The 72089-nt window shown below is 48.1% G+C and overlaps 1 protein-coding gene across 2 annotated transcripts; it reads left to right on the top strand.

Annotated features, from left to right (window-relative positions):
* The first annotated feature begins 16816 nt into the window (after positions 1-16816).
* Positions 16817-46071, top strand: LOC144767555 (ferritin heavy chain B-like). Of its 2 annotated transcripts, none has more exons than XM_078650981.1 (4): positions 16817-17033; positions 40288-40434; positions 42673-42798; positions 45773-46071. In XM_078650981.1, exons 1-4 carry the CDS (start codon positions 16980-16982, stop codon positions 45923-45925), a joined length of 480 nt encoding a protein of 159 aa, XP_078507107.1. In that variant the 5' UTR covers positions 16817-16979; the 3' UTR covers positions 45926-46071. The 2 variants fall into 2 exon arrangements, with proteins under 2 accessions (XP_078507107.1, XP_078507106.1); XM_078650980.1 differs by lacking the exon at positions 16817-17033 and adding an exon at positions 34906-35299.
* The last annotated feature ends 26018 nt before the right edge of the window (positions 46072-72089 follow it).

Here is a 72089-nt window from a genome sequence, read left to right on the forward strand (position 1 = left end):
TACAAATCGGAGTCCTAGGATCGAGTTTCAGGGACATTATGTAATTTGAGCAAATCACTTAAACTTCCCATGCCTTTAAAAAAAAGAATATGACCTTGAATAATGTAACTGGTGCTCATGTAAAGCTCTCCTATACCTTCAAGTTGAGTAAAGGGAGTAGTCAGAAAAATGCAACACCCTCCACTTTGAACCATGTCCTGAATGGCCATAAGGGAACAAACTATGTGATCACCCTAAGGAAGCTTTAAAAGAAAGGTCACATGATGTCTTATATTTGAAAGCCTTTTATATGATTCTCGTCCCTGTATCTTTCCTTCAATCGTCCATTGATCTATCCTTCCATTCTGCCACCTTTCCCTACATACTTCTCACTTGCCTCCCATCCTTCTATCTTCTCTTATACCATTCAATCCTTCTGTTCTTGAATACATCCTTCTGTTTTTCTTCTTCTTTCTATGAATCCTTTCTTCCATAGTGGCATCTTATCTGTCATTCTTCCATTGCTTCATCCTTCCTTCCAACTTTTCTTTTATGCTATATTTACTATTATTGTTGTATTTTTATTTTCATTCCCTTCTCTCTCACTTTACTTTCATTGCTTATTCCATCCTTCCATCTGTACTTCCATCTCCTTCTTTCCTTATATCTTTCTTGACACCCTTCCTTGCTTTCAACACTGTCTTTCCTTCCATAACCCTTTTGTGCATTCAGTCCATTTGCCTCACACTTTATTCTTTGTCAGTTTTATAATTTCTCATTGCTTCTTCACTGTGCTCAACTTCTCTAGCAACTATCAGTCCACACCCACAGCTCTGTGGATGCCATTTTCTATTTATAAACACCTCAGAGAGATTTGGAAGTCAAAGATCAAAGTCAGAAGCATCCATAAATAATATTTTAGTGGTCTCATAGTCAACCCTCTGCTGGAGCTGGGTGTCGGGTGGTTTACAACGCCCTTTATATACATTTTTTACACATGTCAAGAGGCAACAGATCGGGTGTCTAAACAGAGAGTTACAATATAAGCCTAATAGAAACTAAACAAATCAATCCTCTGCTTGTATGTATATTCTTTTATTAGTCCTATTTTATAAATAAGTAGAAAGGCACAGCTAACACATTTCACCTACAGTAGACTTCTTCAGGGCACCATAGAGTATTTGGGTGGGAACCATCAATCCGAATCCACAATACCACAAAGAACAGTCAACTTGTCCACAGACATCTGTTGGTAGAGCTGTGTAGTTCGCAAGGTCAATTCTAGCCGTTGAGTCAGAGAATAAGCAAGTACATGTCCAAGCCATATTCAGTAAATACGGCTATGTAGTTCATGTGGTCATTTCTATGTAGCGAGTGCTCTTGGAAGCTAGGGGGTGGCCAAGCAAGATGGCGGTGTAGACGTGCTCCTGCCAGTGCATCATACAAAATCATCCTGAAGTGTACAGAACGGCGATATATGACACAACAGGGCTCTGAGAGTCCCTTATCCCCCCATGCGATATCCGGTGCCCCCCCGCCGCCGCCTTGATAACCGTTGAAGTGGAGAGAAAGGGATCAGCTGACCTGGACGGGCGGCCATTTTTACCGACAGAGGGAGGTCTGCTAGGTATGGGGCGGCCTACTGTCGTGGCACCGGGACTTGTGAAAGGAGGCGGACCAGCGAGGTGGATCTGCCTGCACCTGGGGCATGATATTGGCCACCTGCAGAGCTGCGACTTGATGCAGCAGGAATGTGGCCACTAAAGTGGATATCAATTGGACGCCTTCATCGCTGATTTGGAGAGAGACCCGCGGGGCAACTGGCGGCTGACACCGATGAACGGCAATGCAGATGAAGGGAGACTGATCGCCTGCGAGAGAAGTGCATTATCCCGGCTCACTGTGATGGCTACTACACGAGATTGTGGAAACGCAGCCGACTCGGCCGGAATATCTTCCCACAACGGCGAGGTGAGGCCCGCAGTTTGCAAGAAGGGGGAGCGGTGGGGAGTGCGATCACACCAGCGCAGAGAGACGGACTGGTGGACGAGAGGGCCCAGCCACACACAAGAGAGGTCACTTCCCGGCTGATGGGATGACTGGGGTGCCTTGGCACCCGTGATACATAGATGAAGGGACCAGAAAGCGACAGAGCGGCGCACCGGGGCCAGGCACAATCCCCACAATATACTGCACGCAATCATACAAACGGGGGAGACCGGTATAATCCTATAGAGACCAGCCGTGGGTGACCCCGCTTGAGGAGAACCCGCTCCACATGCTTAGTCTCAAGGTAGGCGGAGCGCCATTAAGGAGATTGAGGTGGCCGGCGTTTTGCACCTGTATTGGGAGCGCCAGGGTGGATCGTGGCCCCCGCAGATGACCGTCAGCAGCAGACCCTGCGGTGTGGAGAGATTCGCCGCAGCTGGAGGGCTCCTGTAGAAGGACGACCACAAAAAGTAGGACTGCATGCTCTAGGCCCGGCTGCGAGTGCGTCTGCCTGGGTGAGGGGGACACTGCGAGTAGTGTTTGGAGCTCCCAGTGGGGGACTGCATGGTGGTGCAAGCACTATCGAGGTGACATAAGCATCTTGGACCAAACTATAGACCTAACCCCGCCTTGGCAGGACAGACTTCACATGGGAAAACAGAGAGCACTGAAGGAATAAACTAAACCGTTGGCTACCCTCGCGAACTTTAAGCCTGGTGGGGTGGTCCAAGTAAGACCGGGAGGGGTCAGAAAAGTGGTTGCACATCGGCGACACGACGGAAGTAATAGATCAAGAACAAGGGGGCCACGGTATAAAAATGGTGAAAAGCAGCAAGGCAGCGCCTGGCAAATAAAATCTCCAATTATGTGCTCCTGCTGGACCAGGGGGCGCAGACGGCGACCATGGCCGCGCGCGAAGATGGGATGCTGCAAACTGATGATCAAGCCCCTTCCATAGCGGATGTGCTGAATGTTATTCATGCCATGAGGGACGACATGATCCACAAAATGGATGTACGTCGTTACAACGCATGCTTTTACAACGCATGCCTTTACGACGCAAGTTTTACAACGCAAGTCGTTACAACGACTTGCGTTGGGGGGCGCTGGATAGTGAATAGTTTAATTTACTATTCCAACTCCAGTCCCCGTGGATAGTAGGGAAGGTGTTGGATAGTAAATAAAAACTATTCCCTATCCTAGAGCACCCCCAGCGCAAGTCGTTGTAAAAGTTGTGTTGTAATGGTTGCGTCGTAAAGGTACTTCGTTGTAAAAGTTGCCGTCAACACTGATGTCAACTTCCTTCAATGTGACCTAAGGAAGGTTTCTGATATGGTGACTACAACAGAACAAACAGTGGATTCTTTGCAAACGGAGCTGCACACCCTACGAGAGACAATTATTGACCTCCAAAAACGAGTAGTGTGCCTTGATGACTGTGCAGAAGATGCGGGGGGAAGATCACGTAGGAATAACCTTCGCTTTGTTGGCTTCCCTGAAAAAGCAGAAGGGCCGGCTGCGGACCTTTACTTGGAGGACTGGCTAGTCGCTGTGTCGGCCCCCAAGAAGCTCTCCAAGTTTTTTACAGTGGAACGGACGCATTGAGCACTGGTCCCGCCTCCAAAGCCGGGGGCGCCGCACAGGCGACTCATAGCACTCTTTCTCAATTTCCGCGGCCATGACTCCATCCTGCAGCTCACCCGCAACCGAGGCCCACTGACATATGAGGGGTACAGATATCCATTTACCCGGATTACACACAGCGAGTGCAGGAGCAACGCCAATCCTTTCTGGCAGTAAAACAGCAGCTGCAGAATCTAAACCTCAAGTACAGTATCCTTTTCTCTGCAAATTTTTGGGGTCGAGAGCAGGGCTCGAGTTGGGGGTACACGCAGGTACAAGGCGTCCCCCCACTCTTTTTGTAGGGTGGACGCCATCCCCCTTGCCAAGAAGTTGAACCCCACAGAAAAATGCTGAACTTGTCCCAGAGTAATTTTCAGACACCGGGACACGTTCAGCAGCACCTGCACGTTGTCTGCTTTCCATTCCCAGCAGCAACGTGCAGGCAGCGAAGGAGCCTTTTTTCACCTCCGGCTGGGCTGAAGGTAAGGGGCCATCCGGCCTCCTTTTGTTTGTATATTCTGACTGGGGGCCGCCTGGAACCTTACATTTAAATGTAAATACCATAGAGGGAAACAAAGGCACACAGCTTTCCTTCTCTTTGCAGGTACTTGAGAGGGGCATGCTTTTGCCTTTGCTCTGTCCCTGTATATAAATGCAGACACTGCAAGACTGTCAGATGGGTTAGTCTGTCCCAGTATTTACACAAATAATTTAAAAAGCACTATTTTATTTCTTTTATAGCGCTACGTCGTGACTTCATGAGGTCATTTGCATATTGTCTTACTTGGTCAGTCCCCCACTGCGTCGTTTTTCTTCTTGGCGGCAGAGGCGAGTGACTGGCTGGATGCTAGGGTTTCCCTGGATGATTGCTTGGTGCCCTCCACAGTGACACCCCGAGACGCGGGATCAGGCGGGCAACCCAGAGCCCGATGCCAGCGAACTCCCTCGCGTGACAGCAACAGAAACTGGAGCCCTGAACGCATCAGGGTCTGCCCAGACAGATTACTACAGGCTTCGGATATTGTGCCTGACTCAGGGGTTCATCACTGGACTGTCCTCCGAATAGTAATCCTAATGAGGATACGGACAGCTAGCTGTGACATGGGGCGGAGAACCGACAGACACTTTGCCTGAAGCAGTGGTGACTGCGAATATGAGACACTTGGTAAGACTGAACCAACTGGGTGGTGGCGGAGGAACATAGCAGACACATATCCAAGGTAGTTTCTTACACTAACTAAACAATGCTGATAGGGCTTGCCCTCCAGAAGCGGGTACCTGGTTGGGGAGCTGGATGGCAGCCCTCGCACCTCACCAGCTAGCCAGCCACTATTGTGGGGAAGGGTGGGTGGGAGCTGCTACTTCTGGTAGTGTGCCTTCACCTTGTTATGTTGTTGTGGGGGAGAATGTGATATTGCCCAAGGGGTGGGGGGAGTTGGTAATGTTCAGGGATGTTCTAAGGAGCCCTTCCTTCATAAGTGTCAGTTGACAGAATTTGCAACACTGAGCACATGGCCGAGAGAAATATACACCTTATGGCGACCTCCATGAGTAAGTTGATAATGTGGCGCGTTCGTGGCATTGCAACCTTTAAAAAAATGTAGGCGTATATTGGCATATTTGAAGTGGTATAAAGTAACTATAGCCTGCCTTCAGGAAACCCATATTTGGGGTGAAACTATAGCATGTCTACAGAAATGATGGAGATGACAAATGTATACCACCTCATATTCTGGTTTTGCAAGGGAGGCTCTGATATAGGTGGCACCAGGGGTACCCTTTCAACATGTGCACCATGTGGTTGACACGGAGGGGAAATATGTGATCCTACATGGGAGACTAGATGGCACTGAAATGTGCATTATCAATGTACACACCCCTAATGATGAGAGTGCCTCCCTTTTCCCCGATCTCCTAGAGGTGGCTACACCATACCAGGGGGCACCATTGTTGCTGGCAGGGGATATAAATTGTGTAATTGATGGTACTCTGGACCGCGAACCTCTGAGAGCACACACTAAGTCTAAAATGACCAGTGCACTAAAAGATTTGCTAGAAGGACTGCTCCTTTGAGGTGTATGACGAGAGCATCATCCCACTCTGTAGCGTGGGGTTAAGGATAGGCTGGAGGCTCTTTCTAGTTAAAGAAGGTTTTATTCTCAGTAGAGCTTTTCTGCTACGTGAGGTCAGTCTCTTCCTCGCAAATTCCGCCCGGTCCGTGGTTGTGGTTCTGTTCCTCCCACTGGATGGTATCGTCTTCGTTGTCTGCCCGTCCAGCGGTTGGGGTCTTCTGATTCCCGGCTTTCACTCGGCCCCAAAAGAAAACCAACAGAGGGAGGCCGTCAGTCACTTTATCAGTTAACTGTTGCTCACAAGGATCCCGGTGGTTGTGGGGGTGGGGTCACCCGTGCTACATAAATATATACAGTGCTCGGGGGGAGTGAGGAACAAGTGTCGGGGGGGAGGGGTGTTTAGGAATGTGGGAAAGGCAAGGCAGGGATAATTACAAATTTACACGCCTCCCTTTCGCCCGACACAGGCTGCCCAACGCCGCCGTACCTGTGACAGCCACACTCCTCCCTCGGGAGTGTGGCACGGGGGTTTACCGGGTCGTTGGCCTCCTGGCACTCCACCATGGGTTGGTCTCTCGTCTTCTCTGCACTCCTTCAGCTCTCCGACGTCTCTGCTCTCGCTCCCGACTTCCGTACTCCACTCCGCTACCTCCTGGGTGTCGCCGCACGCCGAGTAGAGGGCTTCCGGGTATTTGACCAGTCCTGGCGCTTTGTCGTCACTAGGGGGTGTGGTCTCGTCTTCGATGTACGCCCAGTTAAAGGCGCCCTCCTCCTTTTCTTCTTCTGTGTCGGACAGTAGCGGACAGCTGCTCCAGTTCGTCTGAGGGGAAGGAGGTGATGTAGAGTCAGCGACCCACCAATCGATAGGGGATACATCCGTCACCTCCTCCCTGCTACACACTCTTAGGCAGTTCTCATCCTAAACGCCTGCCACGGGAACTTCCAGTAGACTGGATTATAGGTTTCTTTCTACAGATCTTGGATGGAATGTGGGAGGGATTATGTACCTGCCCGGATATCAGATCACTCCCCTGTCTTGATGGAGTTAGAGGGGAGGGGGATGAAACCAGAGATACCACTGTGGTGGCTAAATACTGAAGCCCTGACAGACCCTCCATTCATAGCCAAAGTATCTGAGGAACTGGGCAGGTACTTTTAGGAGAACTGGGAGTCGACCTCCAGTTGTGCGACAGAATGGGAGGCTATGAAGGTGGTCATGAGGGGAATGTGTATCAAGATATCATATGGGGTACGGCGTCAGTTGGAGCAAGATGTGGCTACTCACGAGGCAACCCTAAGTAGGCTTGAGTCCGAGGTATCCTCGGCCCCCCAGAAATTGAGGGAGTAGTGCGCAGCCAAGGAGGCCCATCGGACCGACCTTTGCTGGTTGTAAAAACATGTCCACACAGCCTATAGGCAATGATTGCACAAAGAGGGAGATAGAATAAGAGCGCTGATGGCTCGACTTGTAAGGCAAGAAGTATTGGTGATACCAAGTATGCAGATAAGGGCCGATAACGGGGTGCTAGTTTCAGGGGCGTAGCTAGAGCTTGTGGCGCCCGGGGCTATTCCTCAGATTGCCGCCCCTTGGAGGGTGGGGGGTGCAGGGGAAAAAGTAAGTGTGATTTAAAAGTTCTGCAAAACACTTTTTCTCTACATGTACAACGAGGCTGCGGCACCCTTTATCCCAGCAAGACTGCTTATTGTCACTACTTTTTTTCACTGGTTAGGTGCTGTACCTGTATGAACTGACATTCCATAATTTCAAAAATGTTTTTTTTAAAAATCGGCCTCATTCCAGAACTCCACTTCTGAATCATCGTTCTGTAAATATTCTGGCATGAGTATTTAGTTGAGTGTTAATTCCACCAGTAGAGTTTTGGGAGGAGAGAGTGTCTTGGTCTCCCATTCTCAATTTTAAGCCTAAGGGCTTCTTAGGGCCGGTAATATACCCCAGGCTGTGCGGGAACACATACATTCCTGGCTGTACGGTCGGGTCACAATGCATATACATATTCTGTGTGTGTAATCAATGCTGCACGCTCGCTCCTCTCAGTACAACTTGACGCACTGCAGGCCTGGGCTGGCACTGTCTGCAGCTCTAGCCTCATTGTAAATAAATAAAAAACTAAAACTAAGCTGCCTGCATCGATATTTCATGGTGCCGACCGTCGTGCAATCATTCTAATTAAACCACCTAATACTGTACAATATAGGTAGGACGGTTCTAAATTCTCTCTCACCTCTTATGAATTCAAATCTGAAAAGTTGCGTGCCTGGCTGCAACTGCAAGACAGTATAATTAGCAGGCTAGAATGGTCTCCGACCAACCCCTCGAGTCGACACGACGAGAGGTGAGCGTAGGGGCGGTGAGCGTGTAATGCGTCACTGCTACCGTCGCGACTCGAGGCGCGGGCTGGCCAAAAATGTCCTCACAGGGCCGTCATTAGTTGCTCTCACGAGCGCTGCGCACGCTACCACTGATTGGTGGCCCTGGAGGACGAGTCTGAGCGAGGCTAGGAGGGGGGGACCCAACAACGGTCGGAGCGACTCACGCTGCGGGACTTAGGCCGCGCTGCGGCTGCACTGCAGCCTGAGCCTGCACTGATGCTGACCTGCGGTTATGGTAACTACTGCAGGCACAGCCGCACAGTTCAAACGCGGGACTTTAAATTGCCAAAACTAAGTCCCGCGTTTGTGGGCACGGCATGCAGCAGCAGCCTGCAGTTGCCGTAGCTAGTAGTAGTGAAGCAGGTCAGGTCACCTCACGTCACAGAGGCCGCCACGGCCGCAACAGGCTTACAGTGACGGCGCGCACGGCCGCGGCCGCCTCAAAAATGGTGCCGCCTGGGGCGAACCGCTCTCCCCGCCCTCCCCTAGCTACGCCGCTGGCTAGTTTACACACAGCGAGCGATTGCACATGCACCCGCGAGCCATTTAAGAGCAGTATATGCAGAGCGGTCTGGCTCAGGCCTAGAAGCAATTCTTACATACTTAACCTTAATTGAGCATCCTCAGCTGGAACCCAAAGAAACAGAGGTCTTGTGAGGAACGCTCACCAAAGAGGAATTAACCTGGGCTATCAGTCGGCTAAGGCCGGCTAAGAGTCCGGAATCTGACGGACTTTCACCGAGTTTTATAGGCAATTTGCCCCCCTGTTGGTGGATAGGCTACTGGAAGTCTTTAATGAGGCACTGGAAAAGGGATTTCTACTATCCTCTATGAGGGAAGCACTGGTGGCCACGATTCTGAAAAAGGACAAGGATCCTAACTTGCCCAGTTCTTACAGGCCAATCTCCATGCTCAATATTGATGTGAAACTGCTCAGCGGGATACCACAGCTTATTCATTCGGATCAAGTTGGTTTCATACCAAAGAGGAACAAGTCTCATAATCTACGTTGGCTGGCACACCTGTGGCATACCCGGCGATGTTGGAAACGGACTGCGATGTTAGATATCGAACAAGTGTTCTATTCAGTAGAATGGCCCTATATGTGGCAGGTACTCCTACAATTTGGGTAGGGTGAGCAATATTTAAAATGGGTGCAGTTATTGTACACAGATCCCTCTGCCAGAGTACGGGTGGGTAGGGTGGTGTTGAGACGATTTGCGCTTGAGCGGGGCACTCTTCAGGGTTGCCCGCTCTCTCCCCTATTATTCACAATGTTATGTTATGTTATAGGGGTATTTGTTAAGCGCACGGTTACTTCGAGGAGTGTCCTGGAGCTGTCTTAACCCCAGAACAGAGTAAGTGAGGAAACAGCCAGCTGTAACTAACTGGACTGCAACTACTGTTGAAAAAGCCAGGTCTTTAAGCATCGCCTAAAGCTGAGGAGATCTCGTTCCTGTCTAAGGGAAAAAGGGAGACCATTCCATACTTTTGCCGCTACTACTTGAAAGGAGCGGCCACCTTTGTAAGAACGGTAAAATATAGGCACAATTGTCAGCTGCTGGGAGGAGGATCGCAGCGTTCTGAGCGGTTTGTAGGGCTGAATTTTGTTCCTAATGTACAGGGCCCCAATGTTATTTAGGGCCTTAAAAGTTAGGACCAGGGATTTAAAAAAGACTCTTTGTCTCACTGGAAGCCAGTGCAAGGATCTAAGGTGGGGAGACATGTGTGACCTGGGTCCAAACATGAGCACGGACCTAGCTGCCGCATTTTGAACTACCTGCAGGCGGTTCAGTATGTAGTCTGGAAGGCCCAGGTACAACACATTTACGTAGTCCAACCTTGGCATAATCAGGGCCAGGACCACAATTTTCCTTTGCGGAATGGGAAGCAAAGGGAGAAAATTCCACATCATTTTCAAAAGGCCAAAACAGATGCCAGCAACCGATTGAACCTGGGACTTCATCGTCATGTCAGAGTCCAACTTCACTCCTACATTTTTTGCAGTAGAGACTGGTCTTTCAGGTGGAGATAGATTTTTAGGCCACCATTGACGCCATTCGTCGCCTGGAGTGTGTCCAAAAAAGATCATTTCCGACTTGTCGGAGTTGCAGAGCAACTGATTTTGCCTAAACCACTCAAACACCTTAGTTAAGCAAACATTCACTTCATTGCCATTAAACACCTCATCCTTCTCACAGGTGAACAGCAATCTGCGTACAATATAATTTTTGCCCCGTATTGTTCAGCTTAAGGAGCCAGAGGGGCCATATATATATTGAACAGGGTCGGACTTAAGACGGAACCCTGTGGGACCCCTACGTTCAGTGGCAGAATGTAGGCTGAAAAAGGGGGCGCCCAGACTGTTTTCTGGTGGTTATCCAAAAAGCAAGAAAACCATCTGAGCACCGTGCCCCCAATGCCGCTCTCCCTCCATCTATGAAGGAGGCGATCATGTGGCACGGTGTCAAAGGCCGCTGATAGATCTAATAATATCAGCACAGATTTTCCTCCTCTGTCTTAGGTGGTTGTGATCGACTCTGAGATTTCCAAAAGAGCAGTCTCAGTACTAAAATTTGCTCTAAAACCAAACTGATTCGGATTAAGTACCTGGCTGACCTCAACAAAATCGTATACACATATTTCTCCAAAACCTTGGAGAAATAAGGTAAAAGCGATATAGGTCGATAGTTGCTGGCTACTAGGGGATCAGCTAATGGTTTTTTTAGAAGTGGAAGAATTTTCCCATGCTTCCAATTTTCTGGCGTCCTTCCTTCGGACAGAGACAGGTTTAGTGTCTGATTAACAACTGGATTTATTACCTCTGCAATTGAAGCCAGCGTTTTTGTGGGCAGGGGTCGGAAGGAGATCCGGATTTTAGAGCCTTCGTGATTTTAAGTGAGGTGGCCATGGGCATAGGCGGAAACTCCATAAGAGTATTCTCCGTAATAGAGCATATGGGGAGAAACCTGTCAGTACTGTTTTCTCCGTCCTGGCAAGAGCTACTAAAAGAGTCCTGTATAGTTTGAATTTTCCTACATAAGTATTGTGCCATTTTGTTTGTCCATACTTCAGTAGGGGAAAAAGAGCTTTTAGACGCATTAGGTGTGGAGAAATCCTTAACAATCTTGAATAACTCTTTAGCGCAATTATCAGCTCGTTCAATTTTTCCAGCCCGAAACTTTTTCTTTTTCTCTCGGACTGTTTCATAGTGGGCTTTCAAAGCCACTTTATATGTAAGTTTATTTATAGGATTGAAATTCTTCCTCCATAAGCGTACTAAATTTTTACATGCACTTTTACTTTTCCTTAAGGACTCGTTGAACCACGGTGCAGAAATTCTGCCTTGTTGGCCGCTCGTATTTTAATAGGGGCTAAATGTCTAGTACAATCCTGAAGCCAGTCTCCTAGAGCAGATACAGCATGTTCTAAATCATTGTTGACTGGTATAGGATGTTGGCTAAGCATAAGAGTTAAAGCCTCAGGTGTTATTTGATTGAAAGATCTGAAGCTTTTCAGGCGATTTTTCCAATAAAACTTATGCTTGGCCTGAACCTTTTCTATTCTAAAGGTTAGCAGAAAATGGTCTGACCAAATGTTAGGCAAAGGGACAATAGGTTCTACTACTGTAGTTGAAAAAATGTGGTCTAAAATGTGACCTTTTGCATGCAATGGCCATGGAACCTATGGTGGCCCGGTTGAGAACTGCTCTGGGCCCTTGGGGAGTTAGGTTGGGGAAGACTAACCATGTGGTCTCACTATATGCTGATGATGTATTGGTTTATCTGACGAGCCCGGAGAGCTCCATCCCTGTGCTTATGACGGAGCTACGTAACTTTGGGTAGGTCTTGGGACTTTGTGTTAGCTGCTGGAAGTCCCTGTCAGCAGATTTGCCTTGGTCCCGGATGGGGAGCAAACACAGATTGAATTGCCATGGGCAGAGGAGGGAACACACTATCTAAGCATCAGTTTGGCAAACACCGAAGCTGCCTATCTTAAACTTAACATTGGCCGGGCGGTGGAAGGATAGCGAGGGTCGATTCGATTTTGGACGGAGTTACCGCTGTCTCTCATGGGGCGCATCGCGATTGTTAAAATGATTGTTCTGCCCTCTGTTTATACTCGCTGCAGCATTCATTTTACATAATCCTGCGGTCATACTTTCATGCACTTGACAGTCTGCTAATAGACCTTTTTTGGGGGTAAAGTGCAGAAGGGGGTGGCTGACAACATAGCAGAGGACATGGGAAAAGGGAGGGATGGAGGTGCCCCGTTTAGAGTTTTATTATATGGCCTCTCAGCTGCAGCATGCAGTCCACTCGTTGGACAGCGAGGGAAACTGGGAGAAGCGTATGTTGGCAGGACCTTACTGCGATCACACGCTGACAGAGTTGTTGATGTTGGGGGGTGCAGTCCCCAATGAATGTCCATATGTTGCTCGACACGTAGAAGCTATATCAAGCCAAAAGTACCGCCATTGCATGCTATGGGAGTGAAATATGGGGGTCAGAATCCTTAGATGCCCTTGAAGTTACCGAGAACAACTTTTTAAAGCAGGTCTTAAGGCTGCCTAGGGGATCAGCAAACTTTTCTGTTCACGAGGAACTTGGTATTCCATATCTAAGTGACAAGCTAGCTGTGAATCCCCTGTTATGCTGGCTAAATAGCTGGCTTAACACAGACATACCCCTTACCAGGAACATCCTTCAAGAGGCATTAGAGTGGGATGGGAGACTTAAGATCCCGTGGTTAAAATATGTTAGAAGATGGCTCTTTGAACTAGGTCGACCGGATCTCTTCCTAGCCCCTGAGACAATAACCAAATCAGATGTAACATTTGTAAAGAACACCTTTATGTTATCCAGGTATATGGCGAGGGAGGAAAGTGAGCACAAGAAAAGTAGTGTGAGACAGTATGTTTTAACAAAAACCTGTCCACACATGGAACCTTACCTGGCTTGGCCTCTGTCCGGATATGATCGCTTCTTACTAACAAGGTTTCGATTTAACATATTCCATTTGTTGCTAGCTGTACCAAGTGGGGCACATAGAGGACAAGTGTTGCCAGCTTGCGGCTGCGACAATAAGTCTCCGCAAGACCTGGCACACTTTTTATTTTTTTGTCAGTATTATACACTCCCCCGTATTTTGTTTTTAAAACCTTTACTTAAACAGTTGAACTTTGTACAATTCAGACCTGCACTTTATCACCTCCAATTGCTAAACAGTGAATGTACTATGTTTGTACGTAGCTTTTTAAAACTTGCAGTTAAACATAGAAAAAGCATGGATGGTTAAACAATTGTTGCTGCTGATTGTACCTATATTTCTACTGCATTTTTATCTCTTTTAACCACAATTCTGTTTTTATGCTAGTGTTTATGTCCGCTATGATACCACCTTTTTTATTCCTCTTTTTTACTGTGTGAATAAATGTTTATGCAATGTACTTTCATGATTGTTCTATGTAAACAATCGAATAAAGATATTTTACTTACTTACTTACTCGCTGCAGCATTCATTTTACATAATCCTGCGGTCATACTTTCACGCACTTGACAGTCTGCTAATAGACCTTTTTTGGGGGTAAAGTGCAGAAGGGGGCGGCTGACAACATAGCAGAGGACATGGGAAAAGGGAGGGCTGGAGGTGCCCCGCTTAGAGTTTTATTATATGGCCTCTCAGCTGCAGCATGCAGTCCACTCGTTGGACAGCGAGGGAAACTGGGAGAAGCGTATGTTGGCAGGACCTTACTGCGATCACACGCTGACAGAGTTGTTGATGTTGGGGGGTGCAGTCCCCAATGAATGTCCATATGTTGCTCGACACGTAGCAGTGGTGTGGGAGAATGTGGTGAGGCGGGTAGTGCAACTTGCCCCATTCACCCCTGATATGCCCCTCTAGGAACTACGCCCATTCGCCAGTATCGCAGACTCCATGTCAGTTCACCGTTAGAGAGATGGCGGCTGCCACACGCTTGGGGACCTCTATGTAGACGGAAAGTTCTTGGCCAGGGAAGAAGCACAGGATATCTTCAACCTCGAACCAGGCACATTCCTGCAATATGAGAAAATTTCTAGTGTTGTATGGGAACTTTGGCCGGGGTTCCCAGAGGAGCCCTCCACCACCAACACTCTGAAAGTCATGCTATACATGGCGGGGGGAAGGAGACTGGATTCCCATCTCTATAGAGCACTTAGAGATGATCTGCCAGGAGAGACTCTTAGAATCCAGCATTGGACGCTATTGGACGAACCCCTCACAGAGGGTGACTATAGAAAGGTCCATGCATGGGTACAGAGGAACAGCACCAACGCACAATTCATGCTCCTTCAATACAACTTAGTATATCAAGTATACCTCACCCGCGCTTACTCAACATAATCTACCCATCCCACACAGATGAATGTCCCAGATGTAAGCAGCACGGGGCAGATTTCCTTCATATGATAATGGTCATGCATGTCGCTGCTTCCCTTTTGGGAGAGAGTGTTTGCATGTTTGTGGGAGGTTAAGGGATGGTGTATTACCAGGGATATTAAACAGGCACTGCTGGGGGTATTGCCCGTGCCAAAGACCAAGAAACTCACCAGGTGATTTGTTAATCTTGGGCTGGTTCTAGCCTGGAGACAGGTTGTTATAGCATGAATGCATCCCCATCCCCTGAAGTATACAGACTGGATATAGGATGTATGCGAGTGGGCGACGGCGGAGTCAGGTAGAATAAAACTAGTCCGGAAGGATGCTAAGGTTCAGGAAGACCTCGTGGCATGGACCTCTATGTTGACAGCTTCACAGGGAGACCAAACACCTACATCTCAGCCGGCCTCGAACGAGGAGGCCTCCGATAATAGAGAGTAAAGACGGAAGGTTGCCTAGGACACAAGTGGGCTTTTACACACAGATATAGCACTGAAATGTGTATGAGCTCTTGTACTCTGAACTGAAACTGACATAAGGGGGGAAGTTGGGGTGGAGGCGGGGAAGGAATGTAACTTCAGAAAATTGTTGGTTATGTTATATTGAATTAGAACATGTGAGAACCAAAGTTGCACGTAAACGGTCATTGTAGTAAATGATACTCATGGATACAGATGTAATATGGTTATCAAAATGCCAATAAAAAAGTTTTAATTTTTTTTTTTTTAAAGCGCTCTTGGAAGTCCACAATCAAATATTTAAACTAGGTCTCAAATAAAACCGTATTTGGGAGAGTGTCTCTAAAAACTGTAAATTGGCCCTTTATATAAAACTAGCAGGCCGTCCCGACCTTGTCCGGGAGCATTTAGGCTTCCCCTACCCCCGCCTGCCCCGACATTGCCCAGCAGCCAGTGCCCCCGCCCGCCAGTAGCCCGTGCCCCCGCCCGCCCCATCCCCCGCCTGCCCCGACCCCGATCATTGTTTTAGTAATTTTCCGTCCCCCTGCCTGGCCTGACACCCGCCTGCCCCGACATTGTCCCCGGAGCATTACCTGAGCCGCAGGATCTGATTTCACCGTTCCAATTTCCCGTCCCCTGCCTGGCCCGACACCCGCCTGCCCCCACATTGTCCCAGGAGCATTACCTGAGCCGCAGGTCCTGATTTCACCGCTCCAATTTCCCGTCCCCTGCCTGGCCCGACACCCGCCTGCCACGACATTGTCCCCGGAGCATTACCTGAGCCGCAGGTCCTGATTTCACCGCTCCAATTTCCCGTCCCCTGCCTGGCCCGACACCCGCCTGCCCCGACATTGTCCCCGGAGCCTTACCTGAGCCGCAGGTCCTCATTTTACCGCTCCTCGCGCCTCAGCCGCCGGTCCTCATTTCTCCGCTCCGCCGTTCTGCTCCTCACCGCCTGTCCACCGCCGCTCCTCCCCTGCGCCATGTCCGCCTCTCCGCTGCTCCTACCGCCGCTGGCCTCACGTCACCGCTCCTCCCCCGCCCCATGTCCGCCGCTCCTTGGACGCCTCTCCTCCCCGTGCTGATATGAGCACGCACGTCGCGGCTGGCGCTACTTTGGGGGGGACTACTTTTAAAAAAAATATAAATATTGCAAATAACGTTTTATTTTATATAGCCTATAACCATCTACACACCCTGCCGATTACAACTGTGTATCGGGTGTGTAGATTGGCGCTGTGGTTCCCGAGTTTACCCGCCTCAAAGCCTGAAAGTTCTTTCTTTATTATAGTAGTATAGATCTGCAGAAAAATGCACTCACAGGTAAAAACAATGTGTTAACATAAAAAGGAGAAAGAAATAGATACCCATGTAGTGGCCAATGTGTTCTAAGTGAAACCAGAAAACCTAGAGAAATCATGGCTTCCCCGCTTAAATTGTGTAATCTGAGGCAAATATTTAATTTACCAAAGCTCCTTTTTCTACATTATTGCATATTAAAATAGTTTTAAATATGTAAGTTCAGGATACCAGTTGTACAAAAACCTATTGTTTTTTATTTAATATACTATAGTGTTGATGTATACTAATCTAGGCCACTTACAGGGTTTACATGACAACTGTTTTGCTTCTTAGTACACTAATGGTACATGTTTCAAAGCTCTCGCTCTTAATAAGTACTTATCAGTGCAGTGCTATATATAGTGTGATATATTAATGTCAAAGCTGCTGCATATTAGAGAAATACACGTTTTTGAATTTTGAAGAGACTTTCTCATATTTGTATGTGTTGTCTAAATTTATTAGCAAACATTTTCAGGGCTCGGCTCGTGCATATGCACTAAAAGCCACACCAGACCTTTGACTTGTAGGCTCGCCCACCTCGAACATCCACCCTCAGCAAGACAGGACCGAAATGCTGGTGATCACGCGCTGACGCAACAGCTGGAAGGACCACACACGCAATATTCTGGAGAGCTTGTGTCATCCGCAAGGTCACCGTGTCCCCACCCACAGCATTATGTAACAGGGAGGATGGGCTGATCTGATGGAAAGCGGAAGCAGGGGTCACCTGATACCGATATTGTTGCAGCTCATCAGGGTAAGAGTTGCTGATTCATGGTGAGGAAGGGATAGCTTGTGTATGCTGAGTCATGATGAGCCGTGCAAAAAAGAGGGGGTGGGAGAGACGTTTCCTTTGCACACAGCCTACAGATTGTAAACGGATTCGAGGCACTCCTACAGTTACCATGCTGAATGACGGGGGGCGGATTACAAACAAATCGCGAGTTGGCATTTTAATGCAGCGGAAACATTTTACTGTAAGCCATGTAAATTCACTATTTTCGGCGCATAACACTTTTCCCCAGCAGCGGAATCTACATCGGAGTGACAGGGTTGGACAATTCTAGCCATTTCTTGGAGATTTAAAAGTATTGTAACTGAATATTTGTCGTGAGTGGTGTTGTGTCGTCATATCCGGTTCATTTGAACTGGCTGCACAATCCCCAGCTTTTACCAAAAACATAATAAAAGTTGTAAAAGTAAAAACGACCATCCAGCTTTTGATCCCCGTATGCGAGCATTTAGAGAGACGGCTGTTTTGTCGAGATATTTATTTATTTATTTATTTGTGCATTTTTATATAGCGCGGACTTTACCCGAAGGTGTCAGAGCGCTTCACAATAGGAACAGAACTGGTACATGAGAACATTACAAGTGAGCCAAATAAAAAGGCAAACGTTACATTAAATGAAGCAAAAATGACAATCGTGAGCCAGCAAAATACAAGAGGTAGCAAACGGTGCATTACAAAAGTGGCAATCGTGAACCAACAAAATAAAAGAGGTAGCAAACGGTGCATTACAGGAGGAAAAAGTGACGTGTGCAAGTTACAGAAGCATACAAGGTAAACATAAAGCTATAATACTGCAATATATGGAGGGCACTCAAGCACAAGAACAAATAAGAAGGGAATGGTGGCACTTGTGCAGGTAAACAATTGTAGGAGGTAGAAAACAGTGTGTTACAAGAGAAAGTGACGGGTGCAAGTTACACATGAGTACCAAACACAGGTAGAAAGATAGCATGGTCAGCGACTAGCTGCCGCCTCCCCCCCAATCCGGCACCCAATACCCAGGAACGTGGACACGAGACGTCTTTACTTTTTGGAAGGCGGGCGCTAGTCGCCCGGCCGTATTTATTAAAGTATGAAATTAAAAAAGGTTTTTAATTGCATAATCAACAATTAATACAAAAATCAGCAGGACATTTAGATACACAATTCTTATCAACAAGTTTGAGAGCCTGACCTTAACAAAACTCTAATACATGTTGTTTCCTAACTTAGACTAAACATCCTAATCTTGATTTTTGTACATTTCTGGCCATATGGCAGGGTCACTACCGGTGTCAGGTCCTACAAGCTGCGCCTCCCCTATAGATGTGCGCATGCGCAGTGTTACCCCGGGAATTGCCCGGTCTACGCCCTGAACTCCATTTACCCACTAAAGGAGGGCCCTTACTCTGCGCCGGTGGCGTCATGAGTCCACGCGCGCGGGGTGGCTACCAGCCTAAGGAAAGCGTGAACTACTCCTACCCGCGCTCCTTTGCCTATTACCTTGCCCCTGGAGTTCTGGGAGTGGCCCGCAGGCCCCTCCCTCTGGGCGGGAACCTCCATAGGATGATGCCCGCCCCCTCAGACCTCAAATATGTGCTCACCGATAATGACCTTACCGCATGCCCCATACCTAATAAATACGACGACCTATGGGAAAAAATTCTAAAGGACAGCTACACTGGCTAATAAATAACAGTATCAACGTATAGCTACAAAGGGAAAAAAGGCCTAAAGAGACTTGTATCACATATAATACACTTCACACATTGTTTGCTAAAAGGGGAAAAATTCCTAAACAAAAGCATCACAAAATATACCAACAGTTCCATCTCTACTACCCTGTGAGACCTGTGGAGCGTACCTCCACAACTTACCATTCAGCCAGACATAAGAACTGCTGCAAGACATTTTGTTCCAAGGGGATGGTGGGTGGGAAAACAAAGAAGCCCCGAGCGCGGGGCACACCGATTCAGCGAGGGAGCGTCCAGGGACAAGGGGGTCTCCTGGGCGCTCCCCACCTCTTTATTCCCGAGGGGCCAGGCGGCCCCTCCTATAGCCCGCCCCCCCTGACCCGGACCCACTACCTAGGATCCGGGTCAGGGAGGCCGCCGGCCAATCGGCGGTGGGCCGCGCCCCCCAGGGCACGCCCCCACCGCCGAATGGCAACACAAGAGAAAGGGGGGGCGACGGTCGCCGCGCCGCCATGCGTGCGGGGGGGCCGAGGGCCCCCCCTTTTCACATGGTCAGCGACTAGCTGCCGCCTCCCCCCCAATCCGGCACCCAATACCCAGGAACGTGGACACGAGACATCTTTACTTTTTGGAAGGCGGGCGCTAGTCGCCCGGCCGTATTTATTAAAGTATGAAATTAAAAAAGGTTTTTAATTGCATAATCAACAATTAATACAAAAATCAGCAGGACATTTAGATACACAATTCTAATCAACAAGTTTGAGAGCCTGACCTTAACAAAACTCTAATACATGTTGTTTCCTAACTTAGACTAAACATCCTAATCTTGATTTTTGTACATTTCTGGCCATATGGCAGGGTCACTACCGGTGTCAGGTCCTACAAGCTGCGCCTCCCCTATAGATGTGCGCATGCGCAGTGTTACCCCGGGAATAGCCTGGTCTACGCCCTGAACTCCATTTACCCACTAAAGGAGGGCCCTTACTCTGCGCCGGTGGCGTCATGAGTCCACGCGCGCGGGGTGGCTACCAGCCTAAGGAAAGCGTGAACTACTCCTACCCGCGCTCCTTTGCCTATTACCTTGCCCCTGGAGTTCTGGGAGTGGCCCGCAGGCCCCTCCCCCTGGGCGGGAACCTCCATAGGATGATGCCCGCCCCCTCAGACCTCAAATATGTGCTCACCGATAATGACCTTACCGCCACAGGCCAGCATTGTTAACCGACGATCTGGCCTCCCCCCTCTAGCCCCTACCTAAGGAAACCCTCCTACTGTCAAAACCCTCTAGCCAGGCCCAGATATTGTCAGACCACAAGACATTACCCTCCTCTGTTAAATGAACTCCGTCCTTCAAGTAATACTTGTCGCCCCAGATGCACCCATGAGGTATTGACTGCAACAAGGGGGCTCGAAACAACCTATCCAACCGTGTGTTGATCCTCTTTACCGAGTGATTCAACGCCCTGACCGAATGTTCCCCCCGCCACTGTAGTCGAGGTATGAGTTGTGACCATACTAGTGTGCAACCGGGGCAGGTCCTAGCCATCCAACCCGCCGTTGAGATAATCTCCTCAATCAGAATGCGCCTACCCAGTGTTGCCAAATCATTCTCCCCAAGGTGAAGTATCACCACTGACGGTGGAGATTGCCGGCGTGCTAAAAGCCCCTGGAAGAATCCCCTAAACTCGTGCAGACACAACCCCCCTCTGCCAAAGAACGTGATGTCCAACCCTAGTTGTGCCGCCCTTTTCCTCCTGTCACCTGACAAAAAGACACATTCTGCTCGTTTTACATATGAGTGACCAACAATCCAAACACTGTTCTTCATCGTTTCCTGGGTGCCGCTCCGTGCTGATGTATGTTGCCGGTGCCCGACGACAAATTCCTCCCCTGCGTAACAGGTCTGAGAAACTGTAAGAGAGCGGAAACAAACCAAGCGTGAGCGACATGTAATCATAGCATGTCAATCCGTACATAACGTTTGTAGCATTCTGAGGACCATCTCCCAATTGTCTTCACTCTCTCCACTGGGAGGCCCCCCGCCACCGCCTCCGTTGCTGCCCCAATCCTAAAGGAATGAGAGCCAAACTCTTTAGGGTCAAGACCTGCTTTCCTAACCCCCATCTCCAATACCTTCCTGAATTGATATCTGGTCAAGGGGCTCCCGTCGGCGTGACAGAGCAATGCCCTGCCCGCTGAGCCCACCAGCAGTCCGTGCAATAATTCCACGTGCCTCACTGGGCAGCAAGGGTTGGCGGGGGCCCGTTGAAGAACTATGGTGTGGCCCCTAGACTCCTGGTCGGTCTTTGACTTCGGAATAGTCACCCACATGGTGTCTCCCCCTATCGTCACACTAGCCCTTTGCAAGCCGCCCAGTAGGTCTGACTTAGAACCTGCCACAAGTTCGCTAATTCTCAGCGCCCCATAGAATGCCAAAGAGAATGCTGCCCTAAAAAGAAACACCTCCCACTCCGAGCTACAAACAGTGTCCAGCGTGGCCAGTAAAGCTGTCAGCCGGGCTAATCCAATGGGCTTTCTCTTATCCTTATGATGGCCCTGTATACGGCGCCATCCCCTCAAAGCCTTACGTATCATAAAGGTATTAGTGGGATCCCGGAAGCCCCTAGCCTGAGCGAAGAAAGACACCGCTGCCCTATGTCTGTTTGCCGCTGCCACCGAGCGCCCTTCCTTATGCATCCATTCTAAATAGGCTGCAAAGCCATCCTCCTGTGCCCAAAGTACTTCCCATTGTTGTCCCAAAAAAGAACGATAAGACAAAAACGCCCCTTCGTAAGCCGTCTTGGTCCTGGGGGCTAGGCTAGCGACCACGAGGTCCTGTAATCTGGGGCACCAATCTGCCAAAGTACTGCTGGGAAGTGCGCTGGCGAGGGGTCTGCTGTAGGAAGATGCTCCCTGAAAACCTGCATTTTGAAGCGAGAGAGGGAGTCAGCTGCATTGTTCAGAACACCTGGGACATGTTTGGCCTTAAAGTTGACATTCAATTTAAGGCACTGCAACACAATTTCTTTGATCAGACGAAGTATGAAAGGACACCGTGCCCCCTGCTGGTTGATACATTCCACCACCGTCATGTTGTCTGACCAAAACACCACTGATTGATTACATAGGTGTTCGGGCCAGACCATCAGTGCCACCCATATTGGGAAGAGTTCCAGGAAGCCAATGTTGCTGGTCAGACCCCATGTCCTCCATTCTCCCGGCCACTGTTGAGCGACCCACCTGTTCCCTAGAATGGCGCCGAAGCCCACACTCCCGGCAGCATCCGTCCACAGGCCCAACTCTGCTGATGTTGTCAGCGGGCCGGGCCAGACTACCCTGCCGTTAAAATCCTCCAGGAATGCCATCCATATAAGCATATCCTGGCGAATTTCAACCGACAGCCGAGCGCGGTGGTGCTTCTCCCTCAGCCCCTTCATTGCCTGCGCAATAGAGCGAGAGAATGGGCGAGCCATGGGGATGATCCTCAGTGCAAAGTTCAATTGCCCTACCACCTCCTGTAATTGCTGCAAAGTGACCTTCTCCTTCCGGAGGCATAACTGTAGCGCTGTCTTGAATTTGTCCACCTTGTCCCTAGGTAATCTAAAACATCCTTCCATTGAGTCAATCTCAATGCCGAGGAATTCTAAGCAGGTGGTCGGGCCAACCGTCTTCCCGGGCGCAAGCGGGACTCCAAAAGCCCGCATGAGCACGCAAAATTCCTGCAATGCCAGTGCACACTCCTGAGATCCCGCTGTACCCAGGAAGAGGAAATCATCTAAATAATGCATGACCCGCTGATGGCCCGTCACTTGTCTCATGGCCCATTCAAGAAAAGAGCTAAACATCTCGAAGTAAGCGCAAGATATTGAACAACCCATGGGCATGCATTTGTCCATGTAGAACATATCCCCAAAGGTGAAGCCTAAGAGATGCTGATCGGCTGGGTGGACCGGGAGGAGGCGAAAGGCTGATTCTATGTCTGATTTCGCCATCAGCGCCCCGGGTCCTGTGGCCTGTAATAAGTTAACAGCCTGATCAAAAGAGGCGTATTTAACACTACAGATACCCTCGTCAATGGCATCATTCAGTGACGTCCCCCTAGGTGCTGACAGGTTATGTATCAATCTGAATTGCCCTTTCTCTTTTTTAGGGACCACTCCTAATGGGGAACACACAAAATTGGGTACTGGCACTTCAGAAAAAGGGCCAGCTATCCTGCCTAACGATAGCTCCTTGTCAATTTTGGCAGCCACCACAGCCGGATTGTGCTTGACTGACAATTGGTTTCTACAGCGCGCGCTGCCTGTGTATCCCGCGGCCGGGATCCTAAAGCCTTTAGAAAAACCTTCTTGGAGTAGGGTGGCCGATGCGTGGTCCGGGTATCTGTTCAACCATGGAATCATTGCCACCACATCCACTGGAGTGGGGGGGCCTAACCTGTTTGTCTTATAGTGGCTTTCCCCTACCCCTCTGACCTGTGTTTCCCTGCTTGGACCTACAGGCAGTTTCTGGATGAGAGGGGTGCCCACAGGAGGAACATGCATGTCTAAACTTACACGCGGCCCTTGTGCAGGTGCGCCTATTAAAATCCCAGCACACCCCTTTTTTCTCTGGCCCACTGGCCCTAAACTTCCCAGGTACCTCACTCGTTTGGGGGGGCCGAAAGGGCTGTTGAGGTCTAGAGAACACCTTGACCGCACCGAACTGGGGGGGAGGCGCAGTGTCCGAGAACTGTTTGTGCCAAGCCATGGAATCTACCGTGTCCCATGCCAATGTTCTATTAAATTCCAATGCCTTCCTGAAATTGACATCATACCCTTTCCATGCCTCCCCAGAATACTGTTCACTCCACCCCACAATCCTGCTCGAGTAGCACGCCAATGCTGCCTGCAAATCTGGAGGACGCTCAGCTTTAATAGCAGTGAATACAGCCCATGCTTTCATCCAGTTGTTAAGAGTTTCCTCAACCCTAAATCTAGCACACTGCACCCTCCATTCGCTTGGGAGCATCCACTCTTTCAGTGTTTTTACCTGCTCCATTTCCCTATTATCTAACAACAAAGAATAAATATAAACGTATTTGTCCGCCCAAATCATCTCTTTCACAGCTAATGACACATGCTGAGCCAAATTCTCGCCCCTGGAAGGTAGAACACCGTCCCCCAAGAGCGGCAATGCCACTTCCTTACCAAGTGCGGGCCCCGGGGGCGGCTGCCCCTTAACTCCGTCCAGCTGGGGAACACTTGGACCTGCAAGGGGAGAAGATATTGGCAATGCAACACTGTCGGCGACCGATGCCGATCTGATTTTTTCCACAAACCTCGCCGCCTCTGCTGCATGGTCTGCAGAATTCGGGAAAGCTCCCCCTTTTTGGAGCCATGGCATCAAGGCCGTTATCTGGGATAACAATTCAGGGGGCATTGACTCTAAATTACCCCCCGGGACAACAGGTACCACTGGGGTTATGCCCTGTGGTACTGGCGCAGCTGGCAGGGCGGGTGCCGGGTGTGGCACGCCTGTACCCGGGATTGTGGGCACCGGTGGGGGAGCAGGCCCAGCGTCTACTGGTTGACCTACAGGCACCGGCACCACGGGGGCAAGGGGTGTAGGCATAGGTATATGCGGGGGTGGGACGACCGCCGGCGGCACGGCAGGTACCGGCTCTACTGGCCCTGGGGTGGGGGCAGTATCCCTGGGTCTCTTGGACTTAGATTTCCCAGGTGGGGTGACAAAATCCCCCCTTGGCACTGGTGCCACCCTCTTGCGAATAGGCCTACCCGATGGGCCCGGGGCATCCCCATGCTTCTCATTGAACCGTGCTTCAAGCTCATCTACCTTCACTAACTGCTGCTTAATGTCACTCATGTCACGCATCATGGCCCGGATCATAGCCTCCATGTTGGATCCCCTTTTACCACCTCGCGGACCTGGCATGATTCCGCCCCCAAAAACCGCAGCCTACTCTCCTATTATCACAACAGGCCAACTCTGTGTACCTTTTTGATGGAGGGTCACCAGGGGGCTTTCAGCACCATGCAAAGGCGACCGCAACACTAGCGGCTTGTCCGCTTATGTAAGGGGGTGAGTAAACCTAATGTAGACCCACCCGGCGGCCACCTGGAGCTATGAATGCTAGCCCCCCGTACCCCTCTTACCGACCAGTCCCGTGCACTCGCCGGCGATAACCGTCTGTGATCACGTCCCCCAACCAGGCTGCGCGTTTACACTCCTTACGTCCTCTCTGAAGAATGGATTGGCCCAATAATGTCGCTAAAAGCCTGGAATGGAAAATAGCATTAACACCTTGTGGCAAAGCAGGGGGAAATTCACAATGACTCAGTTGAAATGCACTGGAGGCCTGAACCCCCCCTTGTCAACCTCCTTTGGGATGTCCTAATAACACTTATAAAAAACAGCAATTCATTATCACTCATTAGACCAAAACAGCAATGAATAATCAAATACCTTATTCTCAATTACACACTCTTATCACAGTTCCCAATAACAATCACAGGTGCCCCTCCGTGCCTTAAAGCGTTGGCATCACAGGGCACTCCACTTTATCCCTCAGACTAATGCTGACTGACAAACAGTACAAAAAACGACGTAAGAAATAACCCCTTTGTTATTCTAGACTGTGTATACTTTACATGCAAGGGTCTCCCATCCAGGTGCTGCCCTGGTCGACCCTGCTTCACTTCCCTTCACAGTGGCCCTACGCGATTATAGCCTTGCTAAATTACTGCCCGCTCTCGCTGGGCTTCTCTCACACGCGTATATACAGTCTGTAGTCGATGCGGGTGATAAAACCGTGCCTTATTGTCCCGCGCCTATGTCAATTACCACCCTTCTTTCCAAACACTTTTTCGCGCTCTTTCCGCGCTACGGAGCACCCCCTCGACTTCTTGCAGCCGGCCCGCTGCTTGTCCCTGCTCCCCGCGCCACAATACCTTATGCGGGCACCGCGTGCTCCGCTTTAAAAATCAACCTCCTGCCTGGGAGTCCTCACGCAAACGGCTCTGCTACCGCCGCCTCTCTTTTTCGACTCGCGTCCCCCACACGCTGCTCTCCTTGGCGGCTGGCTCCACGCGGCTGGGCCGATGCTCACGCGACGCGGCTGGAGCTTGAATCTGGGGAAAAAATACAAAACAGCACGCCGTCGCCTCCGCTACACCAAACAGCACGCCGTCGCCTCCGCTACCGCCGCCTCTGCTTTCCGCCTCGCGTCCTTGTGGTCTCCCGATCCGCTCCTTCCCTTCACCGCGCACCTGAAAAAGAAAGGAAAAACGATCACAAAAACAAAGAAGCCCCGAGCGCGGGGCACACCGATTCAGCGAGGGAGCGTCCAGGGACAAGGGGGTCTCCTGGGCGCTCCCCACCTCTTTATTCCCGAGGGGCCAGGCGGCCCCTCCTATAGCCCGCCCCCCCTGACCCGGACCCACTACCTAGGATCCGGGTCAGGGAGGCCGCCGGCCAATCGGCGGTGGGCCGCGCCCCCCAGGGCACGCCCCCACCGCCGAATGGCAACACAAGAGAAAGGGGGGGCGACGGTCGCCGCGCCGCCATGCGTGCGGGGGGGCCGAGGGCCCCCCCTTTTCATACTGCACAAAATGGCAGACTCTCAGACCACAAGAACACACTGGGAAAACACTTCCATAGTCATGTAAAGTAGATTTATCTATAATGGAAGGGCTTCCTTCGGATAATAGAGAGGGTATGAGTTACATTTGGAAGTGTCTTTGAAGGAGGAGAGCTTTGAGGTCAGTTTTGAAGGCCTGGGAGGAGGTGGTGGTCCGGAGCTGCGGTGGAAGGGAGTTCCAGATTCTCACCGCATTGCCCGAAAAGGATTGTGCCATCGTTCTTTCCTTCTTGAAAGTGGGAGGTTCAAGCAGAAGAGTTTCCGCATTACGTGATGGTCTAGAGCCTCCAGAGAGTTTCAGTTTATTCACCAGGTAGCGAGGAGAGGAGGAGTGCAAGGCTTTGTGGGTGATACAAGCAGTCTTGTAGATGGCTCTAGCCTCGATTGGAAGCCAGCGGAGGGTGGATAACAGTGGTGTGATGTGGTCGCTTCTTTTGGCCCCATAAATGAAACGAGCTGCTGAATGGAGAACAGATTTAAGGGGGCACAGGTGGGATTTGGGGAGGCCAGTAAGAAGAGAATTTGCAGTAGTCCAGTCTGGAGAGGACCAGCGATTGCACCAGGGTTATAAGGTCCTGCTCCGGGAAGAAGCGACGGATTCCCCAAAGAAGGCGCAGATGGTAACGAGCAGACTTTGCAATGGAATTGATGTGGGGGGTTAGATTGAGTTTTTTGTCGAGGATGACACCCAGGGATTTTGCGCTGTCGGCAATGATGGGTTTAGTGTTCAGTAGATTCAGCTGATCCATCCAAGATTGCACTGGGGGAGGAGAGATTGGAGAGGAGAAGAGGAGGAATTCGGTTTTGGAGGGGTTCAGAATCAGTTGATGAGTAAACATCCAGTTATGAATGGTGTCAAGAGTAGAGCTTAGGATCGAGAGATCGTGAGTAGAGGCAACCTTGAGGTAGATTTGAGTATCGTCAGCATAGAGATGATAGTGGATCCCGGATTTACTTAGGAGATTTCCTAGTGGTTCTAAATAAAGGTTGAACAAAGTGGGTGCAAGTATAGAGCCTTGAGGAACACCTTGACCTACTGCCACAGGAGATGAAGGACTGTTCGCTATTTTGATCATTTGTGATCTATCAGAGAGGAAGGAAGCAAACCATTTATGCACAGTGCCCTCCATGCCCATTCTCTGTTTAAGAATGTTGAGGAGGGTGTTGTGATTGACAGTGTCAAAGGCTGCAGAAAGGTCAAGGAGAATTAAAAGACAGGACCCCCCTGAGTCGAGGATCCTCAGAGCGTCATCAACCACTTGCAACAGGGCGGTTTCAGTGCTGCAGTTTTGAATGAAGCCAGACTGGAAATTGTCAAGAAGATCATTGTCCTTGATATGACGACAGAGTTGTTTTGCTACACATCTTTCTGTAACCTTCGCAAGAAAGGGTAAGTTAGTGATGGGGCGGAAGTTGTTGAGGTCAGACGCATCAGCAGTTGGTTTTTTAAGAAGCGGGGTGACCTGCCCAGTTTTGAAGGAGACAGGAAGGGAGCCTTGATAGAGGGAGAGGTTGACCAGAGTGTACCAGTCGGAGACGGAAAGGGTATAAAAGTCAATGGCAATGGCACTGGGGATGGGGTCCAGATGATGGTTGGAGGGCTTTGTTTCGCGGATGCACTTGAGAAGGGCATCTTCAGAAATGGGGTCAAAGTTATGCCAAACGGCTAAGGACTTGCACTCCTCTGGAGGGGTAGGATGAGCAACCTGATCCACAAGAGATTTCACTTTTTCGTCGAAGAATAAAGCGAAATCCGCTGCTCTCTTTGCAGAGTCCTCCAACTTGGAGGAAGGGGGAGAGCGGTCAGGACACTTGATGAGATCGAATAGTTTTTTGGGTCTATTTTTGGCTGAGTCAAGGAGGGTTTTGAAGTGTGCCGCTTTCCCAAGGAAGATGTGTTTGTGGTACTTGGATCTTGCGGAGCGGAGCGTGGACAAGTTATCGGTGGAGGGCACTTGCCTCCATTGTTTCTCCAGGAATCTTAGCTGCTTCCTTTCTTCATAGAGGGATTTGATGAACCAAGGTGCTGAGGGGGTGGGCCTTAACCTTTTGCTTTTGAGTGGAGCGACGTTGTTGATTTCATCTGCAAGAACTGTGAGACATTGGGAGGTGAGATCGTCAACATCTAGGTTCGGGTCTAGCCTTGGAAGTGATAACAAAGCTGATTCACAGAGGGGACCGACATCAATATTTTTAACATCACGGAACCAGGAGATAGCCCTCTTGGGTTGGCCAAGTGTAATAGCGTGTGATAGTTGAACAGAGAATGGGATGAGGAGGTGGTCAGACCAGTCTACGTGAATAGGGGTAGAGATGGAAAGCATGCCTGCTTTAGAAATAACAAGGTCCAGGATTGAGCCCTTAGAGTGTGTTGATTCTGTGCAGTGTTGGATGAGATCGTTATCAGAGAGGAAGGTGGCCAGGGAGTTTGCGGAAGAGTCTTGCGGTGAGCCCCAGTGTAGATTGAAATCACCTACGAAAGTCTGATTGTCACTTTGCGAGTATTGGTCACTGATGAAGTCAGTGAGTTCCTCCAAAAACGCAGGGCCGCTACGAGGCGGGCGGTAAATGACATGGAAACTAAGGGGTGGACGGTGATGCACTTGTAACTCAAAAGAAAGGCATTCAAAGGTGAGGAAGGAGCTGACAGGAGAGGCCTTAAGTTGAAGGGAGTTTCTAAAGATGACTGCCACACCACCCCCCGTGTTTTCTGTTCTGTCATTCTTAAGTATAGAATAGCCTGTAGGTAATAGGAGATCAAACATAGCATGCGAGGTATCTTTGAACCAGGTCTCTGTGAGGAAGAGCATGTCAATATTGTGGTGGGTGATGGTATCTGAGATTTCAAGTTTGTGTTTTACTGCAGATCTGCAGTTGTGGAGCAGACAGCGCAGCTCTGTCAGGGCTGTTTTGGTGACGGGGGCACTTGGGCTCTGAAGGGTGATCGGGATGTTGTGTTTATGTGGGGGTGCTCGGGAAGGTTTAGGTGGTTTCTTGGTTCTAACAGAGGAGATGGTTGGAATAGTGAAGATAGTAGGGTTGCTAGGGTATGCAGGTTGAGGAAGGGCGGCGTTCAAAGGCTTGTGCGAATTAACAGAGTTTGCTGACGACTGCTTGAGCTTGGCTAAATTGAGGTGAGGGGGCGAGGTGCATCTCGTAGGAAGTTGGGACGGAGAGGGGGTGCACAGAAAGGTGGAAATCTTAGAGCTTAGCAGTGAAATTGCATCTGTGAGTTGTGAGATGTAAGTGATAAGGGAACCTAGTTTATTTTCCAGCGGGAGTAATGCAGAGCATGGAAGGTTGGGTGGATCGATGGACACAGGTGGGGTGGAATTGGTGGTGGAAGGCAGGGAGAGGTGGGGGGATAGGAGGTGAGTAGGGGTGTAAGGTTCAAACGCGGGGAAGGGTGGAGGTTGAGAGCGGGAGTTAACAAATCGGAGGTTAAGGGAGAGTTGCCTTTGTTGGTGTTGCAAGAAGGAGAGGAATTAGGGATCATTTTAGGGGGAGAAGGGTGCGGAACACAGCGGAAGGGAAGAAGGAGAGGGGAGGGCTGTGTGGAGTCATGGGAATGAAGGAGGTTTGGGAGGAAAAGAGGTGAGGTATTTGTGGAGGGCATGTCAGGTAGGCGAGGAGGCAGTGATGGAACGGGCAGCTGGCAGAGTGGGGGGGGTTGAGAGAAAGGGAAGTTGGGGAAAGGAAGTGGTACTGTTGGACCCGAGGGAGTGAAATGGACAGGGTTACCAGGGGGGGGAAGGGAGTAGCAAAGCATTGCTGGAGGAGTGGGGGGGAGGAGAGAGATGCAGTGGGATTGAGGCGAAAACCGGGTGAATAACGAGGGGAGGGGGAGGTGGACAGGAAGTATGGAAGAAGGGATAAGGGGAGCATAGGGAAAGTTCACTGGGGGAGACGGTTGGAGGTGAGGTGGAATAAAAAGGGGGGTGACTGGATGGAAAAGGGGGGGGGAGAAAAGATTGGTTGATGCAGATTGGACGAGGAGCGCATTAGCTAGCGGTGAGGCTGAGGTGAAGTGGGGTGGGGCATATTGTGAGGGGGGAGGGATAGGAGAGGAGGTCACAGGGGAGGGGGCGGGAGGAGGGCCGACCTGTGATTCTTGAGAGTGCAGCCAATTGGAGTGTGGGGGGGACAAGGGAGGCGAGAGGGAGTAATGGGTGGAGCTAGAAGAAGAGTCGGGTGTGAACCCGGTCGCAGCGGAGGGGAGTAGAGAGGGGAAGAGGTGGTCAAAGAGCGAGAGACAGGTGTCATTGCCTTGGATCATGACAGTACCGTTGTTATAGAGTAAGATAGTGAGGTAGCCGTTGAAACGTGTGGAGGGGGAGATTTTTAGCTGTTTCCCATGAGGGATAGAGGAGGAGGAGGTGACGTTAAGGGAACGGTATAAGCTGGTGGACCAAGAGGAGGTGTCGTGAGTGAAGAAAATGAAGTCATTTTTGAGCCTCCCAAAACGACTATTGTGATATTGATCAACAAAAAGGGAATCCGGGAAACGTTCAATAGTGTTATGCTTCAATCGTTTTGTTGCAGCTTTAGTCAGGCTATTAGGATAAATGATTTTAAAGCAATTAGCTCCAACCTTAACTCGAGTGGTGGCCATGATGGGAAGATGTGACGGAGAAGGGTGGGGGGGATAGGAGGAAGGTGTTATTGGGAGGGCGGTGGAGAAGAGAAATAAAAGGGCATAAAGGGGGCACATAGTCCAGATGATAAGGTGAGAATAACAGAGCTAATGTGCCGTCCGGGGCTAGCAAAGCCTACGAATGCACATCAGCATCATCATCTTCAGAGGTGCTCAGAACAGGGTGCGGATAACATACTACATGAAAAGCAGTTTTAGCTCCAACATAAAAGTACTGGCCTGGCGACCCTAGAAACCTTGCAGACTCCGAGGCCAACTGGCCATCTCAGAGGGGGATTCAAATGCCCTGAACCCATAGTGTCAGTGGTGCTGTTCTTGCAGCAGGACTCCAACTTAATCAGACCTGTCCCCACGGAAAAGTAACTTAGAAGGAGCAGCTGGCACTAATAGCTGCACATCTGAAAAAGGCCTAAGCAATGCAGCTGGAAACTGTTCTACTTGCTGCCTATCAGTAAAAAGGCCTAAACGATGCAGCTGGCACTACTTGCTGCGCAGCTGTAAAAGGCCTAAACGTTGCAGCTGGCACTACTTGCTACGCAGCTGTAAAAGGCCTAAACGGTGCAGCTGGCACTACTTGCTGCGCAGCTGTAAAAGGCCAACAAGGTGCAGCTTGCACTGTTTGTTGTGCAGCTGTAAAAGGTCTGCACGCGGGTATGCGCAGGCCCGCAGGTTAGAACCTCAGTACAGCCGCAACCTGTGAAGCAGGTTTCTGCAACAGTCTACAGCGTTACAGGGAGTGGGGAGATAAAAAGCAGCACTTTCAGCGTACGCGCGTTTTTCTTTTCTCTCCCCGGTTATGTACAATCATGAGGCAGGTTGGAGCTGGACAATGATTTTTGCCTATGGGACAACCAGTGTGATCATTACTCAGTGTCACATCCTGGAGTCCCCAGCGATCCGATGAAGCTCTCAGTGACGCAACTGCCAAGCAGGGTAGCAGAAGGGGAGGGGGTCCACATAGACACCGCGTTTGCAGTTCCTGGAGTGTGTAACCCCTCAGGTAGCCCAGGGGGGTGTTGTGCGATGGCCGGTGAAGTGCCCCGATCGGGCGAGGAGGCACCAGATCGGAGCTTCACTCCTCCCTGCCCCCATACCTGCAAGTTCCAAGAGCAGAGCCTGAGCCAGAAATCACCCTCCTCTCCGCAAGTGCCCAGATGAGGGGCCCGTGGGCCACTTACCGCCTTACTTTGCGCCGCTGCTCCATCCTGTTGTGGTGAAGTGCCCCAATCAGTTGAGGAGGCACCAGAACGAAGCTTCACTCCTCCCTGCCCCCGTACCTGCAAGTGCCGGCCGTCCGATGCAGAGGGGGGGGGCGCCTGAGCCAGAAATCGCCCTCCTCTCCGCAAGTGCCCAGATGAGGGGCCCCGTGGGCCGCTTACCGCCTCACTATGCACCGCTGCTCCGCATCACAGCCACCGGGGGGCGGCGCTCGGATCTTCAGGCAGCCGCCATCTTGCCCGGGCAATTGCACCGTCCTCCCGAGTTTCTCCTACAGATAACTTCACCACGGGGACTCGGATCCTGTGCAAACTCACTCCAAGCAGCGCCGCGCTGCTCCGATGCCCCTGTAACGATTTATTTCCGTTTTACAAGAATGGGAAATGCCGCATGGTTTGCGATTGCCGGGAGCTCCAGCCTAGCGCGGCCATTCCGAGCGAGGCCACGCCCATCGTCCATACACAGATAGTGTATACATGCCCAACTGATGGACTGGGCAAGCGTTTCTGCCCACTACAGCGGGGCAATGCATCTCACGTTCTTGATAAAAGGACGTTCGGGGGCATATTTACAAGCCCTTGTTGCCAACACAACCAGGGCCGGACTGGCCATAGCGGGCACCGGGCGTTTCCTCGGTAGGCCGCTAGGGTGGGGGCTGGTTTTGGGCCCCTGGGGGGCTGTTTTTAATACCGAGGGCTGGCAATATTCGCCCCCGTAACAAAATCGGCCGAAACCGGCCCTCGCAAACTGCTTGGCTGCACTGCCCCTCACCCCAGGGGGGAGGCAGCTGAGCCATTTGCCAGGGCCGGTTTCTGTTCCCAGTCCGGCCCTGCACACAACCTTCCTTTTAGTGACGTTGTGGTGGCGATAGAGCTTTTCCTTATTTACAAGACAACGTTAAGCCATGTTTAATGCTGCCTTGTAAATTAGGCCCCCTTTCACGCTACACTTTCCATGAAAGGGGCGGGCAATAGGTGATGTGGTGGGGGTTCCATGGCAACATCCACTGATTTTGATGCTGCCTCCTATTTACAAGGGAGGCGTAAATAGGAGCCAGAGCCAGAGTTAAGACCAGGGAAAACCTGTTCTTTAACAGGCGAAACGTGAATTGCTTTATTTCTCCTCGTTTTTGTTGTTTCCATGTGTACTGCCCTGGGCAGCACATATCGAAACAGCAAAATGCCTAAGATTGTTCATGTGCAGGAAGGTCACCCTTCCTGCCCATAAACAATCATTTTTAAAATAAATGCTGTTTTGTAACTTTGATGAGTGCTGCATTAAGCATCACATATAGAAGTTACAAATAGCATTTAAAGATTACCCTCAACACAGGCTCCCTTGCACCAAGGGTATCTACGTTGGCACTAGGCAGCTAAAGTTAGCAACAGCGCAAGGGGAAACACAGAGCTCCACCATATTCTTGTAAATATGGTGCAGCCCTGCGTTTCTAAAGTGACAAAGGGTCCCGTTAGCCATCTTGGTTTAACTACACGTTTCGCCACTTTATTGTAAATATGCCCCTTAGTGTTTCTGTACATGACAAAATTGTTATTTTTGGAGAATTACAACTTGACTAGCAGTGACGGCTGGTGACATTTCAAAGTGGTAGGGCGTAAAAGTCAGTGAAGAGTGTTATGTCATGAAGTGAGTGAGCCCAGCAACATAAAGGGGGTTCTCTACCCCCGATAAAGTTTGAAAAAAGCATGTGGCAAATTGTGACAAGAAACACTACATAATTAGCAGTAGCAATTCACCAAAGCACTGAATTCATCCTGATTTCAACTGTGGGAGGAGGTGGTGGTGGTGGTGGGGGGATAGTTCAGAGCTAAAGACTGTTAAAAATGACAAAACAAACTGTACCTATGTGAATGCGCCTCGTGGAAAAGGGTGCAATAGGATGACAGACCCCACAAACGCCTTCAGCAGAAAGGGGGTGCGGTTGGTAGAAATTAACAATGCACAGAGCAGCACATGATACAAAGTGCACCATGCGTAGACGTTTGAATAATAGTAGGATATTCTGGCTGCATCCTAACCTTTCTTAAGAAACGTTTATTTTGTGTAGTACTTGCATACTTTGCTTGGAATGTTTACTAATACATGTCAATCTGGCTAACTAATGCTACTGAATATGTTGGATAAATGATCTATTATACTATGTGCATTTCCTTGCAGCATAGTCCAGGGAATACTGCCGTATTAATTGCCCCCACGTCGTAAATGCCGCACACTGCCATTCAATCTGCCTTGAGATGTTGAAGGCCGGGCTACCTGACTGTGATTGCATTTGACTTTTGACCCCACCGAGATATATTACGGGCTATTGTTTGCACAGCGTTTGTGTCGTCATCAATACACTCCTGTTACCCAACCGACATCGCTGCGTATCTTTCAACAAAACAACCGTTATTGCAAGCGATGCGCATTTTATCCACAACAGATGATGAGAGGCTGAGTCAGCTGTACTGCTCGCTTTCGAACCGGAGCATGTACTGAAATCAGCTGTTTTATGACATCGACCTATCTCACTAGCGCCTCCGAGCCTTGGCATGGATCCGGGTTGGTACTCTGGGTACCAACCACGCCCTGGGCGCGGCCGGCCATATCACGTCTCCCTGATAAATAAATGAGCACGGTCCGTTTCCATGGCCCCTGATCGGGATGGGAACCCGAGAGCTGGCACGTGCATAGACACCTCACCTCCCCCGGGGGCTCACCATGGTGCCCCGTTTCCAAGCACCCCATTGGTGCAGGGCGCACCTGCGCCACTCGTTGCGCCGGTATAAGAAGCCCCTCTGCGCCCTGGCGCCTCACACCGGTGCCGGGTCGGATTCTTGCTTCAACAGTGATTGGACGGGATCATCTCGCGCGCCTCTCTACCTCGCCTCTTTCTGACTCTCATCTCTTCCTACAGCCCTTGTACGTCACCGTGATCGCCGCTGTGGAGATGGATTCCCAGGTGCGCCACAACTACAGCCACGACTGCGAGGTCGCCATCAACCGCATCGTGAACTTGGAGCTGCACATGTCCTACACCTACCTGTCCATGGTGAGTGCACGCCCCCGTTCCGCTGTTCACGATGAGTAGTTTCGTTTTCACACTACATCTTCTGTATGTACTGCCTTCACCTGTTTGTGATGAGTAAAGCACTCACATGGCGAGTGCATAAGCTATGTATCCCTGGTGAGCACGCAGCCTGCTCCTTTCTGCACAGGGTCGGTGCTCTGCTTACACATATGTGGTCGTGGTGAGCACCTAGGGTGCACTTTCCTGCGCCTCCCTCTCCATTGGTAATTCTAGGCCCAGAGCCTTCTGTTCCCAGCTTTGTCCATGATGTGTACACCCCCTACATCTCCCTGTCCTTAGTTAACACTCTGTGATCACCCTTCTGTCCACAGTGAAGACATCGCTTACAACTTCCTGTACATAGTGAGCACACTCCTTATACCTTCTAGTGTATAGCGGGCACAGTCATTGCACCATCTTGTACGGAGAGACCCTACTACTTACACCTTCCTGTTCATAGTGAGCACACTCCTTATACCTTCTAGTGTATAGCGGGCACAGTCATTGCACCGTCTTGTACGGAGAGACCCTCCTACTTATACCTTCCTGTTCATAGTGAGCACACTCCTTATACCTTCTAGTGTATAGCGGGCACAGTCATTGCACCGTCTTGTACGGAGAGACCCTACTACTTACACCTTCCTGTTCATAGTGAGCACACTGCTTGAGCTGTCCTCCACTCCACATACAGGGCACACTCCTTACAACTTCTTGTGCATTGTGAACACACTCCTTACACCTTCCTGTAGTGAGCAAACTGCTTACAGCTTCCTGTATAGAGTGAGTACACTGCTCACAACTTCATGCTCATAGTAAGGGCACTGCTTATAACTTCTTGTACAGTTAGTACTCTGCGTACACCGTCCTGTACATGGTGAGCACACAGCTTGGAGCCTCCTGCACATAGCAAACACATTACTTACACTGTCCTATACATAGTTAGTACACTGCGTATATCTTCCTGTACAGAGTACACAACTTACACCTACTTGGCATAGCGAACACACTGCTTACACTTTAATGTACACAGCATTGCTTACACCTTCTCGTCCATAGTGAATACACCGCTTAACCCATCCAGTCCATAGTGAGTGCACTGCTTACACCTTCCACTCCATAGTGAGTGCACCGCTTACACCTTCCAGTCCATAGTGAGTGCACTGCTTACACTTTTAAGTCCAAGTTGAGTGCGCTGTCTACCCCTCCCAGTACATAGTGAGTGCACTCCTTACGCCTTCCAGTCCATAGTGAGTGTGCAGCTTACCCCTTCCTGTACATAGTGATTGCACAGCTGACCCCTTCCATTCCATAGTGAGTGCACCTCTTACACCTTCCAGTCCAGTGAGTACACTGCTTACCCTTTTCAGTTCATAGTGAGTGCGCTGCTTACACCTTCCAGTCCATAGTAAGTGAACCGCTTACACCTTCCAGTCCATAGTGAGTGCGCTGCTTACCCCTTCCAGTCCATAGTGAGTGCGCTGCTTACCCCTTCCAGTCCATAGTAAGTACACTGCTTACACCTTCCAGTCCATAGTGAGTGCACCTCTTACACCTTCCAGTCCATAGTGAGTGCACCTCTTACACCTTCCAGTCCATAGTAAGTACATTGCTTACACCTTCCAGTCCATAGTGGGTGCACCTCTTACACCTTCCAGTCCATAGTAAGTACATTGCTTACACCTTCCAGTCCATAGTAAGTACATTGCTTACACCTTCCAGTCCATAGTGAGTGCACCTCTTACACCTTCTAGTCTGTAGTGGGTGCATTGCCGGTGATTTGTCTCGGGCATTCAGTCAGCATGGTGTATGCCATGGATGTGTTTTGGCCCCCAGACTTTTGATTGTATGTATCAATGGTCTTTGTCCACACTTAACTTTGGCTCACGTTGATACCCTGAGAGTTGTTGCTAACCAGGTGCCTGCGGTGGATGAAGTGGTCCTACTAGCCTGGACACCTAACGCTGGGTCCAGGCTAGTAGGACGGGTGCTGTGGACCACTACGTCCAGTTCATGGACAGCCTTGATCTGTCTACTAATTATGGCAAATCTCATGTTATGGCCTATGGCTCATGCAGGACTGAGATTCGTAGGATCTCAATTAAAGGCCAACATTTGCATAGTGTATAAAATGTTACTGACTTGAGGGTTAATTTTCATTTTTTGCGTTCTTGGCAGCCTCAACTTTCTTGTCCATGCCTAAAACGTAGTAGGTCCGCTGGCGCCTTTTTTAATATATCAATATCAAGGAGGAAGGGACTATTTTACCTCTCTCTTAAAAATGGACAACGCTCAGTGCGTTCGAGCCTCCACATATGGGGCAGGCATATGGGACCCCTGCAAGTGCTCCTCTCTTCAAACAGACGGAAACCGTATTGACAGAAGATTCTTACATCTCCCCCTGGGCACCTCCTGTTTCATCTTTCAAGTAGACTTAAATCATCTTTATATCGAGGATTCCGGGCGATTAGCTCCTTTGCTTCTGTGTGTGAGCATATGGACGAATCCCTTAGCATAGGGTTGTAGAGATGTTATCCTGGACTGTACCAGTTTGGGTAACTGGCGCCTAATTCCTTAGTTGAATTACATCTCTACAGCTTTTCAGGCGTTGGGGCTGCCCCCCCCCCCTGTTTTTGTCCCCAACGGAAATAATCAAAAAGATAAATCTCGGGTAAAGATCTCTTTTTGGAAAAGTGTGATAAAAGTGGGAAACAAGTAGAGTGGGGGGAAAGCTCTGTGATGACTTATAATCGGCCCCTTGCTAGTGTGGAGCCGTCTTGTATCTTACACTCGACCTAACACAATGGGAATGGTCTCTTCTCTTCCGCTTTAGGTCTGGCTCAGTTTGGTACCTTATGTGCACTGGATGATGTATTGGAAGCCACTAATCGGCTATGCTCTTGCAACGAGGTCTCTTCTCAATCGCTCCTGCAGTATATGTTTTTCTGTAAACACTTTGGTTGCCCACGAAGAGTTTTTCTCAACCCCCTATTAGATTTGTTGGGATAACTGAGATGCTCAGAGGCCCTACATCACTTGCAACTATTAAACACCCCAATTATTTGCTGCGGGGTGAGTTATTTTCTTAAGGCAGTAGTTAGAGAGAGGAATGCTATGGTTGGATAAGCTTGTATTATCTTATGATGATATTGCTTTTAACTGTATTTTATGCTTTTTAGATATTTCATCATATTTGATGGTATGATATTGTTTTGAAATGCACTTCGCACTTCATATTGACGTTGATTATTCTTCGATCCATATGCCGTCGCCAGCATCTGTTTATAGGTTAAGGATATTGTATTATTTTTATTTTGCTTGTTTGTATTGTATTGGCACATCTCTGTATATTCGGCCTGGATAGGCCGAATATAGATTTGTTGAATGGAATTGAATTGAGTGCACTGCTTACACCTTCCCCCTCCAGTCCACAGTGAATGCACTGCTTACCTCTTCCGGTCCGTAGTGGGTGCACTGTTTACCTCTTCCGGTCCGTAGTGAGTGCACTGTTGACACCATCCAGTCTGTACTGAGTGCCGACTAGCGTTGTGTATGACTAGCACTCCTGACGCTTTTGTGAAGCTTCAGCCTCTGAGGTGTGGGAGCAGAGAGTCCGGGCTCCCTTTGCTGTGTGGTGCCTTTTGTTCTTTCTTGCATTCCTCCCATTAGAATACATGGATATTGTGGGGTCCTTTGTTTGTGTGCAACAATGTCCTCTCAAGTGAATGATTAGCCTTTTCTTGCATCAGAGGTGCTGCTCCCAAAGCTCTGGCAGGTGTTAGGCATAAAGGCCTCTCTCCTCTTTGTGCCCATATTGTGACTTCTCCCAGTGGGGCCTTCCAGCATCACTGCCTACTGCCTTCCATCCCTGGAGACAAGACTGTGTCTGCTGTGGATAAAGGCTACAAACACTTAAGGAACCACCTCCGATAGGTCCTGGGAGGCCACATAAGTAATATTGAAACCACAACTGAGAAAGGCGTATAAGAGAAGGATGGAATCTGCCAATCATGGGTCTAGGCCTTTCCCCTGTGCCACCAGTTGTCCACACCAGGCCTAGAGGATTTCCTTGGCCTCCTCTTGGCCAGAGTGTGATCCTTCGGGCTGCCGGAAAACTACAGTAGGGCACGAACGACACCGGAGATGAAGCAGGTCAAGTGTGCCCACCACACAAAGCCTTCCAGACCCCATGCAACAACTGTGCCCATGATTGTGTGCCTGACACCATTCACAACATCCAACAGTGTCTTAACGGGAATCAATGTGGGCAAGTAATTTAAGGAATAACCTAATAAAACGGCAGAAATTAAATAACAACAATTTACTCAGTATTTCCCAGGTCTCGACTAGGACTACGACTGTCTCCTGTGTATCCCAGATTTACAACGTTTCGTAAACCTGGGAATGTCAGAATCCTACGCTTCCCCAGGGGAGGTGTAAGGAGGAGCAGCCATGTATTTTCCTCTTTTTTTTGCATGCTGCATTCAGCACGCAAAGAAAAATGAAAACGTCATCAATGATGGTTTCTGTGCAGGAAGATGTCCCTTCCTGCACAACAACAATCATCCCTGCAAAGCAGGCACCCTTGCACCATGTTGCAAGGGTGCCTATGGTGCAAGGGTGCCTGCGTTGGCATATGGCAGCCAATTGTGCACCAGCGCAGGGGAAAGCAAAGGGATGTGTCATATTGTTGTATATACAACGTATCCTTGTGCTTTTAAAATGATGCTGCACGGCACAGCAAAATGGCTTGTTGTAAATGAGGCCCCTAGTGTCCTGGTAAGATCACAGACTACACGCTTCACTCCACAATAACAACACAAACTCACCCATCCACACTGTCCACAGAGCGTACTTCATCTGCAGCTCCTAAGGTACTGTGTATTGACTTAGGAATCCAGGGTTGAAGGGAGCTGCTTGTGCAGCTATGCTCCCCAATATACTCACTTATCTCTCTCTGTCTCTCTCTTTAGTCCAACTACTTCGACCGTGACGACGTGGCCCTGAGTCACGTGGCCAAGTACTTCAAGGAGCAGAGCCACGAGGAGCGCGAGCACGCCGAGAAGTTTTTGAAGTACCAGAACAAGCGCGGTGGGCGCGTGGTGCTGCAGGATATCAAGGTCAGTGCGGGTGGTATTTACTGCAGGATGTCAATGTGGGTGTGGTGCTGCAGGATGTTAAGGTGAGCGCACATGGTACTGTATGATGTTAAGGTGAGCGCACGTGGTACTGTAGGATGTTAAGGTGAGTGTGTGTGGTATTGCAAGATATCAATGTGTGTGCGCCTGCTACTTACTGCAGGGTGTCAAGATGAGTGCTTGTAGGATGTCAAGGTTAGTGCACGAGGTATTGCAGGATATTGAGGTGAGTGCTTGTGGTACTGTAGGATGTCAAGGTTAGTGCACGAGGTATTGCAGGATATTGAGGTGAGTGAGTGTGGTACTTGTACGTGTGGTGCTTCAGGATATCAAGGTGAGTGTGCGGGCGTGCTGCAGGATGTCAAGTTGAGGGTGTGTGAGTCTGCCGGATGTCAATGTGAGCGCACACATGGTGCTGCAGTATATTAAGTAGGGGTGGGCAATGAACTCCGCTCTTCTAGTGGAGTCAGCTATTTAACTGCACCCACAAATGCTTTAATTAAGCAACTTTACATGCTAAAAAACATATAAACAATTCACAAACATGAACTTTCAAATAAAAATATCAGACAATGAGAGAGGTGATGATTTTGGGATCCTTCCTAACCCAGGGAGAGGACCAAGCAGATGCCTTGAACACAAAGAGCATATCATGTGGAACTATTCAGTGGTGGTCCCATCCTCTTAGACCACCCCAAGCACAGTTATTATGGGCAAAAATACAATCCCAACCAAAGGCCCTGCAAAGCATTATGGGACGAGATTAGCAGTAGGCAGTGAATATTATAGTATCCAATATCAAAATAATTCTACAAAGAGCTGCAGTGCAACTGTCATTACTAGGTGTCCCTCACTAGTCAAATGCAAAAGCATTGAAATTATTACATCAAGTTGCAGTTCCACTAGTCGTTACTAGATGTCCCTCACGAGTCAAATACAAAAGCATTGAAACCCTTTCATGAAGCTGCAGTTCCACTAGTCGTTACTAGGGGTCCCTCACAAGTCAAATGCAAAAGCATTGAAACCCTGAGCTGAGAGCTAATTCTATCAATTCTACAAAGAGCTGAACTGCAGCTTCATGAAAGGGTCAATGTTTTTGCATTTGACTCGTGAGAGACATCTAGTAACGACTAGTGGAACTGCAGTTTGATGTAATAATTTCAATGCTTTTGCATTTGACTCGTGAGGGACACCTAGTAACAATGATTTGAACTGCAGATCTTTGTAGAATTATTCTGATATTGGATACTATAACATTCACTGCCCACTGCTAATCTCGTCCCATAATGCTTTGCTGGGCCTTTGGTTGGGATCGTATTTTTGCCCATAATAACTGTGCTTGGGGTGGTCCTAAGAGGATGGGACCACCGCTGAATAGTTCAGCAAGATGTGCTCTTTGTTTTCAAGGCATCTGCTTGGTTCTCTCCCTAGGTTAGAACGGATCCCAAAATCATCACCTCTCTCACTGTTTGCTAAATATTCATTTTTGCTTTTGTGAAATGACTATGCATTCTAGCATATTAAGACAGAGATACTTGGTATTTTACTAAAAGTATCTGAGGTTGCTGTTGACAGAGCGATTCACGTACTTTCTAGTACTCAGCCAACTACACCCACCCTTAGTTGAGATGCTGATGAGGTGAGTGAGGGCTATTGAAGTGAGGGGAGAGGAGGCAGATGAAGTTAGAGGGTGCTGGAATTGTGAGGGCTAGTGGTGGTAGAGTGGGTGACGTGCAGTTCAAGCTTTGTGACTACAGTGCCACACCAGTGCTGTAGGACCTCAGGTGTGTGAGCGCCTCTGGCACTGTTCTGGCTTTGATTTAATTGTGAGCTTCCTTCTGGCAACCTCCTGTGCGCCAATGGGCCCAGCAGCGTAAGCCTCCATCCAGAAGACTACCATCAGTGTTGTAGGGATCCATCGGTCGGGGTGCCCCCAAGGATGGATCGGTCTGTTTCATAGCACTCCAGTAGTGTGAGCTTCCTTCTAGCAGTGCCCTGGGTGTACACTGGACCAGCAGTGTGAGCGCCCGCCAACAGAGTTCTGTCTGTGCGATTAGGCTCCAGCAGCGCAAGCCCCACCCCCCTCCCGAACCCTAAAGGGGCCTCATTAGTATGTTGTTCCACCTATGGTAGCCCTTCAGCTTCGCATACATACACCAAGTCAGCCCCAGCCCTGGAGTGTGGATTTATTCTTCATATGCTTTGACACCTCTCTTGCAGAAGCCAGCACAGGACGAATGGGGTAACACTTTGGATGTCATGCAGATTTCGGTGCAGATGGAGAAGAACATGAACCAGGCCTTGCTGGACCTGCACAAGCTGGCTATGGAGAGGACCGACCCCCAGGTGACTAACAGCCCCAGAAGAGAAACCTCTAGTTGAGTATCACCCCCTGAGGTTTGAATCCTAAACAGCGCCCTGCAAAATTGCATAACATGTGGTTATGCAATTTCAAATATTGACAGTTTGCATTATGTATGCAGTGTAAGCTGCAACACTCAAGCAGTCTGTCATTGCACCGAAGAACTATTATTCCTTTTGTGAGTAGCTGCTCAGAACAGTTGAAGGGGGGAGGGGGGTTGGCACCACTGCATCACTGCCCACCCATCCCTCCCCAGTGATGCTGTCATGATGGTAAGTAGTCCTCCATTCCGCACTCTCTCTTGCACAGTACTCCTACCTTAATGGGGTCCCAGGTCAGCACTTGTGGGCAGCAGCACCAAACATGATCAACAGTGGCTACCTGCTCAATGGTTTCCCAGTCACAGGAAACCCTTGCGCAGGAAATTGCTACAGGGAGGCTAGGCTGTAGTATTTCATTACATCTGGCATGAAGGTGTAATGAAATTGGGATATTTTGAAGGACTTCATAAAGCCTAAGATTTCCTAATTGCGCCCTTTACAGTGGCATCATGAAACATTTCACACAAGCCTTCTCCCCTAGCATTAGCAGCTACCAATGGAGGGCGTCCTGCTGAGTATCAATCCCTAAGGACCGTCACCACTGTCAGTGAGGACTCGCCCCAGATGGTTGACCCTCAGCTGAGTATCATCCCCTAAATAAAGGCTCCTCACCGTCTAGAAGACACTTGTGGTAAACAGTTCTGCATATGAAACCAGACTTGCTTATTATAAGGACAGAGTTTATCAACTTCCAGAGTGGATTCACACTTAAAAGGGGAACCAAAGTTAGACATTGGCTCAGTTTACCAAATGGTGCAGATGCTAAAGATTAGACCTACATCCTAAACAATCTACCTCGGAGCCTAATGTTTGTTCCATAGACCATACAAATTGCGCTGTGGACCCAACTCATCCCATTGGCCCTAAAGATCATGCCAAAAAGAATTAATACTGTTCAGACAATCCTAAATATCATGCCATAGATATTAAAGTATGCCACACAGATCCTCAATATTGTACCATAGACCCTAAATATTGTTATTTGCATCCCAAAGATGATCCTTATATCCAAAATATCACGATGCAGTTCATACACATAATGTAACAGATCATAAAGATAATTGCTATAGATCCTTAAGCACTGGATCACAAAGATGGTCCCAAGAATCTTAAAAATTGTTCTACATATCTGAAGACCATTCAATAGATCCTAACCATCATGACAGAGACCATAATATTCACACCATAGATCTTAAGGGTGATCCCTGAGTGTTAAAGTTTCAAAATAAAATAGGTTTAGATCCAGAAAAGTTGAATATCCAGTTTAATGGAAGGAGCACAATACTGCTGTTGCAGAGATGCAGATCAAGAATGTCTCAATCACAATTCCATATGATGTAATCACAACTGCAGAGCATGTGCCACAGATCAAAAATACACAGTACAATTAAAAGGGCAATATAGATTTAAAAGGGAAACATAAAACAAATATACAAGAATGTAACACTAAGGCTCATGGCATAGATCCCAACATTGCACTATGAATCCTAAATATTGATCCTAAATTGTGTGATATAGGTAGTGAACATTGTGCCTTGTGTCCTAAAGGTGATGTCGTAATTGCTAAAGAGTGGTCCTTAGATTCTAAAGATCATATTATATATCCCTTAATCATTTTATTGCCCACAACATCGCTCTAGACAGAGACCAACAGTAAGCAAATTGGACTTGTTCCTACTCCATTAGGAACAGTTTAGCCTGAACTACCAGAGCGGGTCCACAAAAGACGGGAACAACTGCAACCCAGACCAGTTTGTCCATGTTTAAGGCCTTATCAGTGACGTACACCTGGAGTCCTATGGCACAATATGCACAGAGTATACATCATGGTATACTCGTCAAGCTCACAGCATTTATTTTGAAAAAGAAAAATGTGATGGGTTAAATGCTTACATTAATCTCAGACACTGGCAATTATTTAAAGCATATCCTAATATGAAGTGGCACAATGAGCAAAAAAATGATGGAGTGGAATGTGACAACTGGATGAGACGTTTACAGGCATTCTACCCATCGTCTTTTGTTGATTCTATTATGGGCCCTAAATATGGCATTACAGGTTCAAAATAATTATGGGATGTAGATCCCAAAGATTGTGGCTTAGATTCTAAGAATTATTGTATAGATACAAAATATTGTGTAGTCGATCTTAACAAATTGGCCTGTATAGCATAGATATTTTGTAGTACAAAGATTGTGTCATAGATGTTAAAACTAGTACATAATGCTAATGTCCGAGATCCCACAGCTCAATGTTTAGATCCTAAAGATTGTGAATCATAAATCCTGACAAACATTTTGCAGGCATTAAAGATCATTCTATGGATTTTAAAGAAGAATTTGCGGATCAATAAAAAATTCTGTAGATGATAGAAATTGCACAGTGGATCTTGAACACCAGAGAGTAGATTCAAAAGATATTTTTATTATTTCAAAGATCATTTTATGGATCCTTAAGATTACTCTATGGACACTAAAGTTTATTCAGTGTATCCTAAAAATCATAGGATTTGCTGCTTGACAACAGTGCTCAGCAAACAGGCCATTGATCAGAAATAATTGAAGCTTATAAAGCTAGAGGGAGCAACACAGGTCAGGGGGTAGGAGAACTGGGGATAGTCTAAATATGCTTGAGTAGCGGAAAGGCCAGAAAGATGGGAGGGATCAGTAGCAGGTTCTGAGGTGACCAGTTGACTCATACCTTGATGGTTTGTGGAGGCTCCAGTCTCACTGAATTGTGTCAAAGCCACTCCCACTTCAGATTATGAGCCTAAATAACAGTGATCATCAGAGCGGGATGGTGAGGTTTGCCGGGTTCACAATTTCTGATGGATTTTTGCTGTCTCTTTTACCGCAGCTGGGTGACTTCCTGGAGGAGTACCTGGAGGAGCAGGTGAAGACTATAAGGCAACGCGGAGACCATCTCACAAACCTCCGTCGCCTGGGCGTGCCCCAAAACGGCATGGGCGAGTACTTGTTCGACAAGCACACCCTGGGGGAGAGCTGTTAGGCTACCGGATTACCACAAGCCATGCCCATCCTTCTTGGCGCTCCGCAGTTGATGGTGTATTCATTTTATTCTATATTGTTACAAAGGTCAAGGGCCCACTATCGCTGACCTCCTCTCTGCATGTCTAATAAAGGATCTTCAGGGTTTCTCATTTCTCTGGTCTGAGTCTGTCCAGAAGGGAGGTGGGAGGGCATTTTTGCTATGTTATTAACAAACAAAATAAATTAGGGTTGGCAACACTTGTCCTATTAAAAGTATTAGGTAATTGCATACATCAAAAGCACTGTACACTTCAATTGAGTTTTACTTACCTCATCCCTGCCTTGTACTCAGACAGCAAGAGCCTCATACACTTTACAGGAGTCTCACTCATACCCCATTCAATAGTCTTATACTTTAAGGGTGTCTCTCTCGTACTCAGACTTACGGCTTCCTACCCGTGGTTTCATATACTTCAGTGTAGTCTCACTAATTCCACACTAAAGTCCTTATGGAGTCTTCAATGGAGTCTCACTCAGGCTCATTCCTGCATCACACACTTCTTTTGGGTCTCATGCAGTCCAAATCCTAGCCTCATACACTTCAATGGGCGTCCCACTAATTAGGATCTCTGGTCTCACATACTTAAATGGAATCTCACTCCTTCTCATACATTGCCTGAAACACTCAATGGAGTCTCACTCAGTTTCACTTCACTGACCCCACACGCTTAAAATATGGGTCTCTCTAATTAGCATTCCTGACCTCACATATATAAATGGAGTCTCACTCATTCTCGCCCATTGCCTGACACACTTCAATGGAGTCTTAGTCAGGCCTGTGCCTGGGCTCACACACTTCAAGGGGATTTCACTGAGTCTCACACATGCCACACCACCCCTATCACACATTTCAATGAAGTGGTATATATACCGGACACAGTCACTTCCGTCAGGAGTCATTCATCGACTAATCACTGGTCTCAAACTTTGTAACCTTTCTTAAATGGAGCACCGCTCATGTATCCATCACAGGACGCGTACCTCCCTTTGGAGTCTCATTCACTTTCATCATGGAAATCCTGCCCTGGTGTCCCACTCATGCAATGCCTTGCAATCATGTGCTTTCATGAAGTCTCACCCATTCCTCAATTGATGCCTTTTACCTTACAAATGAGTCTCACTTATTTCAGTGGATTACTCCATTACGCTTTCTCCAGGAAGTGGGTTGGAGGGAGGTGGAGGGCGTATGCTGCCTTATGCTATCTCTTTAACCCCACTATTTGTCTCATTCTGTTTGTTCTACGTATTTCTTACCCTTTCCTGTCTCTTATTTTCTTTCCTCTCACCTACTGCTCCTCAGGTTAGACAGTAGCCCCTAGCTTGGGGACCTCTGAACATCTGTCGACAGAATCTGTCTGTCTAGCCTTACCCATGGGTGGATGCAAGCCATTGTGGTGGAGTGTGGCTCAATGGTTAGAGCGGCGGACCCTGATGCAGAGTTCTGGCCAGGGACCAGGGTTCGATTCCCGCATTGGCGGGGTCTCGGGCTCAATTTCCTCGGACCTGTTAATTCTCGCCTCGGTGCCTATTCTAATAACGGGCCCCACGCTGCAACTCTGGGCAATAGCTTGCTTAGCCTCCACACCGGCCCCAACAGCGCTAAGGATGCCTGGCTTCACCCTGGGGGTGCCCAGGAGTGGACACTTTACAGGGAAAGCCAGGAGGGGTTCCACAGCGGTATGAGTATCAGCGCCAGGAAGCCGAATAGGCGACACCGCAAGGTAATCGTCTGGTGACAGTGCGCTCTATAAGTACCATGACATTTACATTGACATTGTGGTTGGTGTTGCTTCCACCACAGTGGATTCTCTTTGACCTTCTAGGGACAAGGTGACCTTTAGAAGCCGAACACAGTCCTGGAGACTAATACGCGCACTCTAGTTCTGTTCAATGCCTGATCCGCTAGGACCACAGTACGGCCACCTGTGCGGAAGCATACTGGATGGGCTACAGCTCTAGGAAAGGATCCATGAAATGCACGGCCTCACCTGGATCTGTCAATGCGAAGAAAAAAGGTCTGGCTGCTTGCTCTGGATTGGCCTCTGAATCTAGCCGCCTTATGGAATCCTTCCTAAACAGAGAATGATCATTCCACAGTGGAGTCTGGTGGTCTACTAACCTCGCTCTGCTCTTCTAGATTGAAGGAGACAGCAGTGTTTGGTGTTCAGACCCAACTGGACCGTAAGATCGGCTTTTTCCTGGGGCTGGCTGTTGCTGGTGACAGTCATCCCTGGGTACACAAGGAAGCTAGTGACATGGGTCCTCTCTTTTCTCTGACTGCTGTGGCCAGATGCCAATACCTGATCTTCAAAGCAAGTCTAGACTCCACCATGTGCAGGTGGCCAGATCACCTGAGAGGTGGAAAGTGGGACAGTGTGGGACGGCATATCTACTTTCTCTACTTCTTGCTCTCTAAAACTAAGGACATCACAGGCAGACCACTGCATCCTGCTCTGCTAATTTTGCAGTAATCTTGAAAGGAGGAGGGAGCTCTGTGTAGTGATCAGATCCAATTATATTAAAATCAGGTATTTTCCAGGCTTTTGTGGCTGGCAGTCATCCCTGGGGAGATGAAGGTTTATGAGGAGGCTGCTCTCTTCTGCTTGTACACCTTGAACAAAACCCCAAGAAAGCAGCGGCTGCTGGATCTACAAGGACTAGTTAGGCCCACCATGTGCAGCAACCCAGATCACCAGAGAGTTACATATAGAAGAAAGGGGTGGTGTATATCATCACACACTAGCTACTATTCCCCACAGTTCTGGTATCTAACCGCTTTGATGCGTGCGTCGGCCAACAGCCGTCGCAAGCACTACCTCCATAGTGCTGAGCACGTCCCTTGGCCAACATGGCCCCGCCCACTCACTTAAACCGCCCGCCGCGGCGGAATTGCCGCCACGGTTTAGTGGCTAGAGGCCACCGATTCCCACCGCATCGCCTGCCATCCTCACTAGATGCTTGATGTTGCAACTTGTAAGTTCTTCTTTTCCTCCACCCTAGAGTATTCTTGGGGATGATTCAACTGCATCCCTCACCCTCGGTGAATGTAGTGAATTCCTACAAACATTCATATTCTGTCTCAGAGGGTTTTTACGTTGTTCCACAGACTCCCAGACTTCATCTCTGTGGCATGCATTGATCATTGATGGAGTTCACGGCTACGGCACAGCCTTTGCTCTAAAATATATGCTGTTGGTGCCCCTGTCCAGATTCAGATTCTCCTGGTGGTGTTCCCTTTTCTTCTACCTCATTTCTAGACTTCTGGAAACTCTTTCAATGATGTTTGCATGGCCTGCCATCTCACTCCATCCCCTTTGGCCATTGGCACCATCACTGCAGAGCTGGAGCCCAGGCTGCTACTCTTAACCTTCACAGCCTCCCATGAACTCAGCCACTGCCGGGGGCCGCAAACTGTACAACCGACCTCAGATCCACCTCATATCCCAGGAACCCTCTGCTTATTTAAAAGGACCCCAACTATGATTACCATCGTGTCCGACTTTAAGGGAGTTCTCTCCTGGGAATCAGCCAAAAAATTGGCACCCCAAGGTGGGCTTGATCATGGTTTACTGCACTGTTCCGCTAGCATTTTTCTTGCTAAAGGTAGAGACAATAAATGTTTCTTAGTTCTAAATATACTCTCTCCATTTGATTTGTTTCAAGCATCTTCTTATGTTGATTTGCTCCCCAGCTGTGTTTTGTACTTGGAGTTCTATTGAATCACAGCTGTCTGCTGATTAATTTGTCCTCAGGAGGACCCTGTAGTAACTTTGTGGCCTATTTACAAATTGCATTTAGTAGTATGTTTACAGGTACTATAATAGTACATAAACTAAAAAAAACACAACAGTAACTATGCCATCCGACCCTGCACATAGATAGTAGCACAGTAATATCACAGCAATGTCATTAGTGAAAGCAAAAGAAGAATTTCTTCTCGTGCTTTCTGGGGAGTCGTAGCCGGAAAACAGAAATCCTTGTTGGCAATATTCAATAAGAAAACCCAAGCACCAAGCAATATTCAATAAGAAAACCCAAGCACACACACGCAGTCTATGTTTGAAGTATACATTCGATTTAATATTCTTCTTGTTTCAGATTTGTAGTGTGTTGTTAAAGATGCTTTATTCTCTGCACAGACATGCGGTGGTTCAGTAGAAATACATTCTTCCTTATAGATAGGCAGCTGGCACGTGTCTCATCCAAAGACTTCCTCATAGCTGTATAGTTGAGATAATATTAGGCCAATAAAGCGTAAATTTGAGAAAAATCCGGAACAGTTTCACTCAGTCGTTAGGTCAAATGTTAAAATCCAATGCAGCATTATGCGGGAAAGTCTGCCAGTCAGACCCGAAGTCTGTGCCGGCCGGGTCCCCATTATTTCGAATGTATTCTTCAACCATGGACTGTGTGTGTGTGCTTGTGTTTTCTTATTTAGTACTGTAATAGTACTTTGTTCCGTCTAAGGTGGGCACCTGGGCACCAGCGCAGATAGTGATTTCTCCCCGCGCAGAAGATTGTTAAGGGAGCTTTTTCCTGTGACATAAAACGTTTATCAGGATAAGAGATAGTTAACAGCTCCTGGGGAAGCAATACAAACCAACTAGAAACTGGGAAAGAAGCAGCAACACCATTCAGCTCACAGAAAATAAAGCAAACGTTGTCTTTCTTTGTCACTTTCACATTTTCAGTGAAGTTCTGGCTCCCAGCATGTTAAGCTGTTATTGTGTATCTCTAGACTTACTCTGCAAAACTAAACTCTTTCCATTCTCGCCGACCAGCCATTCCATTCCGTAGCATGGTCAGCGACTAGCTGCCGCCTCCCCCCCAAACCGGCACCCAACACCCAGAAACGTGGACACGAGACTTCTTTACTTTTTGGAAGGCGGGCGCTAGTCGCCCGGCCGTATTTATTAAGATATGAAATTAAAAAAGGTTTTAATTGCATGATCAACAATTTATACAAAAATCAGCAGGACATTAGATACAAAATTTTTGTCAACAAGTTTGAGAGCCTGACCTTAACAAAACTCTAATACATGTTGTTTCCTAACCGAGTCTAACATCCTCATCTTGATTTTTGTACATTTCTGGCCATATGGCAAGGTCACTACCGGTGTCAGGTCCTACAAGCTGCGCCTCCCCTAGAGACGTGCGCATGCGCAGTGTTACCCCGGGAATTGCCCGGTCTACGCCCTGAACTCCATTTACCCACTAAAGGAGGGCCCTTACTCTGCGCCATCCGGTGACGTCATGAGTATACGCGCGCGGGGTGGCTACCAGCCTAAGGAAAGCGTGAACTACTCCTACCCGCGCTCCTTTGCAGCATCAATTACCTTGCCCCTGGAGTTCTAGGAGTGGCCCGCAGGCCCCTCCCCCTGGGCGGGAACCTCCATAGGATGATGCCCGCCCCCTCAGACCTCAAATATGTGCTCTCCGATAATGACCTTACCGCATGCCCCATACCTAATAAATACGACGACCTATGGGAAAAAATTCTAAAGGACAGCTACACTGGCTAATAAATAACAGCAACACCGTACAGCTACAAAGGGAAAAAAGGCCTAAAAGACACTTGGCATCACAGAAAAAGTACTTCACACACAGTTTGCTAAAAAGGGAAAAAATTCCTAAACAAAAGCATCATCAAAATATACCGACAGATCCATTTCTACTACCATGTAAGACATGTGGACAGTACCTTCGCAAACTTACCATTAAACCAGACATAATGAATGCCACAAGACTTTTGTTCCAAGGGATGGTGGGTGGGAAAACAAAGAAGCCCCGAGCGCGGGGCACACCCTCTAGCCCCTACCTAAGGAACGCTCCTACTTGCAAATCCCTCTAACCAAGCCCAGATATTGTCAGACCACAAGACATTCCCTTCTTCATTTAAGTGAACCCCATCCCTCAAGTAATACCTGTCGCCCCAGATACACCCATGAGGTATTGACTGTAACAGGGGGGCTCGAAACAACTTATCCAACCGTGTGTTGATCCTCTTTACCGAGTGATTCAACGCCCTGACCGAATCCCCCCCTCGCCACTGTAATCGGGGTATGAGTTGTGACCATACTAGAGTGCAACCCGGGCAGGTCCTGGCCATCCACCCCACTGTAGAGATAATCTCCTCGATCAGAATGCGCCTCCCCAGTGTGGCCAAATCATTCTCCCCCAGGTGAAGTATCACCACTGACGGGGGAGATTGCCGGCGCGCTAAAAGCCCCTGGAAGAAGCCCCTAAACTGGTTGAGACACAACCCCCCTCTCCCGAAGAACGTGATGTCCAACCCCAGTTGTGCAGCCCTTTTCCCCCTGTCACCTGACGTAAAGACCCATTCTGCTCGTCTCACATAGGAGTGACCCACAATCCAAACACTTTTCTTCATTGTTTCCTGGCTGTAGCTCCGCGCTGATGTATGTTGTTGGTGCCCGACGACAAATTCCTCCCCTGCGTAACAGGTCTGAGAAACTGTAAGAGAGCGGAAACAAACCAAGCGTGAGTGCCATGTAATCACAACATGTCAATTCGCACATAACGTTTGTAGCATTCTGAGGACCATCTCCCAATTGTCTTCACTCTCTCCACTGGGAGGCCCCCCGCCACCGCCTCCGTTGCTGCCCCAATTCTAAAGGAATGAGAGCCAAACTCTTTAGGGTCAAGACCTGCTTTTCTGACCACCATCTCCAATACCCTCCTGAATTGATACCTGGTCAAGGGGTTACCGTCGGCGTGACAGAGCAGTGCCCTGCCCGCTGTGCCCACCAGCAGCCCGTGCAATAATTCCACGTGCCTCACTGGGCAGCAAGGGTTGGCGGGGGCCCGTTGGAGGACTATGGTGTGACCCCTTGCCTCCTGGTCGGTCTTTGACTTCTGAACAGTCACCCACATGGTGTCATCCCTTATCCTCACACTAGCCCTTTGTAAGCCGCCCAGTAGGTCCGACTTGGAACCTGCCACCAGTTCACTAATTCTCAGTGCCCCATAGAATGCCAAGGAGAATGCTGCCTTAAAAAGAAGCACCTCCCACTCCGAGCTACAAACCGTGTCCAGCGCGCCCAGTAAAGCTGTCAGCCGCGCTAATCCTATGGGCTTTCTCTTATCTTTATGATGGCCCTGAATACGGCGCCAACCCCTCAAAGCCTTACGCACCATAAAGGTATTAGTGGGATCAGGCAAGCCCCTAGCTTGAGCGAAGAATGATACCGCTGCCCTATGCCTGTTTGCAGCTGCCACAGAGCGCCCCTCCCTATGCATCCATTCTAAATAGGCCGCAAAGCCATCCTCCTGCGCCCATAGCACCTCCCATTGCTGCCCCAAAAAAGTACAGTAAGACAAAAACGCCCCTTCATAAGCCGTCTTGGTCCTGGGGGCTAGGCTAGCAACCACGAGGTCCTGTAATCTGGGGCACCAATCTGCCAAAGTACTGCTGGGAAGTGCGCTGGCGAGGGGTCGGCTGTAGGAAGATGCTCCCTGAAAACCTGCATTTTGAAGCGAGAGAGGGAGTCAGCTGCATTGTTCAGAACACCAGGAACATGTTTGGCCTTAAAAACGACATTCCATTTAAGGCACTGCAAAACAATTTCTTTGATCAGACGAAGTATGAAAGGACATCGTGCTCCCTGCTGGTTTATACATTCCACTACTGTCATGTTGTCTGACCAAAACACCACTGATTGATTACATAGGTGTTCGGGCCAGACCATCAATGCCACCCATATTGGGAAGAGTTCCAGGAAGCCAATATTGGTGGTCAGACCCCATGTTCTCCATACCTCCGGCCACTGTTGAGCGACCCACCTGTTCCCTAGGATCGCGCCAAAGCCCACACTACCGGCGGCATCAGTCCACAGGCCTAACTCTGCTGATGTTGTGAGCGGGCCGGGCCAGACCACCCTGCCGTTAAAATCCTCCAGGAATGCCATCCATATAAGCATATCCTGGCGAATTTCAGACGATAGCCGAGTGCGGTGGTGTTTCTCCCTCAGCCCCTTCATTGCTTGGGCAATGGAGCGAGAGAAAGGGCGAGCCATGGGGATGATCCTCAGTGCGAAGTTCAACTGCCCTACCACCTCCTGCAATTGCTGCAGGGTGACCTTATCTTTCCGTAGGCATAAACGTAGCGCTGTTTTGAATTTGTCCACCTTGTCCCTAGGCAATCTAAAACATCCCTCCACTGAATCAATCTCAATGCCGAGGAATTCTAAGCAGGTGGTCGGGCCAACAGTCTTCCCGGGCGCAAGCGGGACACCAAAAGCCCGCATGAGCACGCAAAATTCCTGCAATGCTAGTGCACACTCCTGAGATCCCGCCGTACCCAGGAAGAGGAAATCATCCAAATAATGCATGACCTGCTGGTGGCCCGTCGCTTGTCTCATGGCCCATTCAAGAAAAGAGCTAAACATCTCAAAGTAAGCACAAGATATAGAACAACCCATGGGCATGCATTTATCCATGTAGAACAAATCCCCAAAGGTGAAGCCTAAGAGATGTTGATCCGCTGGGTGTACCGGGAGGAGGCGAAAGGCTGATTCTATGTCTGATTTCGCCATCAGCGCCCCGGGCCCCGTGGCCTGTAATAAGTTAACAGCCTGGTCAAAAGAGGCGTACTTAACCCTACAGATACCCTCGTCTATGGCATCATTCAGTGACGCCCCCCTAGGTGCTGACAGGTTGTGGATCAATCTGAATTGCCCTTTCTCTTTTTTGGGGACAACTCCTAATGGGGAACACACAAAATCAGGTACCGGCACTTCAGTGAAAGGGCCAGCTATCCTGCCTAAAGATAGCTCCTTGTCAATCTTGGCGGCCACCACAGCCGGATTATGCTTTACTGACAATAGGTTTTTACAGTGCGCGCTGCCTGTGTATCCTGCTGCAGGGATCCTAAAGCCTTTAGAAAAACCTTCTTGAAGTAGGGTGGCCGATGTGTGGTCCGGGTATCTGTTCAACCATGGAATCATTGCAACCACATCCACTGGCGTGGGGGGGCCTAACCGGTTTGTCTTAAAGTGGCTTTCCCCTACCCCTCTGTCCCGTGTTCCCATGCTTGGACCTACAGGCAGTTTCTGGATGTGAGGGGTGACCACAGGAGGAACATGCATGTCTAAACTTACATGCGCCCCTTGTGCAGGTGCGCCTATTAAAATCCCAGCACACCCCTTTTTTCTCTGCCCCACTGGCCCTAAACTTCCCAGGCACCTCACTCGTTTGGGGGGGCCGAAAGGGCTGTTGGGGTCTAGCGGAGAACACCTTGACCGAACCGGAGAACTGAGGGGGGGGTGCATTATCCGAGAACTGTTTATGCCATGACATGGAGTCCACCGTGTCCCATGCCAATGATCTATTAAATTCCAATGCTTTCCTGAAATTCAAATCATACCCTTTCCACGCATCCCCAGAATACTGTTCACTCCACCCCACAATCCTGTTCGAGTAGCATGCCAATGGCGCCTGTAAATCTGGAGGTCGTTCAGCCTTAATGGTAGTGAATACGGCCCAAGCCTTAATCCAGTTGATCAGTGTTTCCTCAACCCTAAATCTAGCACACTGCACCCTCCATTCACTTGGGTGCATCCACTCCTTCAGTGTTTTCGCATGCTCCATTTCCCTATTATCTAATAACAAAGAATAAATATATACATATTTATCTGCCCAAACCATCTCCTTCACAGCTAACGACACATGTTGAGCCAAATTCTCACTCCTGGAAGGTAAAACACCGTCCCCCAAGAGCGGCAATGCCACTTCCTTACCAAGTGCGGGCACCGGGGCCGGCTGCCCATTCGCTCCATCCGGCTGGGGAAGACTTGGACCTGCAAGGGGAGAGGATACTGGCAATGCAACACTGTCAGCGACCGCTGCCGATTTGATCTTTTCTACAAACCTCGCCGCCTCTGCTGCATGATCTGCAGAATTTGGGACAGCTCCCCCTTTTTGGAGCCAGGGCATCAAGGCCGTGATCTGAGACAACAATTCAGGGGGCATTGAATCTAAATTCCCGCCTGGGACAACAGGTACCACTGGGGTTATGCCCAATGGTACTGGCGCAGTAGGCAAGGCGGGTGCCGGTTGTGGCAAGCCTGTAGCCGGGATTGCGGCCACCGGTGGGGGAGCAGACCCTGCGTCTCCTGGCGGCATGACCGGCACCGGCACCACAGGGGCTGGCGGTATAGGCATAGGTATAAGCGGGGGTGGGATTGTGGTAAATAAATAAATAATACCCTATTTTTGAATGTATAAATGAATAACAGATAGCTCAATAAAATAAGAGTCAAGATTCGAGGTAGTAGGAGTTTGCAGGTTTATTACAGCATAAAGGACAGGAACAGGACAACCTGCATAGGAATAGGATGACAGGGCCCAGCAGCGCTGCTGGTGTCAGGATCGGGACAAGGGCAGGAAAGGAGTAACTTTTAATAACAATACATGAGCATATATACATAACGCAAACACATAGCATTACATTGCAGTAGGCGTAGCAGTGGGTGGAGCAGAAGGCGTGACGCGTAGCAGTCGCGAAAGATAAGGGTGAAAGTGGGTGTAACAGGGCGTATACATAGACATGTGATGCAAACGTAACAGAATATGTCATGAATGGGGCGGAAACCATGGAGGGGGCTACCTAAGGAGCCGGGACCTCTAACCTAGTGGTGCGCGCAAACTTGCAATGACGTATCACTAGGAGAAGCTGGGGGCTATGAACTCTGTGCTAGGAGCAGAGACTGAAGTCTGGAGAGTCAGGGCGACATGTACCTAAACAGTATCTAGTATCTAATGTTTAGAGAACATGTTGATATAAACTAGAAGTCAGGAGAGGAAAGGCTAACAGACACTAAGACTGGACCATGCATTATTCTACATGTAGTGCGTGATGAAGAATACTAAATGACCATTAAATACAGTATTTCTCTTACATGGAGCCGAAAAGGCTAGACAATGACGGAAACTATTGATGCAGTTCAGTAGCTTAGGAATGCAGAGAAGAAGGACTGAACTGATAACTGGAATCATAACATACTTTTGGCAGACTCAGAGGCAGAGCCAGGCTGAACCGGGCACTGCGTGGCAGGAAGTAAGTGAAGGGTCGAGGATACAGGTGGGGGCTGTATCGCTCCTCAGCGAGGTTTCAGGAGACAGGAGCTGCATCTGGTGTCCAGGCCCTTTTGAGGCCTAGAAACGGGGACTTTACAATGAAATAACGTGCACACTGGGAAACGTGGCAACGTAGCTTTACATAGGCCTGATATTCGTTGTATTCACGAGGACTGGAAACTGGCATTCTAGAGGTGGACACAACTGTAATTGCGTCATTAATCAAACATAGGGAATACATATGCATATTAATCATGCACACATAACATATGATGGATGACACATAGTGACACAGAACATGGCAAAATTTACTTTTCCACATTCCCTCCTTGTCACTACGTTTCCATCAGGAAACATCAATTTTCATGATACCGTCTATCATTTCATACAGTATCATTTGTTCGTCTCGAATTATCCTGGAACGGGATTTAGAACGGGGCTTGGGACTAGGAATACAAGAGGTAGCACAAATGCCGCAAATCGCAGGGCCACATTGTATACAGAGACAGCAGCTGAATATGATCGCTACTGCAATACCTAGGAAGGACAAGACTTTCCATCCCCATGCGGAAATTATATTCCAGAACCAACCGGACCATGTCCAGGTGCCTGGATCTTGGTGTAACAGATGGGCAATTTTATGGAGTCTGGTTATAGCTGAATAAACAGACGGCGCGTTATTTGGAATGAAAATGCAGCAACTAGATCCGATGACTCTACAGGCCCCGCCCCTATCGGCCAGTATGACGTCAAGGACGAGACGATTCTGTAAAACGACAAATCTCATAGCAGATTGCTCTTCGGTTAAGTTACCTAGAGCAGAGGCAGTCTCATTTACTACAGCTTCGAGGGTTCTGGTTAACCTACGGATTAGCTTACTATTCTGGATAGGTCCTATAAAGAAAAAGAAACCTCTATTGAAATCTGTATACTGTTCTAGAGCAGTTTCAGTATAATCGACAATTGGGGACTCCCTTCTATGTCTAATGTGTACTAGATGTGTGTTTCTATGATAATCAGGTGGGGCTAGAAAAACAGGTGGCAGTAGGAAGGCAATGTAACAGGTTCCCTCCCAATCGAGGGGCAGACAAACATATGCAGTTAGACCACAAATAAAATAAGAATGACGTGAAGCTTTGAAAATAGATTTCCCACTGTCACTATACTTGACAATAGTAGTACAATCACTATGTCCTACATGTACGGAACCATTATTTCGGACACATAAATCGCCTTTGACTGGTAGTACTGAAATAGCAGGCAAGTCTGGAGTAGTATCAGACTGAACATTCAGGACCATGAAATTCGACGAATAATTACCTAAATTATACACTTCATTTTCTAGATCTAACCCGGTTCTGTGGGGGAGACCTTGCTTGTCTGGGAAACATGTACTGTTAAGAAAAGACATATCTGTTGAGGATGACGTTAACGTGGACCATGCTCCACACGAACCATTATGTGAAAATGGATAAGGAAAAAGTGGCAGAACTCCCTTCGGGGTCTGGAAAGGGGGGAGTCGACCACACACCCAACAATTAGTGGCATTGCTGGTCTGGTGTGAGTAATGTAACATGCGGATGAATGAATTATTTCGCATAGCGAGGCGGTAAGAGAGTTCATGAGGAGGCAGATCACTAAACATGTGCTCTACAGTAGCATTAGAAGACTTATTTACATGAGAAACTGGAAGATACAGGTAAAATGCATAACTGGTACAGGAAGTCATAATGCTAAGAAACAATATGAAACATAGAAAAATGATACATCGGATTGAGTTTTGACTAACTCTCTCACTATGGGGGTCTATTTTATACATGTCAGAAACAGTCTAACCGTTTCACCTAGGGGAGGACTTATACAATCAAACTGACTGACTTATTTTACTAGACCGGAGTTTGAGTTTATACTCCTGTTGCGGAGTTTTCTCTAACAGGGGAGGGTTTGTAGCAATGTCTTTTGCGGGACAGTCCTTGAGAACAATATTTTGGCAATCCTTCAAATCCTGGGAAATGTTCTTTGGAACGGATTTCAGTCCATTAAATTGTTTTACATGAGAAAGGTGCACCCAGCCTTTGCGACCTTCCAACTTCACGGCTGTACGGGTGGTGAGGAGGACCTGTCGGGGCTCTTTCCAGCGAGGCTCCAGCGGACTTGATCTGTCAAAATTTCTGACCATCACCATGGATCCTGGAACGATTTCATGCGGTGCCACCTCGGTATTGTCTGGAAATGCGGCGGCAACCTGTGAACGACATGAGTTGAGGGCAGACATCAAGGAAGCTAGGTAATCTGTCAGCATATTACTTGAAACATCGGTAATACTTCGGGGTCTAGGAGTACCCCACATGTTAGGGGGGCGGCCGAAAACGACCTCATACGGGGACAGACCTGATCTGGAATGTGCGACCATGCGCATATAAAACAAAGCGACTGGCAGAGCTACTAGCCAGTCCACACCTTTTTCTTTGCATACTTTGGCGATTCGGATTTTCAGAGTCTGATTATGTCTCTCTACGAGACCGGCTGCTTCAGGATGGCGTACACAATGAAACTTCCACTGGTACCCTAATAACAGGGAAACATGCTTCATGAGTTCAGATGAGAATGGCTGGCCGTTGTCAGAATATAGGACTCTAGGGAGTCCATAACGAGGGAAGAACTCACGAACCAGCTGCTTAGCAGTGGTCGCGGCTGTGTAATCTGGGACTGGATATGCTTCTGTCCACCTGGACAAAGCGCATACAACTACAAGGACATACTTGAAACCTCGACATCGCTCCATCTGAATATAATCCATCTGGAGGACTTCAAAAGGGTGGTCAGGAGGCTGGAATCCACCTTGTTCCACCGGGACACTTTTACCTGGATTAAACTGACAACATATCATACAGGTACGGACTTTCTGCTTGGCTGCAGCTCGTAAATGCTTGTTGAACCAAATGTTCTGGATACTGTCTAACATGGCTTTTTCTCCTAAATGTGCTGGACTATGTGCGGTATTGATAATGACTTGAACCATAGAGTCGGGGAGAAACCATGTGGCTCTACCCTTCGTTAACCATCCTTGATCTGTCTGGACCCCTCCTTGTTCGGACCATTTCTTGATTTCTTCGGGAGTAGCATGTAACTGGATATCTATGACATCTTGCGTAGGGTCCTTAACTGTCATACATGTAATCGGATCTGGAGTGTGTGTCATGTTAACTGGAATGTCTGGAGTCTGTGCTGTAAGCTTGGCTGTGCGATCTGCTAGATCATTACCTTGGGAAATGATGTCAGTAACTTTCGTATGTGCTTTACATTTCATGATAGCGATAGATGTCGGTAAATGTATGGCATCTAACAGAGCTTGAATAAGGAGACCATGCTGAATCTTGGTTCCATGAGAAGTCATGAAACCTCTCTCCTGCCAGAGCACTCCGAAGTCGTGTACAACTCCAAATGCGTAGCGTGAATCTGTGTAAACATTAACTTTCAAGTTCTTGGCGTGTGTGCAGGCTTGGGTCAGAGCAACTAACTCTGCTGCTTGAGCGGACAGAGTGTCAATACGGTGTGTCTCAATAACTTCAGTGTCAGTAGTCACTGCATACGCGGCGACTAGTTCTCCTGTACTTGTTCTCATACATGAACCATCCACATAAAGTGTCAGGTCGGGATCTGGTAACGGAATATCTGTCAGATCTTGTCTTGGCTTTGTCGTAATGTTAACTACTTCCACACAGTCATGTGTGGCAGAATTCGAAGTAACTGATGGTAACAATGTAGCAGGATTTAAAATGTTGCAGCGTCTGATTTCTATGTGTGGCTGGAACAGTGTCAATTCATAACCTGTTAAACGTGCAATTGTCAAGTGCTGAGTTTGTGTTCGGTTTAAAAGAACTTCCACGGAATGTGGAACTTGTACTGTCAAGGAATGTCCTAAGACTATGGAATCACTTTGTCTGATAGCTAGTGCTGTGGCTGCAACTGACTTGAGGCACGCAGGCAGAGCCTGGGCTACAGGATCTAATGTGCTCGAAAAATAAGCACAGGGCTTGTATTGTCCTGCTTGTTCTTGTGTGAGAACAGATAATGCTGTACCTTCCCGTTCAGTTACGAAAAGTGTAAAAGGCTTACTGTAGTTCGGTGTAGCTAGAACTGGAGCTTGGCATAGGGCTTTCTTTAACTCATTGAAACTAAGTGTATGTTCAGATGTCCAAGGGAGGACAGTCGATACGGCTGCCTCCTGTGTCGTTAACTGTATCAGTGGTTTGGCTAGAAATGCATACTGAGGAATCCATTGTCTGCAATAAGAAGTAAGGCCAATAAAAGCACGTACCTCCTTCTGGGTCTTGGGCTGAGGAAGACTCGCTATTAACTGGATACGATCTGGTGTCAACTGCCTACCCCTCTTGGACAGTAAGTGTCCTAAGTATACCACTTGCTGGACACAGAATTGAAGCTTAGAAGGGGACACCTTGTGCCCCATCTTGGCTAGGAAATACAAGACTATAAGGGATGCTCGCTCGCAAGCACGTTCAGAACGGGCTGTGATCAGTAGATCATCGACATACTGGAGCAGGGCAGTGTCAGTTGGCATGTGAATGTTGTCTAGTTGTCTCTTAAGTGCTTGACTGTAAATACTAGGACTTTCTGTGAAACCTTGAGGAGCTCGTGTAAACATATAGCTCCTTCCATTTAAACAAAATCCGAAAAGGAACTGGCTGTCTGGATGAATAGGAACACTGAAAAACGCGTTCTTGAGGTCGATTACAGTAAAGAACGTGGCTTCAGAATCAATGGCTGTCAATAGGGAAGAGATGTCTGGGACAACTGGGTACTGAGGAACAATACATTTATTAAGTTCTCGTAGGTCAATCACTAATCGATATACTGGGGGTGCATTAGGATCAGTACGTTTCATGACTGGAATGATCGGAGAATTGCATACATTGGAGTCAGTTTCTACAACCACTCCTTGAGCCATGAGCTCGTCAATAATTTTGGATAAGGCTGCTACAGCCTCAGGTGGCAATCTGTACTGTCTGATTCGTGGTAACACTACACCTGGCTTGAGAGTCACACGATAGGGTGTGATTTGCATATAACCTACATCAGTTGGACCGTGCGCCCATAAATGCTGTGGAACATTAGACAGTCTTGAATCAAAATCTCGTAATACATAGTGACCCTTAAAGTCACGTAGGAACAATCGTATTCCCTCTGGGGAACAGCATATAACTGCACCTAACTCTTTCAGTGTCTTAATGCCTAATAGATTTTCTGGACATGACTTAGTAAGTAACAGATCAGTAGTGCGGGACAATGGACCTACTTCTAGAGAAACTGGCTTTGATATTTCATTTACGATGGGTTTTCCTGAAAATCCAAGGGAAACATTTCTTGAGCCTGAAAGCGGAGCCCCTGGAACTTCGGCGTGACTAATTGTGGTCCTACTTGCCCCTGTATCAATCAAAAACTTTCTGTCTTTCCCTAATACTTGACTATGAACATAGGGACCTTCTTGATCTACAGGTATCTCGATGAGAGGCAAGCCTACCTCCCTCTCTAGGCTGTTTCATGAATACTGTTGGTACTCTGGATACTCAGACTGTGCATACTGGTACATTTGCTGTGTGACGTGCTGTGTTGCAGCAATAGGCTGCGGTGCGGTAACTGTCTGTGGTGCATTCTGTGGCTGAGGAATCTGTGAAACTTGCTCTTGTTTAGGCGGACGTGGTCTTTCTTTAGTTTTACCGGTAGCTATGTTGTGTTTCAGAACTGCACACTCGTTTATAAAATGACCTGGCTGTTTACAATAATTGCAATTCCCTTTAACGGGAGCTGCAGGATGACTGGCTTGATTTGGACCCCTCTTCTGACTGTCTTGAGGAACAGATTGTGCAACTAGTACTTTCATTTTCGTGTCTTTCATACGTTTTCTTTCGTGTTCTTGCTCTTCTCTAATTCTATTCTGGTGGTATTGGAGCATTTGCAACATCTGGGACGGGGTATTAGCTTGCCAGGTACTTTCGACTTTCAAAACTCGATTTTTAATTGATGGACTTGAATTCTCGACTAATTTGGTAACAAAAAGGTGAGGATATGACTCACTACTCGTCTTGAGGCCACTGTTGATGCTAAAACATTTCTCAAATCTAGAATAAAAATCACTAATATCTTCGTCTTGTTTCTGTTTACAGGCTGAGATTGCATCCCAGTCTTCTTTTCTAGTTGTCAATAATCTGGGTAAAACTTGAATCAATAATTCAGGTAATTCTTTACATTTATCTCCAAGACCGGTACCTGGTACTCGTTAAGCATGGGCGGATTTTGCGGATTGGCAATCCGCGAACTTGCGTATTTACGGATTCGCAATCCGCGAAGATCCGCGAACTCTAGCGGATTTGCGGATTTTTCCGTTTTTTGTGTTGGCGCGTGTTCGCGCCGATTTTGGGACAAGTTCGCAATTGCGAACTTACTTTTCGGCTTGCAACGGCCGCGACTATGTTGTTTCTACGTCTGGTTTATCATCACAGGTTCACAGCACCCTCTGTTTCACCACTGCCACCCTCTGGGACACCCATGCCACCCTCTAGTACATCCTCACAGGCACCTATTAGGTTTATTTATTACTGTAGATTATGGTGGTTGAAAAAAGCTAGCACACCTGCCCTTCTTCAACTGCCATCAATTAATTTGTGTTTCATTAATGTGTCAGTAATTTTGAAAGTTCCAGTCTGGCTGGCACCTGCTTCCTTCCTTATCTGTAATTTGCTTTTTGTTGCAGTGAAATTTTTTTTTTACAGGACCTTTATGGTGCTATTCTATGAGCCTGCTGTTTGGGTCATAGCAGGGTCATAGAATTGTTGCAAACTCTGGAGGGGCCCATCAGGAAGCACTACCTTGAATGTTACTAATGTTAAGTTTGAACTTTTGCACCTGCTCATTGCTTTCATTTTAGCTAAAATCGTTTTTTTTGCAATTTCGCGCGATATTTGGGGCGCGAATCCGTGCGAGATCGATTTCGGAAGCCGCGAATACGTGCGAATACAAAATTGTTTTTGTTGCGACGTGTATGTTCGCGTGATCTTGCGCGTGTTCGCGAGGCGCTTCTAGCTATTCGTTTGCCAAGTTACCCTATCGGTCGTACACGGGCGCGGCCATCTTGTTGGCGTGACGTAATTCCGTTTCCGCCCGCTATGTGTAATCTCGCAAAGTGTGCTGCTCGCGAGTACAATTTCGCGCGTACTCGCAAGGAAAATCTCGCGCGAACTTACCCACGCGGTCGTGAACGGGCGCGGCCATCTTGTTTCTCATTCATTGCTATGGTTCTGGGCATGCTTTCTGTATCCTCTCTCAATCTCTGCCATCCTTTGCTTGTTTGAAGTTTTTTTGATCTAATTTTACTTATTATCTAACCCTCTATTTTTCTAGCTCTATATTTTTGTGTTTTCTGCAGCTTTTATTTACTTTTAAACTACTTTTTTAAACTCTTTTCTTTTCTTCTTCACTATTCTATTTCTTCTTTATCATTTAAGTTTATTTCTGCCCAGACCATGGTAAAGGGAGCCGGGAAGCACCCTGAGAAGGGGAAGGGTCCCGCACCCCGTGCCCGGCTCCCGTGCGGGCGTTTAAGGGGGGAGCAAGTGGTCCCGAGGGAGATCTTCAGCGCGGAGGAAGTGGCGGCACTGATCTTCCATGTCCAGCGCCGCCTCCCCAAGACGATCCTGGGAGGCGGCAAGATCGCGACCGGCTATGGCATCCGGGAGCGCCGCCAGCGGTGGGAGAAGGTGTGCCGGGCCATGTACAAGATCTCTGGGGTCCGGCGCACATATAACCAGGCCACCCACCGCTGGACCGATGTCATGGACCGGGAGCGGGACTTGCTGGACGCGCTCGGCGTAGAGGTCCCCGGGCTTGGTGAGTAGTAGTAGTAGTACATTTACTACTCTGTTTTATCCTGCTCTGTTATTTGCAAATCTTTGTTCTTTACCAAGAGCAATAATGCTGCCGATTACATTGAGGTAAATTATATTTCAAAATCTTCTATGCATTTCATTTTCAGGTGCACTGCTCTCCTTCTCAGTAGCCTTGCTTGCTACTATGCTTCTTTGTTTTGTATGTTGTGTTCAGAAGCATTTCATTGGCCTGAGAAATTATGTATCAGTGTACTGTAAAGAAAAGAACTGCGTAATGCTAGACAGTAAGGGTCATATTTTCAATTACCGGCGCATCCCTGCAAAGTAGCAGGGATGCGGCAGTAATTGTGTGCCATGCCACCACCACCCATTGGCCCAAAACGTCACAGAAGCCTTACGCATCTGTGCCGTAAAGGCAGCGCATTGCTGGAGTTGCGTGCCAACGATGGCGCAGCTCCAGCAATGCTCTGGGGTACCCTATCTCCCCAATGCTGCATCAAGCCGTACGTCGGCTTCAAGCGCGCAGGGTTTGAGTCATGCATCATTGTCCTAAAAATGACTGATTGACATCTTGTAGATTTCCCTCAGCCACTTTTAGGATTCGTTCCTGCGCAGGTACGCCCTCCCTTGCGCCGGAACGCCCCCTGATGGCGCAGGGCTTTACAACGTGATGCATCGCCCATATGCCCATATGTGTTTTTTTTTTTAATATATACGCCGCACCAACACCATGGCGAGTCTTTTGTTCTGCCGCTGCGTCAGAAAAGGCACGCAACAATGGAGGAAAATCAGCCGCAACTTCCGCAAGGGACTTATAAATCAGCCCCAACAGACTGAAGTCCAGTGTCCTTCCTTTAGACAGTCACATGGCTATCAGAAGAAATAGTGGCGGTGGTGGCGGGTGGATTGATAGTTTGAGTATTCACTGATCTGCAAGCAGGATGGACTTTGTCTGTCACGTGTTGCGCACTACTGCCTGCAGTGCCAGGCCTAGGCAAACCTCTTTAGTAGTCTGTTTATTGAGTTACATAGGAACTTTCTAAGTCAACGTTCCGCAAATCAGGCAATACGAATAACGTAGTATACCACATGAGATAGATCCCGTGGAATAGTTGTCTATCTATTTGCTATTTTTCCAAAATATGTTGTTATTGTTCTTTTGAAATGTTTGATTTGGTTGAAAAATCTCATCCATGTTTTATGGTTTTTCTTTCTTTCATGTTGTACATCAGCTCCCCCCAAGGGCAAGAGGACACAGGAGGAGGGTGCTGAGGATGCAGGCCAGGATCGGGCAGGCGAGGGCTCCTTTGCTGGCCCCAGTAAGTTTACATTTTACTAAACAGTACCTATTTTTTCCTAGCGTTCCTCATTCGATTTTTTCTAAATCGTCTTTGATCTTCTTGTAGACTGGATATAAATTCTTATCCTGCCTCGAATATGACTCCCTGTGGTATTACTAGACTATTCTTATTAGTCTGTCTGTGTAGCTAACTAAGATTGGACATTTGGCAATTCCATTGGACTCCCATTATATTCAGCAATACCTCTATGCACTGTCTCCTTACTGACTAGATAGTGTGGCAGAGTCATTCAGCTCCCGAAGTCACCGATTATAGATCCCCAATGATCTCTAGATTATCGTACGCAGGACAAGAGAGTAGTACGGAGTCACAGCACAGTCAAGAAGTGTCAGAGGCACTCATGCTTGCAAAAATTCCAAAACCTTTAGCTCATCCACTCTAGTCTAGAGGAACAAAAACCACAGAGTCTATTTAAGTGTAAAAGCTTTATTAAAAGTAAACACATTTATTAAAATCTACTTTGTCATAAAACTATTTAACTGTAAACGGAAAAGTGGTTAGTGCTGACGATTAATTGGACACATTTCTTGTGGTCGAGCCGAACTCTCACCTACTTTGAACTTGATCCTGGTCGTGTTCTTAGGACTCAGGAGTCAAGCTTCTGTCTGTTAGGAGAAAAAGTGGTGCGTGTTAAAAATCAAAAGCAAGCATTCATCAGTTGTGCATAAAAGTGCAGCAAGACAACAGCCTTCCCTGGAAAATGGGACATTTTTACTATGGAGTAGACAGTCACAAATTATTACATTGTATTCTGTTTTTTTAACATTTCTCCTAGACCAAATATTATATAGTAGTGAGTGGTGTATTCTAACTTTCTTAAATGTACTTTGTAGGTGTAACATCTGGTGACGGGGCCAGCGCGGAGGTGGCTGTGTTGGACTTGGACTCGGAGGCCTCTGGGGAGGATGCGGCGTTAGAAGAGCTGGTGGCCGTTCCTGTGGGGGATCAAACGGTGGTGGCGGAAACAGGTAAGCTATATATTCCTTACTTATTGAGATTGAAGACTGCATAGTGTGCTTTCTGCACGGGTGTATTACAATTACAAATCAACCAGGTAGTAGCCTCCTCGAAATGTACTTCGACTTAGCTGTGAAGTTTTTGGTGAGAAGAATCCCAATAAGTTCTTAGACGAACGTGATGGATGGGATGAACGAAAAGCGAAAGAAGGGTGTAAGTAAGTGGGACGCGAACTTGTATGATGGCTGGCAAAGAAGAACGATATGTGTTTGCTTGGACCCAGAGGTGGCTGGGAAGGAAAGAATATGGTATGGTGCATGGCTGGGTCAATGATGAAGCAAGGATGGGTGGAAGGACAGCAGCCTGGGTGGGTGAAACAGAAACTGTATGTGTGCGTATACTTTGAATGAATGGATGCCTGGAGCATGGTATTCTCTGACTCTTACATAGCAAATGTGTATCTAGAGAGAGTAGATGGTCGCCAGGTGAAGTAAGTGTTACCTTGAAGAGCATGTACCACCGCACCCGCACGTCCGTCCCAGTGCAGGGAAGGCAAGGAAAAGAAATTGTAAATGTGTCCAATACTACCATGAATAGTAGCAGTACTTTGTATTGCGTTTGCATTCACAGCATATATCTGGTTATTACGGTGGACACTCCGTACCTCTCTTAATAACTTTAGTTTACTTGTAGTACGTCATTCATGTGTGGGTGTATCACTGTGTTCACTCAATATTAAGCAAAGCACCTAAAGTCATCTCATCTGTCATTAAATACGTCCCATGTGAAGTGATAGATAATCAAATTAGTTAGCTTCTTCAGTTTCCTTTTCTAGTACTCATTTGCACTGTAGGGTGAAAGGTAAATTAATTAAGCAGTAGCCCTTGTAACAGAGTATTCTCAGTGCCACCCGTAATAGAAAAGTAATAGCTTCACCACCTGCATGTACTGGACCGGTACAGTAACGCAAGTCTGTCTCCATCATCATGGTGTGCAACTTTTTTTCTCGGGTGCAACTTCACTGTGCTGTGTCCATGTCATTCTGCCGGCTTGCATAAGATAACGTACCCATTTCCCTAAACAAGAGAGAAGAAGAAGAATAAGACTGGTGTACTGTCATAGTCGACTGTAATGGAAGTCCATAGTGGTCGTAGAATTAGTTCATTAAACTACCACTACTGTTAGAGCAAGGATGCAGAAGTGGGAGGTTACATAGATACTGTCCTCAATAGTTATGTACTGTGCTTTCAATTTGCTACTTGTACTCTGTGACCCAACTTTCGGCTCAATCACTTTGTGTTATTAATAAGGAGCATTGGTTACAGACTATGTCTTTCTTTCTTCATATAGTTGCTCCTTCCAAATCAACAACAAGGAGGGAGCAGGCTAGATTGGCCCGGCAACGGAGGCTGGAGGCCACAGTCGCCGAGTATCGGCGGCTGGTGGCCCTGGAGGAGGAGGAGGACACGCAGTCGAGCGGGGCAACATCTTCGACTGTGACCACTGCATCCTCCTCCGTGACTAAACCAGCGGGACCGAGCCGGGCTAAGAAAGCCGACCGCCACCGCCAAGCACCCGAAATACCAGCTGCCCCCCACAGGAGCTGCAAGGAACGCCAACGCCGCCTACGAGTCCGCATGTCCAACCTGGAGCAGGAGGTCCTGAGGTATAAGACCTTGGTTAAGGGCCTCCGCTCCGAGCTTGCCACCCTCCGCAAGGAGTATGATGCCCATGCCGCATCATGCACCAGCACCAGCACCCTCCAGTAGTGGAGTGTCCCTTGCCCTTTTTTTATAGACTTTTGGGGGGTGGGATTTGGGAGTTGGGATCGTTTTGGGACGTTTCAGAGACAATCGTTGGGGTTAGGGTGGGTGAGGGAGATTATTTTGTTAGGGATAAATAAATATATTTTTCAACTTTATCTGACCATACCTGTTTTTTACTGCTTTTCAGTCTGGTGGGTGGGGGGCGGGGGTGTAACAGTAACTTTGTTTTCATGAACAGTCGTAGGACTTTAGTAGTACAACCGTCAATCTCTTGTCTACTCCGAAATAATACTCCATTATACTACCTCCCACCAAACGCTTATCTTACCTGTAATTTGTGTTAGAAATTAGGGCTAGGCCCAGGGCTGGCTCCAGGTGAAATGGGGATTAACGTTGTCATTCCTGGGCGGGTGACATTTCCTCATTGCGGTGTTACTAGTGGTGTGACACAGTGGCAGTTGCATGCCTATGGAAAAAAAGAAAACGAAACCTTGTTTGTACTCCTTACTGTAGCATTACAACGGTTACGGTACGATCGAGAAAATAGCAGGTGACAGTACACTAGAACAGTGCCATAATGTAGCCTAACAAATGGTAAAGTATTGCAAGTATAACTAGTACTTGCGTTGAATTTATTTGACATTGGCTACTACTACTAGAAGATATAGTACTGAAGCTGAGTAAGTCTAGAAGATATCCTCGTATTCCTTCACCAGCCTGTTGCTGCTATCACCTTATCCTCCCCAGCAAGTGTGTGGAATTATTGATGTCATTTTAGTCAGACATCAAGCAAAACAACACAGCCCGGGGGAAGAGGGTTAGGGTTTGTAAAATGGATGGGAATGGGGGTTTCTTTTTGGGTAGGTTTTGTTGAGAGAAGAAAAAAAAAGCAGAGCATGGACAAACAATAATTGAAGATACAGAGTTTACAGACAATCTTTGGTTACAAAGTAAAGGTAAGCACATGCAGCAGTCACACTCATAGAATAAAAGACAACAATGGATACTGTATCTGTATTGCGTATGTTGTTGGAGTTGTCCTGTTGAAATTGGTAAGTAAGTTGCATGCAGCAAACAATTCCTCTTATTGGCGGCACTCCTCCATTCCAGCTGACGCTTCGTCCATCAATGTGGTGGTGAACACTGACAGAAGAGACACCCTGTCCACTGCCTGCCTGGCGGATGTTGACTGAAACCCGGCCTGTAATTATTGAACGGAAAACAGGAAGTGCTATTACAATACCACTGATAAATAAATAAAAGGTATGTACGCTGTGTGGTTCAAAAAGTGACACTTTGATTTCCCTAATAGACAGTACAATATTTTTGAAATTGCGTGCTCTGTCTGAGTCACCTTTTTAAGGATCAATAAGTATGGCCAAAATATTATAGCGGATCTTTCCCCTCAAGGTGGGTGTACTACTGTGTTTTAGAACAAAATTTGACCTTCCCAGCAATGCTCCCACCAAGACCCTTACTAAAGCCAGTCGCAAAAATGTAGAAGAACCCAATCATATCTCCAAAAACGATGCCTAGCAGAAAAATGGTTACAAAACGTACTTTGAAAGTAACAGTAGACCCAAATACAGACCGTGGATTGTATTCAAACCACTTGCCTGCAAGCAAAAGTATCCATAGCCAGCATCGCTCCAACAGTGCTCTACAACAACAGAACCGCGTTGCAATAGAACCCCCCTAAACACATGCAATCCTGCTGCTAGGGCTAACCCTAACGAACCCTAACTTACAAAAAGTGCAAAAACTGGTGTTTCCTTATGGATTTTGTCCAACAAACTTCTAGCCGGTATTAGACCTTCCCAGGAATGCCCCAGGCAAGACCCGCCAACCCACCCGCAAAAAAACACGCGACACAACACCACCAAACAGCGAAAAAGCTAAATCTCATACTTACAATGTCTCTCGGCCTTCGGTCCAAACGCGGCGCTGTGCAGCTAGGTCGTCATCATCATCAATCATCATAACTCCTGTTTTCCACCACGGATTTCCTGAAAAGCAAATGCAATCAAGATTAGACTGTCGCAGCAGTGCTTCGACAGAGACCCCGGCCGCAACCCACCCACGAACAGCAGGAAGCCCCCCAAAACGCTACATTGAGCAAGATGTCTGAAGAAATGGCAAAAAAAAGGCTTTTCCTTAAGGATTTTGTCCAAAACACTTCTATCCGGCATTAGACCTTCCCAGGAATGCCCCAGCCAAGACCCGCCAACCCACCCGCAAAAAAACACGCGACAACACCCCCAAACAGCGAAAAAGCTAAATCTCATACTTACAATATCTCTCGGCCTTCGGTCCAAAGTAACGCGCTGTGCAGCTAGGTCATCATCAATCATCATAACTCCTGTTTTCCACCACGGATTTCCTGAAAAGCAAATGCAATCAAGATTAGACTGTCGCAGCAGTGCTTCGACAGAGACCCCGGCCGCAACCCACCCACGAACAGCAGGAAGCCCCCCAAAACGCTACATTGAGCAAGATGTCTGAAGAAATGGCAAAAAAAAGGCTGTTCCTTATGGATTTTGTCCAAAACACTTGTATCCGGTATTAGACCTTCCCAGGAATGCCCCAGGCAAGACCCGCCGGCGCCAACCCACCCGCAAAAAAACACCCGACAACACCCCCAAACAGCGAAAAAGCTAAATCTCATACTTACAATATCTCTCGGCCTTCGTTCCAAATGCCGCGCTGTTCAGCTAGGTCATCATCATCATCAATCATCATAACTCCTGTTTTCCACCACGGATTTCCTGAAAAGCAAATGCAATCAAGATTAGACTGTCGCAGCAGTGCTTCGACAGAGACCCCGGCCGCAACCCACCCACGAACAGCAGGAAGCCCCCCAAAACGCTACATTGAGCAAGATGTCTGAAGAAATGGCAAAAAAAAGGCTTTTCCTTAAGGATTTTGTCCAAAACACTTCTATCCGGCATTAGACCTTCCCAGGAATGCCCCAGCCAAGACCCGCCAACCCACCCGCAAAAAAACACGCGACAACACCCCCAAACAGCGAAAAAGCTAAA

Source organism: Lissotriton helveticus, chromosome 7 (assembly GCF_964261635.1).
Source record: "Lissotriton helveticus chromosome 7, aLisHel1.1, whole genome shotgun sequence".
Lineage (NCBI taxonomy): Eukaryota > Metazoa > Chordata > Amphibia > Caudata > Salamandridae > Lissotriton > Lissotriton helveticus.

Bases quoted from the DNA above. Each gene is read 5' to 3' on its own strand.
- LOC144767555 (XM_078650980.1), top strand. From the start codon at position 35,198: ATGGATTCCCAGGTGCGCCACAACTACAGCCACGACTGCGAGGTCGCC. The intron at 35,300-40,287 runs GTGAGTGCACGC...CTCTCTCTTTAG, and splicing joins CCTACACCTACCTGTCCATG to TCCAACTACTTCGACCGTGA. The intron at 40,435-42,672 runs GTCAGTGCGGGT...CCTCTCTTGCAG, and splicing joins TGGTGCTGCAGGATATCAAG to AAGCCAGCACAGGACGAATG.